Here is a 72,089-nt window from a genome sequence, read left to right as displayed (position 1 = left end):
TTTAACTGTTGGATTGTATCAAATTTCTATAAGTATTTCTGTTACCCTTGATTTTAATTTAGTTTATTTCTCCATTGTTATCTCCACCTATTCCTAATGGTTTTGTCCTTAAAGGGACATTAAACCCAAAATTGTATTTCATGATTCAGACAGAGAATACAAATTTAAACAACATTAAAATGTACTTCTATTATCTAATTTGCTTCATTCTTTAGATATCCTTTCTTAAAGAAATAGCAATGCACATGGGTTAGCCAATTACACAAGGCATCTATGTGCAGCCACCAATCAGCAGCACCTGAGCCTATCTAGATATGCTTTTCAGGAAAGAATATCAAGAGATAAAAGCAAATGAGATACTAGAAGTAAATTAGAAAGTTGTTTAAAATTGTATTCATTATCTAAATCAGGAAAGAAAAAATGTGGGTTTAATGTCCCTTTAAGGCAAAGCTGTATAAATGCAGCCATTGTAAGATATTTCACTCACAGTGGGGCATACAATACATAAGGTAATACAAATTACAAATGTTTTATGTTGATTGTTTGGCAGATATAAGAAGTATGTATATGTCTAAAAATGGAATGGAGTTTGGTGATCAGACTATCTATCCAAGCTAATACACATATTTGTGGTTTTCAATTCCAAATAATAATTCATAGACCAACATGAACCATTTAATTTCATGCATTATATACTCTGCTGATAATAAAATTATAAGGAATTGTAAACACATTAATTTCTCAAAATATTATAGTATACTGCAGTTATTTTGTGCCTTGGTTTTTCCACACGCTTCTTGCGACCCTGTTGACTATTTTGAATGAAATGCTTGATTGTTCGATGATCACGCTTCAGAAGCTTTGCAATTTTAAGAGTGCTGCATCCCTCTGCAAGATATCTCACTATTTTTGACTTTTCTGAGCCTGTCAAGTCCTTCTTTTGACCCATTTTGCCAAAGGAAAGGAAGTTGCCTAATAATTATGCACACCTGATATGGGGTGTTGATGTCATTAGACCACACCCCTTCTCATTACAGAGATGCACATCACCTAATATGCTTAATTGGTAGTAGGCTTTCGAGCCTAAACAGCTTGGAGTAAGACAAAATGCATAAAGAGGATGATGTGGTCAAAATACTCATTTCCCTAATAATTCTGCACTCCCTGTATGGTTTATTCTCATGTTATCCTAAGTTTGCACAAACGAGATGCATAGGCTTATGATCAGCAAGCATTACTGTGAAATATCTACTTATTTGTGAGTGGGCAACAATGCATATTTACAGTGTTTAGACAGATGTCTTTAGATAAATTTAAATATTGCATATCAGCTCATTAAAGGGACATTAATCCAAAAACGTTTCTTTCCTGATTCCTATAGAAAATATAATTTTAAACATTCAAATGTACTTCTATTATCTAATTACCTTAATTCTTTTGATATACTTTCCTTTTAAAAAACATATCTAGATATGCTCAGTAGCTGCTGATTGGTATCTGCACAGAGATGCCTTGTGTGATTGGCTCAACCATGTGCATTACTATTTCTTCTGTAAAGGATATCTAAAGAATTAAGCTAATAGAGTTAAATTTTAATGTTGTTTAAAACTGTATGCTCTATCTGGATCAAGAAAGAAAATATTTGAGTGTAATGTCCCTTTTAAAAATATAGACGCTGTTGCAAAAATAAATATATGTGAGCGGTTCAGACCAATACAAGCTTGATTTTAATTTAATAATAATGAACAAACGTTGATATTAAAATAAAAAAAAACATTTTAATCCAAGTTACGTCCATTATAAATACAAATTACGCATTTTAACATTTTAGAAATATAGAGCTAGATTATGAGTTGTGTGTTAGGGTAAAAAAGCAGCGTTAACAGGTCCTAACGCTGCTTTTTTTACGCTGGTATTACGAGTCTTGAAGGTTTAGGGTCACCACACACTTTTTTAGCCTTACTGCAAAACGACTTACATAAACTTCGTAAAGTCTTTTCTCTTGCAAGGTGTATCCAGTCCACGGATTCATCCTTTACTTGTGGGATATTCTCATTCCCTACAGAAAGTGGCAAAGAGAGCACACAGCAGAGCTGTCCATATAGCTCCCCTCTAGCTCCACCCCCCAGTCATTCTCTTTGCCGGCTCTAAGCACTAGGGTCTCTCTACAGGAGGGTAAAGTGAATGTGGTGTTAGAATTACTCTCTGGCAGAAAAAAGATGAAGAATTCTGCTGAGAGGAAGATGATTTTAGCATGTTGTAACTAAAATCCATTGCTGTTCCCACACAGGACTGAGGAGTACCAGAAAACTTCAGTTGGGTGGAACAGTTTGCAGGCTTGACTGCAATGAGGTATGTTCAGTCATTTATTTCTAGACAAGACTGAGATAATGCTAGAAGACTGACAATATCCCCATGTGGGGAGGGTAAGCTATGTTCTGAGACTTAGTAAAGAATTGAATGCTTACATAACAGGGCTAATTATGCTGGTTGACGCTAACTTAGGGCAATCGATTATTTTACTTAAGAAATACTCGTTGGGAGACACTTTTAAAGCACTTTTGAGTACTTTCTGGGGTTATTATCCACATGGCTAAAATTTATTCACTTAGAAGTGATTTTTGTAGGCCTCATAGCTCCGGAGTGGAGTGGGAGGGGCCTAATTTCGTGCCTCAGATGCGCAGTTAGAATTGAAAGACAAGTTCATGCTGCTTCACATGGAGGGTCCTGCTGCTGTTTGAGGGCCTAAAAGAAGCTTCATTCCCCCAAAACTGATCCCTAAGGGCAGGTAGGGCCACAGCAGTAAGCTGTGGCAAGGTGCTGTAGTAATTTAACCGGTAATTGGCTTTAGGCTGTTCCGGTTTGGGCATTAAGGGGTTAATCGTTTTGAAACTTGTGGTGCAATCTTATTAAGGCTTTAGGTACATACTGTGAAAATTTCAAAAGGATTGTTGCATTTTTCACTGTTCTGTAAAATTGTGTGCTCTTTTTATTTCTTAAAGGCACAGTAACGTTTTTTCCAATTGTGTATTTTATTTGTTCAAAGTGATTTCTAAGCCTGTTTGTACATATTACTAGTCTGTTAAACATGTCTGAGACCAAGGAAAGTCCTTGTTCAATGTGTTTAGAAGCCATGGTGGAACCCCCTCTCAGAATGTGTCCCAATTGCACTAATGTGTCTATACACTTTAAAGATCATATTGTTGCACTTAAAAATGTGGCCCTAGATGATTTTCAGACTGAAGGTAATGAGGATAGTCCGTCTACCTCTCCCCATGTGTCACAACCAGTTACGCCCGCTCAAGCGATGCCTAGTACCTCTAGTGCGTCTGCCCCTATTACATTGCAACAACTAGCGGCAGTCATGGATAACTCCCTTGCGGCCTTCCTATCTAAACTGCCAGTTTTTCCTGCAAAGCGTGATAGCTCTGTTTTAAGAACAGATTATGAGAAATCTGAAGCTTTGGTAGCTTTATCTGATGTACCCTCACAACGCTTTGAAGTGGGAGTGAGGGACTTGATGTCTGAGGGAGAAATTTCCGATTCAGGAAAGGTTTCTCATCAGGCAGATTCAGACACATTAGCATTTAAATTTAAATTGGAACACCTCCGCGTATTGCGCAGGGAGGTATTAGCTACTCTGGATGATTGTGACCCTATGGTGGTCCCAGAGAAACTGTGTAAAATAGACAAGTACCTAGAGGTCCCTGTATACACTGATGCGTTTCCGGTCCCTAAGAGGGTTACGGATATTATTATTATTATTATTGGTTATTTGTAGAGCGCCAACAGATTACGCAGCGCTATAAACAAAGGGGGAGTACAACAAAACAATTATAGGGTAGAGGGCCCTGCCAATAGTTGCACTGTTGTAGTCAGCTCTTAAGAAGGTGATCTACAAACAGCTGGACTATTAGGCTTACATGCTAAGAGGGTTCAGGGGATTGCAGTGGAGGAGAGGAACTGGTATTAGGAAAGGTTAGCGTAGGTTGTATGCGTCCCTGAACAGTAGAGTCTTTAGGGAGCACTTGAAGCTTTTAAAAGTAGAAGAGAGTCTTGTGGAGCGAGGCAGAGAGTTCCATAAGATGGGAGCCAGTCTGGAGAAGTCCTGTAAACGGGAGTGTGATGAGGTGACAAGAGAGGAGGAGAGTAGGAGGTCATGAGCAGAGCGAAGGGGACGGGAGGGAGAGTATCTGGAGACAAGGTCAGAGATGTAGGGGGGAGCAGTGCAGTTGAGGGCTTTGTATGTCAGTGAGAGTTTTGTGTTTGATCCTAGAGGCAAGAGGAAGCCAGTGAAGGGATTGGCAGAGAGGCGCAGCAGATGATGAGCGACGTGTAAGGAAGATGAGTCTGGCAGAGGCATTCATTATGGATTGTAAAGGAGCTAGGCGGCAGGTGGGGAGACCAGAGAGGACAGAGTTGCAGTAATCAAGGCGGGAAAGAATGAGAGAGTGGATTAAAATCTTAGTTGTGTCTTGTGTAAGGAAGTGTCTAATTTTAGAGATGTTTTTAAGGTGGAAGCGGCAGGCTTTAGCCAATTACTGAATGTGAGGAGTGAAGGAAAGATCTGAGTCGAATGTGACCCTGAGACATCGGGCGTGCGGGGTAGGTGTAATGATGGAGTTGTCGACAGTTATAGAGATATTGGGGGTGGAGATTTTGGAAGAAGGGGGGAAAATGAGGAGCTCAGTTTTGGAGAGATTTAGCTTGAGGTAGTGAGAGGACATCCAGGAAGAGATGTGAGAAAGATAGTTAGTGACACGGGTTAGCAAGGAAGGAGATAGTTCTGGTGCAGAGAAGTAGATTTGGGTGTCATCGGCATACAAATGATATTGTAAACCGTGGGACTTAATTAGGGAACCTAGTGATGATGTATAGATTGAGAAGAGAAGGGGACCGAGGACAGAGCCTTGCGGTACTCCGACAGAAAGTGGTGACGGGGCGGAGGAGGCCCCAGAGAAGGCTACACTGAAGGTACGGTTTGACAGATAGGAAGAGAGCCACGAAAGGGCTGTGTCACAGATGCCGAAGGATTGGAGGGTTTGGAGCAGAAGAGGGTGGTCGACAGTGTCAAAGGCTGCGGACAGATCAAGGAGGATAAGCAGAGAGAAGTGGCCTTTTGATTTAGCTGTAAGTAGGTTGTTGGTGACCTTAACAATAGCTGTCTCTGTGGAGTGATAGGGACGAAATCCAGATTGCAGCGGGTCAAGAAGGGAGTTTAAGGTAAGGAAATGGGATAGGCGTGCATATACTAGTTTTTCGAGAAGCTTAGAAGCAAGAGGGAGGAGGGAAATTGGGAGGTAGTTTTCCAGAAGGCTACCTGTAGAAAGTTAGATGGCGATTGCAGGAGTTAAGTGAGAAGGTCTGTTTTTTTTTTCTGTGTTCTGAGATAGACTGTGTAAAGGGAGAGAGATAAATTGGTTAATGATGGTCCAGAGAAAGTGTGTTAAAATGAGTGGGAGGGTACATTTATGGACATTTTAAGCTAAGGGTCAATCATGCAGAAACCAAAAAAAAAAACACATCAAAAAACAAAATATTACAGAGATAAGACAGACATACAAGGGGTGAAATAAGACCATTAAAACAAATACAGATAAATGGACAAGAGCTGCTTAAACTATGCAAATTATGACTAGCACAGCCTGTAATATATACATTTAAAATAAAAACAAGACAAAAGGAGTTATCACTAAATATACAAACACATACAATAAAACAACTTAGTAGGTAAAATAATGAAGCTGTTTTCCAGAAGGCTACCTGTAGAAAGTTAGATGGCGATTGCAGGAGTTAAGTGAGAAGGTCTGTTTTTTTTCTGTGTTCTGAGATAGACTGTAGAAAGTTAGATGGCGATTGCAGGAGTTAAGTGAGAAGGTCTGTTTTTTTTCTGTGTTTTGAGATAGACTGTAAAAAGTTAGATGGCGATTGCAGGAGTTAAGTGAGAAGGTCTGTTTTTTTTCTGTGTTCTGAGATAGACTGTAGAAAGTTAGATGGCGATTGCAGGAGTTAAATGAGAAGGTCTGTTTTTTTTCTGTGTTCTGAGATAGACTGTAGAAAGTTAGATGGCGATTGCAGGAGTTAAGTGAGAAGGTCTGTTTTTTTTCTGTGTTCTGAGATAGACTGTAGGAAGTTAGATGGCGATTGCAGGAGTTAAGTGAGAAGGTCTGTTTTTTTTCTGTGTTTTGAGATAGACTGTAAAAAGTTAGATGGCGATTGCAGGAGTTAAGTGAGAAGGTCTGTTTTTTTTCTGTGTTCTGAGATAGACTGTAGAAAGTTAGATGGCGATTGCAGGAGTTAAGTGAGAAGGTCTGTTTTTTTTCTGTGTTCTGAGATAGACTGTAGAAAGTTAGATGGCGATTGCAGGAGTTAAGTGAGAAGGTCTGTTTTTTTTCTGTGTTCTGAGATAGACTGTAGGAAGTTAGATGGCGATTGCAGGAGTTAAGTGAGGTCTGTTTTTTTTTTCTGTGTTCTGAGATAGACTGTAGAAAGTTAGATGGCGATTGCAGGAGTTAAGTGAGAAGGTCTGTTTTTTTTCTGTGTTCTGAGATAGACTGTAGAAAGTTAGATTGCGATTGCAGGAGTTAAGTGAGAAGGTCTGTTTTTTTTTCTGTGTTCTGAGATAGACTGTAGGAAGTTAGATGGCGATTGCAGGAGTTAAGTGAGGTCTGTTTTTTTTTCTGTGTTCTGAGATAGACTGTAGAAAGTTAGATGGTGATTGCAGGAGTTAAGTGAGAAGGTCTGTTTATTTTTTTCTGTGTTCTGAAATAGACTGTAGAAAGTTAGATGGCGATTGCAGGAGTTAAGTGAGAAGGTCTGGTTTTTTTTCTGTGTTCTGAGATAGACTGTAGAAAGAAGGCTTCCAGAAGGCTACCTGTAGAAAGTTAGATAGCGATTGCAGGAGTTAAGTGAGAAGGTCTGTTTTTTTTTCTGTGTTCTGAGATATTGTTACCAAGGAGTGGGATAGACCAGGTGTCCCTTTTGTCCCCCCCCCCCCTATTTTTAAGAAAATGTTCCCCGTAACTGACCCCATGCGGGACTCGTGGCAGACGGTCCCTAAGGTAGAGGGGGCTGTTTCTTCGCTTGCTAAACGCACAACCATACCAATTGAAGACAGTTGTGCTTTTAAAGACCCTATGGATAAAAAGTTAGAGGGTTTACTTAAGAAAATTTTTGTTCAACAAGGTTTTCTTCTCCAACCTATTGCCTGCATTATTCCTGTAACTACTGCAGCTGCTTTCTGGTTTGAGGCGCTGGAGGATTCGCTCCAGACGGAGACCTCATACAACAAAATTATGGATAGAATTAAGGCTCTAAAGCTGGCTAATTCTTTTATCACAGATGCTGCTTTGCAATTAGCTAAGTTAGCGGCAAAAAAATTCAGGTTTCGCCATTATGGCGCGCAGAGCGCTTTGGCTCAAGTCATGGTCGGCCGATGTGTCGTCAAAATCCAAATTATTAAATATCCCTTTCAAAGGAAAGACCCTTTTCGGGCCAGAATTGAAAGAGATCATTTCAGAAATCACCTGGGGAAAGGGCCATGCTCTCCCTCAGGACAAGCCCTTTAAGGCTAAAAACAAAGCTAATTTTCGTTCCTTTCATAATTTCAGGAGCGGTCCCGCTTCAGCCTCTACAGCTGCAAAGCAAGAGGGTAACGCTTCACAGCCCAAGGCAACCTGGAAGACAAATATTTTTAGCCTGAGGAAACAGCTTGTTATAGCTGAGAAACGCGTCGCATTTTTAATAAAGAGATTTTTTAGACATACACTTGCTTTCTTCTATGAAGTATTTTATATCCCTTATATTTTGCTAATATGATTATTGGCACCTGAGCGAATTCCTATATCTTCCTGGAGGATTCAGTCTACTGGGCGACTGTTTGGTTCCAGTTTGCTGTTTATGCACCCACAGGTGCTTTGGATTCTGTAAGTAGGATAGCTCATTTCACCATTGTATTGATCAAACGGTACTTGGCTATGGTTTGCACATTTTGTGTCCGTCTAGGAATCTGCTAACAACCATTACCTAGGACCACGCTTGACCCCTGAAGTGTACCAGTGAGCTGGACCACTGAGAGGCTCCAGTCTGCTCCACTAGCACCAAAGGGTGCAGCTCGTTTGTGAGTATTCATTTGTCACAGGTGTGGATTTTATATTTTTGTTTTTGGCTGTACTAGGCCATGTTTGGCGCCTCTGTGTTCTCTCTTTTTCCAGTTACCCCTCTACCAGGAAGACCATCCTAAGACCGAGAGCTGCCTACTGGATTTTCTTTTGATACAGCACTGATTGGGACTTCACTCTCTTACCATTGACTGGACATTTGTTTTTGTGGTACTTTTTTCTCCACACTTGTTATTTATATAATTTCTGTAGGCAATATATTAGATATATTGTTATATGTTTTGTGAATATTTTACATATGTTATATGTGATTAGTTACAGGAGGCGCCCCCTAAGGGTGTGAATACACTCTGGTGTGTATCTCACCCTAATATGTCTTTAACCTGGAAGCCTTACCAGGGCTGGAACAAGGGTAAACAGGCCAAAAAGCCTGCAGCTGCTACCAAGACAGCATGAAGGGGTAGCCCCCGATCCGGGACCGGATCTGGTAGGGGGCAGACTTTCTCTCTTCGCTCAGGCCTGGGCAAGAGATGTTCACGATCCCTGGGCATTGGAGATTGTTTCCCAGGGATATCTTCTAGAATTCAAGGACTCCCCTCCAAGGGGAAGGTTCCACATTTCTCGTCTGTTCACAGACCAGACAAAGAAACAGGCGTTCTTACGCTGTGTAGAAGGTCTACATACAATGGGAGTGATATACCCAGTTCCAATTGCAGAACAAGGACTGGGTTTTTACTCAAACCTGTTTGTGGTTCCCAAAAAAGAAGGAACTTTCAGACCAATCCTGGATCTAAAAATTCTAAACAGATTCCTCAGAGTCCCATCATTCAAGATGGAGACCATTCGGACAATCTTACCTATGATCCAGGAAGGTCAATATATGACTACTGTGGATCTAAAGGATGCGTACCTGCATATTCCTATCCACAAAGATCATCATCAGTTTCTCAGGTTCGCTTTTCTAGACAAGCATTACCAGTTCGAGGCTCTTCCATTCGGGTTAGCCACTGCTCCCAGAAGTTTCACAAAGGTGCTAGGGTCCCTTCTGGCGGTTCTAAGACCGCGGGGCATAGCAGTGGTGCCTTATTTAGACGACATCTTAATTCAGGCGCCGTCTTTTCACAGAGCCAAGGCTCACACAGAGATTGTATTGGCCTTTCTGAGGTCTCACGGGTGGAAGGTGAACATCAAAAAGAGTTCTCTGTCCCCACTCACAAGGGTTCCTTTCCTAGGAACACTGATAGATTTGGTAGAAATGAAAATATTTCTGACGGAGGTCAGAAAGTTGAAACTTTTAACTACTTGCCGAGTTCTTCATTCCATTCCTCAGCCATCTGTAGCTCAGTGCATGGAGGCAATCGGATAAATGGTAGCGGCAATGGACATAATCCCTTTCGCTCGGATACATCTCAGACCACTGCAACTATGCATGCTCAAACAGTGGAATGGGGATTACGCAGATTTGTCTCCTCAAATACAGTTGGACCAGGAGACCAGAGATTCTCTTCTCTGGTGGTTGTCTCAGGATCACCTGTCTCAGGGAATATGTTTCCGCAGACCAGAGTGGATCATTGTAACGACTGACGCCAGTCTGTTAGGCTGGGGTGCAGTCTGGGACTCCCTGAAAGCTCAAGGCTTATGGTCTCGGGAAGAATCTCTTCTCCCGATAAACATTCTGGAGCTGAGGGCGATATTCAACGCGCTTCAGGCATGGCCTCAACTAGCTGCGGCCAAATTCATCAGATTTCAGTCGTCCAACATCACGACTGTAGCTTACATCAATCATCAAGGGGGAACAAAGAGTTCCCTAGCAATGAAGGAAGTAACCAAAATAATCAGGTGGGCGGAGGATCACTCCTGCTATCTCTCAGCAATTCACATCCCAGGAGTAGACAACTGGAAGGCGGATTTCCTGAGTCGTCAGACCTTTCATCCGGGGGAGTGGGAACTCCACCCGGAGGTATTTGCCCAGCTGACTCAGCTTTGGGGCACTCCAGAGTTGGATCTGATGGCGTCCCGTCAGAACTCCAAACTTCCTCTCTACGGGGCCAGGTCCCGGGACCCCAAGGCGGCATTGAGAGATGCTCTAGCAGCGCCTTGGTCCTTCAATCTGGCTTATGTTTTCCCACCGTTTCCCCTTCTCCCTCGTCTGGTCGCCAGAATCAAGCAGGAGAAGGCTTCGGTGATTCTGATAGCTCCTGCGTGGCCACGCAGGACTTGGTATGCAGACCTAGTGGACATGTCATCTGTCCCACCGTGGACACTGCGAATGAGGCAGGATCTTCTAATTCAGGGTCCATTCAAGCATCCAAATCTAATTTCTCTACGTCTGACTGCTTGGAGATTGAACGCTTAATTCTATCAAAGCGTGGTTTCTCTGAGTCAGTTATAGATACCCTGATTCAGGCGAGAAAGCCTGCCACCAGGAAAATCTACCATAAGATATGGCGGAAATATCTTTGTTGGTGTGAATCCAAGAGTTACTCATGGAGTAAGATTAGGATTCTCAGGATATTGTCTTTTCTCCAAGAAGGTTTGGAGAAAGGATTGTCAGCTAGTTCCTTAAAAGGACAGATATCTGCTCTGTCTATCCTTTTACACAAGCGTCTGGCAGAGGTTCCAGATGTTCAAGCATTTGCACAGGCCTTAGTCAGAATCAAGCCTGTCTATAAACCGGTGGTTCCGCCATGGAGTCTAAATCTAGTTCTTTCAGTTCTTCAAGGGGTTCCGTTTGAACCTTTACATTCCATAGATATTAAGTTGTTATCTTGGAAAGTTTTGTTTTTGGTAGCTATCTCTTCTGCTCGAAGAGATTCAGAATTATCTGCCTTACAGTGCGATTCACCTTACCTGGTGTTCCACGCAGATAAGGTAGTTTTGCGTACCAAACCTGGTTTCCTTCCTAAAGTGGTTTCTAATTAGAATATTAACCAGGAAATAGTTGTTCCTTCTCTGTGTCCTAATCCTTCTTCGAAGAAAGAACGTCTGTTGCACAATCTTGATGTAGTTCGTGCTCTAAAGTTCTATTTGCAAGCAACTAAGGATTTCAGACAAACATCTTCCTTGTTTATCTATTCTGGTAAGAGGAGAGGTCAGAAAGCGACTGCTACCTCTCTCTCCCTTTGGCTGAAAAGCATCATCCGTTTGGCCTATGAGACTGCTGGCCAGCAGCCTCCTGGAACTATTACTGCTCATTCTACCAGAGCAGTGGCTTCCACATGGGCTTTTAAAAACGAGGCTTCTGTTGAACAGATTTGTAAGGCAGCGACTTGGTCTTCACTGCATACTTTTTCAAAATTTTACAAATTCGATACTTTTGCTTCTTCGGAGGCTATTTTTGGGAGAAAGGTTTTGCAAGCAGTGGTGCCTTCCGTTTAAGGTACCTGCCTTGTTCCCTATCTTCATCCGTGTCCTAAAGTTTTGTTATTGGTATCCCACAAGTAAAGGACGAATCCGTGGACTGGATACACCTTGCCAGAGAAAACAGAATTTATGCTTACCTGATAAATTACTTTCTCTTGCGGTGTATCCAGTCCACAGCCCGCCCTGGCTTTTAAGTCAGGTAAAAAAAAAATTTTGTTTAAACTACAGTCACCACTGCACCCTATGGTTTCTCCTTTTTCTTCCTAACTTTTGGTCGAATGACTGGGGGGTGGAGCTGGAGAGCTCTGCTGTGTGCTCTCTTTGCAACTTCCTGTAGGGAATGAGAATATCCCACAAGTAAAGGATGAATCCGTGGACTGGATACACCGCAAGAGAAAGTAATTTATCAGGTAAGCATAAATTCTGTTTTTTCTATGGGACTTCCATAGCACCGGTATTACGAGTCTGTCCTGGGAGGCCAAAAAGTGAGCGGTACACCCTATCCCATCAGAAGTCCTAACACATTTAAAAGTCAGTAGTTAAGAGTTTTAAGGTACAACGCCGTATTATAAAACTCATAACTAAAGTGCTAAAAAGTACACTAACACCCATAAACTACCTATTAACCCCTAAACCGAGGCCCTCCTGCATCGCAAACACTATAATAAAAATTTTAACCCCTAATCCGCCTCTCCGGACATCGCCGCCACTAGAATATACATATTAACCCCTAAACCTCCGCACTCCCGCCTCGCAAACAGTTAAATATTAACCCCTAATCGGTCGTCCCTAACATTGCTGCCACCTACCTACATTTATTAACCCCTAATCTGCCACCCCCAATGTCGCCGCCACTATACTAAATTTATTAACCCGTAAACCTAAGTCTAACCCTAACACCCCCTAACTTAAATATAATTTAAATAAATCTAAATAAAATTACTATAATTAACTAAATTATTCCTATTTAAAACTAAATACTTACCTATAAAATAAACCCTAAGCTAGCTACAATATAACTAATAGTTACATTGTAGCTATCTTAGGGTTTATTTTTATTTTACAGGCAAGTTTGTATTTATTTTAACTAGGTAGAATAGTTATTAAATAGTTATTAACTATTTAATAACTACCTAGCTAAAATAAATACAAACTTACCTGTAAAATAAAACCTAACCTAAGTTACACTAACACCTAACACTACACTATAATTAAATAAATTAACTAAATTAACAATTAAATTAATTAAATTAAATTAGCTAAAGTAAAAAAAAAAAACCAAATTACAGAAAATAATAAACAAATTACAAGATATTTAAACTAATTACACCTAATCTAATAGCCCTATCAAAATAAAAAAGCCCCCCCCCCAAAATAAAAAAGCCTAAACTAAACTATCAATAGCGCTTAAAAGGGCCTTTTGCAGGGCATTGCCCCAAAGTAATCAGCTCTTTTACCTGTAAAAAAAATACAAACATCCCCCCCAACAGTAAAACCCACCACCCACACAACCAACCCCCAAATAAAATACTATCTAAAAAAACCTAAGTTCCCCATTGCCCTGAAAAGGGCATTTGGATGGACATTGCCCTTAAAAGGGCAGTTAGCTCTTTTGCGGCCCAAACCCTAATCTAAAAAATAAAACCCACCCAATACACCTTTAAAAAAACCTAACACTAACCCCCTGAAGATCGACTTACAGTTCTGAAGACCGGACATCCATCCTCAAGGAAGCGGCAGAAGTCTTCATCCAACCGGGCCGAAGTCCTCAACGAAGCCGGAAGAAGTCTTCATCCAAGCTGGGCGAAGTGGTCCTCCAGACGGGCAGAAGTCTTCATCCAGACGGCATCTTCTATCTTCATCCATCCGACGCGGTGCGGTTCCATCTTCAAGACATTCGGCGCGGAGCATCCTCTTCAAACGACGGCTTCTTACTGAATGACGGTTCCTTTAAGTGACGTCATCCAAGGTGGCATCCCTTAGAATCCGATTGGCTGATAGAATTCTATCAGCCAATCGGAATTAAGGTAGAAAAAATCCTATTGGCTGATGCAATCAGCCAATAGGATTGAAGTTCAATCCTATTGGCTGATCCAATCAGCCAATAGGATTGAGCTCGCATTCTATTGGCTATATTCTATTCAATGCAAGCTCAATCCTATTGGCTGATAGAATTCTAATTCCGATTGGCTGATAGATTTCTATCAGCCAATCGGAATCTAAGGGATGCCATCTTGGATGACGTCACTTAAAGGAACCGTCATTCAGTAAGAAGCCGTCATTTGAAAAGGATGCTCCACGCCGGATGTCTTGAAGATGTAGCCGCTCCGCGTCGGATGTATGAAGATAGAAGATGCCATCTGGATGAAGACTTCTGCCCGTCTGGACGATCACTTCGCCAGGCTTGGATGAAAACTTCTCCCAGCTTCGTTGAGGACTTCGGCCTGGTTGGATGAAGACTTCTGCCGCTTCCTTGAGGATGGATGTCCGGTCTTCAGAACTGTAAGTCGATCTTCAGGGTGTTAGTGTTAGGTTTTTTTAAGGGTGTATTGGGTGGGTTTTATTTTTTATATTAGGGTTTGGGCCGCAAAAGAGCTAACTGCCCTTTTAAGGGCAATGCCCATCCAAATGCCCTTTTCAGGGCAATGGGGAGCATAGGTTTTTATAGATAGTATTTTATTTGGGGGGTTGGTTGTGTGGGTGGTGGTTTTTACTGTTGGGGGGGGTTGTTTGTGGGGTTTTTTACAGGTAAAAGAGCTGATTACTTTGGGGCAATGCCCCGCAAAAGGACCCTTTTAAGGGCTATTGGTAGTTTAGTTTAAGCTAGGATTTTTTTTATTTTGGGGGGGGCTTTTTTTATTTTAATAGGGCTATTAGATTATGTGTAATTAGTTTAAATATCTTGTAATTTGTTTATTATTTTCTGTAATTTAGTGGGGAAGTTTTTTTGTACTTTAGCTAATTTAATTTATGTAATTGTTGTTAATTTAGTTAATTATAGTGTAGTGTTAGGTGTTATTGTAACTTAGGTTAGGTTTTATTTTGCAGGTACTTTTGTATTTATTTTAGCTAGGTAGTTATTAAATAGTTAAGTATTTAGTTTTAAATAGGAATTATTTAGGTAATGATAGGGATTTTTAGTTAGATTTATTTTAATTATATTTAAGTTAGGGGGTGTTAGGGTTAGACTTAGGTTTAGGGGTTAATACATTTAGTATAGTGGTGGCGACGTTGGGGACGGCAGATTAGGGGTTAATAAATATAGGTAGGTGGCAGCGATGTTAGGGACGACAGATTAGGGGTTAATAATATTTAACTAATGTTTGCGAGGTGGGAGTGTGGCAGTTTAGGGGTTAATATGTTTATTATAGTGGGGGCGACGTTGGGGGCAGCAGATTAGGTGTTAATAAATGTAGGTAGGTTGCAGTGACATTGGGGACGGCAGATTAGGGGTTAATAAATATAATGTAGGTGTTGGCGATGTTGGGGGCAGCAGATTAGGGGTTCATAACTATAATGTAGGTGGCTGCGGTGTCCGGAGCAGCAGATTAGGGGTTAATAAGAATAATGTAGGTGGCGGCGATGTCGGGGCGGCAGATTAGGGGTTAATAAGTGTAAGATTAGGGGTGTTTAGACTCGGGGTTCATGTTAGGGTGTTAGGTGTAAACATAAATTTTGTTTCCCCATAGGAATCAATGGGGCTGCGTTACTGAGTTTTACGCTGCTTTTTGGCAGGTGTTAGACTTTTTCTCAGCCGGCTCTCCCCGTTGATTCCTATGGGGAAATCGTGCACGAGCACGTACGACCAGCTCACTGCTGACTTAAGCAGCGCTGGTATTGGAGTGCAGTAAGGAGCAAAAGTTTGCTCAACGCTCACTTCTTGCCTTTTAACGCCGGGTTTGTAAAAACCTGTAATACCAGCGCTGCAGGTAAGTGAGCGGTGAGAGAAAACTGCTCGTTAACACCGCACAGCTCAAAACGAAAAACTCGTAATCTAGCCGATAGCATGTTAAACATATCTTGCAACACGAGATTAGCATCTTTAAAAATTCTATTCTAATTTCACGCACTAGCACACAATTGATGTGCATTGTTGGGATTGTAAATACATTTAATAGAGTAATGTCAATACTTCACAATGAGTCACAATATTTCTTTAATAAACGAATACATATAATGTTTACTTTTTAGAATAAAATATATATTTATTAAATAACCTGATCAATATTAAACATCGAAATGTGTAACACATTTACTAATGTGACTGGATTATATTTAATATCATGATTAAAAATAAAATTGAGTTCAAATGTAAACAATATATTAAGATTTAACGGATTACGTATATTAAATCTGCGTCACACATATACACATAACAGTCTCATAAATTACAAATAAGTCTACATTCCAAATGTAGTAACAGCACCCCCAGGAGGTATGTGTATGGAAGTTACAAAGATATGAATCCAAGAAACATTAAGGAACAGCCAATCAGAGTTCATCACACAAACATAGCTTGAGTCAGTATGGCCTCACAGACATAACAAATTTTCAATATTTTATCCATTGAGATGTACAGATACCATGTCCCATGGTGCATATCATGTTTACTTCACCATATAAAAGTTCATATAATATGACTTCATATAATATATTAATAATTGAGTATATATTTAAGCAATGTGTATATAGTCATATATTCAATCTATATAGATCTCACAACACACGCTACATATGATGTTTAGATATCTGAATTTAGATTTGTCACATATGAAATAGGAATGATGTTTCTTGCGCTCTCCAGTATATGCGTCACAGAGCTAAAATGGAATTGCGCATCCCTATCATCTGCCATTTCATACATTGAATATCGAATCACACAAAAGTTATAAATATTAATTGGTATCATTCAATCTTTACAAATATCCGATTGGAATATCTTAATACACCCAACTGCAAATATATTTGAAGTCTTTAGAAATTCTGCTCATCACACTACTATATCCAAATCAATTCTGAATCACGGATGCGCAATTACGCTTTTAATAATTGCACAATGATCACAAAAGATATAATTGCGTGAGACGTGAACATGTGTTTGCTGTAACAGTGTCATTACTTAAGACATGATGGTCAAATGTATACGTTAATTAGTATATATGTGAAGAATACAGTATCCTTATTTACAATCTTCTACATTAGAAAAGCTATACTAGCAAGATTAAAATAAAAATTGAACAATGTCTAACAATTGATGACAATGCAAGAAGACAAAAAATAACTTAAAGCGACAGTCAACAACATAAAAGATTGTAAATAAGAATACATGATCTCTTTATAAATTAATTTTGAAAACAATGAACTCACGTGAATACAAATATTATTTTACTTTAGTTTGAAAAATAATATCTGATTGTTCGTGTCCATGGCCTGATTTGTATTAATGATTTCCAATCCTGATTGAATCTTTCACAGATATGGATGTTGGTGCTGGAACCTTGAGCCTGTGTTCATCAGAGTATAGTATGTCTCATTCTAATTTACCTTTGTCTTACAAACTTGGACATAACATTACCTAATCCATTCACATTGATCTATATTAATATGTATACTCTAATTCAATTTTCTTGTTATTTTAAAATAAGAATCACGTATCAGAGTTGGGATTCCATTGTAATACAAATCTCAATGTATGAGTATTTGAAGATATTCCTTCGATTCTTGATATCTTCATTTTAATGTAATCTTAGGGTCATGGCCATTTTGTATTCTGCCCCTGGGTAGTGCTTGACATTTTTTTGGCTACAGTTAGACAACCCTAACACATTTTTACATATGTGCAGATTATATAAATATACATCTCATATGCTTTGATATTTTCTTCTTATCAATAAAGGGACATGAAACCCCAAATTTTTCTTTTATGATTTAAACACAACATGTGATTTTAAACAACTTTGCAATTTGTTTCTATTATCTAAATTGCTTCAGTATATTGGTATCCTTAGTTGAAAAGCATATCTACAGGCTCAGGAGCAGCAATGCATTACTGGGAGTAACCTGCTAATTGGTTGATGCACAAAATTGCCTATTTTCATTGGTTTAACAGATGTCTTCAGATAACTCCCAGTAGTGCATAGTTGCTCCTTTAAAAAAAAAGATTCTAAAACAATGAAGCAAATGAGATAAAATAAGTAAATTGGAAAGCTGTTTAAAATTACATGCTGTATTTGAATCATGAAAAATAATAAAATTACACATTTGGAGTTTCATGTCCCTTTAAGAGAGAAGGATCATTAAAGATTCTTGATGATAGCATGAAATTTTATATTTGATTGTAATTGCATGCTCTATCTGATTCATTACATCAACATATGGACTAGACAATTCATTAACAGTGACATTGTCAAATAAAGAAATGTATTTTTAATATAAATACAACATATCTTCATTAATCCTCACTGTTTTAATGAAACAATATTGATATATAAATCACATATTTCACTCTTGGACTACCTTTATATATATATATATATATATATATATATATATATATATATATATATATATATACATATACATATTCTAACAGCACCATGATGACATAGTTTTAAATATATCTTATGTCTTGCATTGTGATCAATATGTGTTGTGTCCTTAAACAGATTACTGTGCATTGCACAAATGGATCTATGTGCCACATGGATTAGGCTCTAGTTGTCACCAGTAATTCAAAGTGTTGTGTGTGTGTATCTGTATTATTTTTAAGACAGGGAACAATAGTTTTATTTAGATATGACTTCTGCCGTTCCAGATCTCCTCTTCGGTTCCATCGATGGTCGGCTGGCTGAAGACGACTCAAGGTAGGATGATCTTCAGGGGGGTAGTGTTAGGTTTTTTTAAGGGGGGTTTGGGTTAGATTAGGGGTATGTGGGTGGTGGGTTTTAATGTTGGGGGGGGGTTGTATTTTTCTTTTACAGGCAAAAGAGCTGAATTCTTTGGGGCATGCCCTGCAAAAGGCCCTTTTAAGGGCTGGTAAGGTAAAAGAGCTTTGAACTTTTTTAATTTAGAATAGGGTAGGGCATTTTTTTATTTTGTGGGGCTTTGTTATTTTATTAGGGGGCTTAGATTAGGTGTAAGTAGCTTAAAATTGTTGTAATATGTTTTAAATGTTTGTAACTTATTTTTTTTATTTTTTGTAACTTAGCTTTTTTTATTTTTTGTACTTTAGTTAGTTTATTTAATTTAATTTAATTGTAGTTATTTGTAGCTAATTTATTTAATTAATGTAATGATAGTGTAGTGTTAGGTTTAATTGTAACTTAGGTTAGGATTTATTTTACAGGTAATTTTGTATTTCTTTTAGCTAGGTAGTTATTAAATAGTTAATAACTATTTAATAACTTCTAACTAGCTAAAATAAATACCAAGTTACCTGTAAAATAAATATAAATCTTAAAATAGCTACAATGTAATTATTAATTATATTGTAGCTATCTTAGGGTTTATTTTACAGGTAAGTATTTAGTTTTAAATAGGAATACTTTATTTAAGTATAGTGTAGTGTTAGGTGTAATTGTAACTTAGGTTAGTTTTTATTTTACAGGTAAATGTCTTTTTATTTTAGCTAGGTAGCTATTAAATAGTTAATAACTATTTAATAGCTATTGTACCTAGTTAAAATAAATTGAAAGTTGTCTGTAAAATAAATATAAATCCTAAGATAGCTACAATATAATTATTATTTCTTCTGTTAAGTGTGATCAGTCCACGGGTCATCATTACTTCTGGGATATTACTCCTCCCCAACAGGAAGTGCAAGAGGATTCACCCAGCAGAGCTGCATATAGCTCCTCCCCTCTACGTCACTCCCAGTCATTCTCTTGCACCCAACGACTAGATAGGATGTGTGAGAGGACTATGGTGATTATACTTAGTTTTATATCTTCAATCAAAAGTTTGTTATTTTAAAATAGCACCGGAGTGTGTTATTACCTCTCTGGCAGAGTTTGAAGAAGAATCTACCAGAGTTTTGCTATGATTTTAGCCGGAGTAGTTAAGATCATATTGCTGTTCTCGGCCATCTGAGGAGTGAGGTAAACTTCAGATCAGGGGACAGCGGGCAGATGAATCTGCATAGAGGTATGTAGCAGTTTTTATTTTCTGACAATGGAATTGATGAGAAAATCCTGCCATACCGATATAATGTCATGTATGTATACTTTACACTTCAGTATTCTGGGGAATGGTACTTCACTAGAATTACACTGTAAGAAATACATAAAGCTGTTTAATAACTAGAGATTATGTTTAACGTTTTTGCTGGAATGTAAAATCGTTTTCATTTGCTGAGGTACTGTGTGAATAAATGTTTGGGCACTATTTTTCCACTTGGCAGTTGCTTAATCTGTTTTCTGACAGTTTCTGTTCTCCCTCACTGCTGTGTGTGAGGGGGAGGGGCCGTTTTTTGGCGCTTTTTCTAGCATCAAATATTTCAGTCAGCAACTCATTGTATTCCCTGCATGATCCGGTTCATCTCTACAGAGCTCAGGGGTCTTCAAAACTTATTTTGAGGGAGGTAATTTCTCTCAGCAGAGCTGTGAGAATTATAGTTTGACTGAGATAAAAAACGTTTATTCTGTAATTTGTTTCCTGCTTTCAGAATTTGTTATCTTTGCTAATGGGATTAAACCTTTGCTAAAGTTGTGTTGTTTACAAGGATTGAGGCTATAACTGTTTCAATTTATTAATTTTCAACTGTCATAGATCTTCTGTGCTTCTTAAAGGCACAGTACGTTTTAATATTATTCTAATTGAATTGTATTTCCAAGTTGCAAGTTTATTTGCTAGTGTGTTAAACATGTCTGATTCAGAGGATGATACCTGTGTCATTTGTTGCAATGCCAAAGTGGAGCCCAATAGAAATTTATGTACTAACTGTATTGATGCTACTTTAAATAAAAGTCAATCTGTACAAATTGAACAAATTTCACCAAACAACGAGGGGAGAGTTATGCCGACTAACTCGCCTCACGTGTCAGTACCTACATCTCCCGCTCAGAGGGAGGTGCGTGATATTGTAGCGCCGAGTACATCTGGGCGGCCATTACAAATCACATTACAGGATATGGCTACTGTTATGACTGAGGTTTTGGCTAAATTACCAGAACTAAGAGGTAAGCGTGATCACTCTGGGGTGAGAACAGAGTGCGCTGATAATATTAGGGCCATGTCAGACACTGCGTCACAGGTGGCAGAACATGAGGACGGAGAACTTCATTCTGTGGGTGACGGTTCTGATCCAAACAGACTGGATTCAGATATTTCAAATTTTAAATTTAAACTGGAAAACCTCCGTGTATTACTAGGGGAGGTGTTAGCGGCTCTGAATGATTGTAACACAGTTGCAATACCAGAGAAAATGTGTAGGTTGGATAAATATTTTGCGGTACCGACGAGTACTGAGGTTTTTCCTATACCTAAGAGACTTACTGAAATTGTTACTAAGGAGTGGGATAGACCCGGTGTGCCGTTCTCACCCCCTCCGATATTTAGAAAAATGTTTCCAATAGACGCCACCACAAGGGACTTATGGCAAACGGTCCCTAAGGTGGAGGGAGCAGTTTCTACCTTAGCTAAGCGTACCACTATCCCGGTGGAGGATAGCTGTGCTTTTTCAGATCCAATGGATAAAAAGTTAGAGGGTTACCTTAAGAAAATGTTTGTTCAACAAGGTTTTATATTGCAACCCCTTGCATGCATTGCGCCGATCACGGCTGCAGCGGCATTCTGGATTGAGTCTCTGGAAGAGAACATTGGTTCAGCTACTCTGGACGACATTACGGACAGGCTTAGAGTCCTTAAACTAGCTAATTCATTCATTTCGGAGGCCGTAGTACATCTTACTAAACTTACGGCAAAGAATTCAGGATTCGCCATTCAGGCACGCAGGGCGCTGTGGCTAAAATCCTGGTCAGCTGATGTTACTTCTAAGTCTAAATTGCTTAATATACCTTTCAAAGGGCAGACCTTATTCGGGCCCGGGTTGAAAGAGATTATCGCTGACATTACAGGAGGTAAAGGCCATGCCCTGCCTCAGGACAAAGCCAAAGCCAAGACTAGACAGTCTAATTTTCGTTCCTTTCGTAATTTCAAAGCAGGAGCAGCATCAACTTCCTCTGCACCAAAACAGGAAGGAGCTGTTGCTCACTACAGACAAGGCTGGAAACCTAACCAGTCCTGGAACAAGGGCAAGCAGACTAGGAAACCTGCTGCTGCCCCTAAAACAGCATGAATTGAGGGCCCCCGATCCGGGATCGGATCTAGTGGGGGGCAGACTTTCTCTCTTCGCCCAGGCTTGGGCAAGAGATGTTCAGGATCCCTGGGAGCTAGAGATAATATCTCAGGGATACCTTCTGGACTTCAAATACTCTCCTCCAAGAGAGAGATTTCATCTGTCAAGATTGTCAACAATCCAGACAAAGAAAGAGGCGTTTCTACGCTGCGTACAAGAGCTCTTGTTAATGGGAGTAATCCATCCAGTTCCACGATCGGAACAGGGACAGGGGTTTTACTCAAATCTGTTTGTGGTTCCCAAAAAAGAGGGAACTTTCAGACCAATCCTGGACTTAAAGATCCTAAACAAATTCCTAAGAGTTCCATCGTTCAAGATGGAGACTATTCGGACAATTTTACCTATGATCCAAGAGGGTCAGTACATGACCACTGTAGATTTAAAAGATGCTTACCTTCACATACCGATTCACAAAGATCATTATCGGTACCTAAGGTTTGCCTTCCTAGACAGGCATTACCAGTTTGTGGCTCTTCCATTCGGATTGGCTACAGCTCCAAGAATCTTCACAAAGGTTCTGGGTGCTCTTCTGGCGGTACTAAGACCGCGGGGAATCTCGGTAGCTCCATACCTAGACGACATTCTGATACAAGCTTCAAGCTTTCAAACTGCCAAGTCTCATACAGAGTTAGTGCTGGCATTTCTAAGGTCACATGGATGGAAGGTGAACGAAAAGAAAAGTTCACTCGTTCCACTCACAAGAGTTCCCTTCCTGGGGACTCTTATAGATTCTGTAGAAATGAAGATTTACCTGACAGAGGACAGGCTAACAAGACTTCAAAGTGCTTGCCGCACCCTTCATTCCATTCAACACCCGTCAGTGGCTCAATGCATGGAGGTAATCGGCTTAATGGTAGCGGCAATGGACATAGTACCCTTTGCACGCTTACACCTCAAACCACTGCAACTGTGCATGCTAAGTCAGTGGAATGGGGATTACTCAGACTTATCCCCTTCTCTGAATCTGGATCAAGAGACCAGAAATTCTCTTCTATGGTGGCTTTCTCGGCCACATCTGTCCAGGGGGATGCCATTCAGCAGACCAGACTGGACAATTGTAACAACAGACGCCAGCCTTCTAGGTTGGGGTGCCGTCTGGAATTCTCTGAAGGCTCAGGGACAATGGAGTCAGGAGGAGAGTCTCCAGCCAATAAACATTCTGGAATTGAGAGCAGTTCTCAATGCCCTCCTGGCTTGGCCCCAGTTGACAACTCGGGGGTTCATCAGGTTTCAGTCGGACAACATCACGACTGTAGCTTACATCAACCATCAGGGAGGGACAAGAAGCTCCCTAGCTATGATGGAAGTATCAAAGATAATTCGCTGGGCAGAGTCTCACTCTTGCCACCTGTCAGCAATCCACATCCCGGGAGTGGAGAACTGGGAGGCGGATTTCTTAAGTCGTCAGACTTTTCATCCGGGGGAGTGGGAACTTCATCCGGAGGTCTTTGCCCAAATTCTTCGACGTTGGGGCAAACCAGAGATAGATCTCATGGCGTCTCGACAGAACGCCAAGCTTCCTCGTTACGGGTCCAGATCCAGGGATCCAGGAGCAGTCCTGATAGATGCTCTGACAGCACCTTGGGACTTCAGGATGGCTTACGTGTTTCCACCCTTCCCGTTGCTTCCTCGATTGATTGCCAGAATCAAACAAGAGAGAGCATCAGTGATTCTAATAGCACCTGCGTGGCCACGCAGGACTTGGTATGCAGACCTGGTGGACATGTCATCCTGTCCACCTTGGTCTCTACCTCTGAAACAGGACCTTCTGATACAGGGTCCCTTCAAACATCAAAATCTAACTTCTCTGAAGCTGACTGCTTGGAAATTGAACGCTTGATTTTATCAAGACGTGGATTTTCTGAGTCAGTTATTGATACCTTAATACAGGCTAGGAAACCTGTTACCAGAAAGATTTACCATAAGATATGGCGTAAATACCTATATTGGTGTGAATCCAAAGGTTACTCTTGGAGTAAGGTTAGGATTCCTAGGATATTGTCTTTTCTACAAGAAGGTTTAGAAAAGGGTTTATCTGCTAGTTCATTAAAGGGACAGATCTCAGCTCTGTCCATTCTGTTACACAAACGTCTGTCAGAAGTTCCTGACGTCCAGGCTTTTTGTCAGGCTTTGGCCAGAATTAAGCCTGTGTTTAAAACTGTTGCTCCACCATGGAGTTTAAACCTTGTTCTTAATGTTTTACAGGGCGTTCCGTTTGAACCCCTTCATTCCATTGATATAAAGTTGTTATCTTGGAAAGTTCTATTTTTAATGGCTATTTCCTCGGCTCGAAGAGTCTCTGAATTATCAGCCTTACATTGTGATTCTCCTTATTTGATTTTTCATTCGGATAAGGTAGTCCTGCGTACTAAACCTGGGTTCTTACCTAAGGTAGTTACTAACAGGAATATCAATCAAGAGATTGTTGTTCCTTCTTTATGCCCAAATCCTTCTTCAAAGAAGGAACGTCTACTGCACAACCTGGATGTAGTCCGTGCTCTAAAATTTTACTTACAGGCAACTAAGGAATTTCGACAAACGTCTTCTCTGTTTGTCATTTACTCTGGGCAGAGGAGAGGTCAAAAAGCTTCCGCTACCTCTCTTTCTTTTTGGCTTCGTAGCATAATTCGTTTAGTTTATGAGACTGCTGGACAGCAGCCTCCTGAAAGAATTACAGCTCATTCTACTAGAGCTGTGGCTTCCACTTGGGCCTTCAAGAATGAGGCCTCTGCTGAACAGATTTGCAAGGCTGCAACTTGGTCTTCGCTTCATACTTTTTCCAAATTTTACAAATTTGACACTTTTGCTTCATCGGAGGCTATTTTTGGGAGAAAGGTTCTTCAGGCAGTGGTTCCTTCTGTATAAAGAGCCTGCCTATCCCTCCCGTCATCCGTGTACTTTTGCTTTGGTATTGGTATCCCAGAAGTAATGATGACCCGTGGACTGATCACACTTAACAGAAGAAAACATAATTTATGCTTACCTGATAAATTCCTTTCTTCTGTAGTGTGATCAGTCCACGGCCCGCCCTGTTTTTAAGGCAGGTAAATATTTTTTAATTTATACTCCAGTCACCACTTCACCCTTGGCTTTTCCTTTCTCGTTGGTCCTTGGTCGAATGACTGGGAGTGACGTAGAGGGGAGGAGCTATATGCAGCTCTGCTGGGTGAATCCTCTTGCACTTCCTGTTGGGGAGGAGTAATATCCCAGAAGTAATGATGACCCGTGGACTGATCACACTACAGAAGAAAGGAATTTATCAGGTAAGCATAAATTATGTTTTATATTATAGCTATATTAGGGTTTATTTTAAAGGTAAGTATTTAGTTTTAAATAGGACTAATTTATTTAATAAGAGAAATATTATTTAGATTTATTTAATTAATATTTAAGTTAGGGGGGTGTTAGGGTTAGGGTTAGACTTAGGTTTAGGGGTTAATAATTTTATTACAGTGGCGGCGGTGTGGGGGGGCAGGATAGGGGTTAATAAATTTATTATAGAGGGCGACGGTATAGGGGGGCAGGATAGGGGTTAATAGGTATCATGTAGGTGGCGGCGGGGTCTGGGAGCGGCGTTTTAGGGGTTAATACATATATTATAGTTGCGGCGGGGACCGGGAGCGGCAGTTTAGGGGTTAACATATTTATTATAGCTTGCGGCGGGCTCCGAGTTTAGGGGTTAATAAGTTTATTAGAGTGGCGGTGGGCTCCGGGAGCGGCGGTTTAGGGGTTAATAAGTTTATTAGAGTGGCGGTGGGCTCCGGGAGCGGGGGTTTAGGGGGTAATACATTTATTTAGTTGCGGCGATGTAGGGGGGACAGATTAGGGGTGTTTAGACTCGGGGTACATGTTAGGGTGTTAGGCGTAGACAGCTCCCATAGGAATCAATGGGATGTCTGGCAGCAGCGAACATGAACTTTCGCTATGGTCAGACTCCCATTGATTCCTATGGGATCCGCCGCCTCCAGGGCGGCGGATTGAAAACCAGGTACGCTGGGCCGGAAAATTGCCGAGCGTACCTGCTAGTTTTTTGATAACTAGCAAAAGTAGTCAGATTGTGCCGAACTTGTGTTTGGAACATCTGTAGTGACGTAAGAATCGATCTGTGTCGGACTGAGTCCGGCAGATCGAAGCTTACGTCACTAAATTCTACTTTTGCCGGTATCTAGGGCTTGATAACTAAGGCTAATCAGCCTCGCCACAAATACGCTGTGGAATTCCAGCGTATTTGAGGTTGACGGCTTTATAACTACCCCCCAATGGCTTTGGTGCCAAGCATATTCTCTGCCATTTTTGGGAACAAAGAAAGATTAACAATTCTTGAAGTCTATACCTGTGCACATTGTGAGTAAACCCTCCATAGATGACCCACAAGAAACTCTGGAATATGAAACATTGATTTGCTTATTTGGGTAAAGTATATAATTTGATATTTTAAAGCAAATACATTCATTATTGCTACAATCTAATTGCAGTTAGTAAATTTAAAAGTGCCCAATTTGTATTTTAAACTTGTGTTTCATAGCCCTGTGTATTTTAAAACTAATTACTAATGCTAAGTAATGTATCTTTGCAAATATATATATATATATATATATATATTTTAGAATTTGTCTTGATCATAGATAATTAAGAATTTATTTCAGCTCAGATAAATTAGCATATAAACTGGCTGTTCACATTAAGAATATATATAACGTCTGGGGTTTTAATTAGAGTTGTATAGAATCATTTGTGGGCTAAATAACTCAAGTATATTTGTCTGGAAGTTAACAAACCATACCTTGGCATCTCATTGTGATATTTAAATGCAACTCTGATTTGGGAGATTATTGTGAATAAGGTAATTTTAGCATATTATAACAGCATAAACGTGTATAGTTTGATTCATAACCTGGTTCCTATCAATATAATTCAATATCTATAAATTTTAACTAATATTAAGAATTTAGGTATTTACATTAATTTTAAATTGTTTTGTATGTACATTTTATTGGGGGTTTGTTTTAAAGAATGTTTATTAAATATATTCTATTATAACCCTAGTATATACTGACAGTGTCTTCAATGTTGATAATGTGCATGTGTTGCCTGTATGCTAAGAAGCAGCATGACGTAGTCAACCCATGCACAGAAGATGTGAGGGTTTTTTCTGAGCGATACATGCCAAAATGCCACGAATATAATTGGCGAAGGTAAAAAACGTCATTAAGAAGAAAAAAGTCTAAGTGTGCAATACAAAAGGAGCTGTTTAAACTCTCTTTGCATTGTATTAGCTTTTCACAGCAAGGCAGTGCTAGTTAATGTGTCTTATTTAGATAACACTGTGCTCACTCCTGTGGAGTTACAAATGAGTCAGCACTGATTGGCTAAAATGCATATCTGTCAATAGCACTGAGATAAGGGGGGTAGTTTGCAGCGGCCAAGATACAAGGTAATCACAGAGGTAAACAGTATATTAATATAACTGTGTTGGTTATGCAAAACTGGGGAATGGGTAATAAAGGGATTATTTATCTTTTTAAATAACAATTCTGGAGTAGACAGCTCCTTTAAAGCTTTATCTGAGGATCCCCAAATTGTTATCAGACCAACTGACAAAGAAGGCTATTGACTTGCAAGACTATTCACAAAACAGGGATAAATTATATAGACAGATCAGAGATTTTGAGGTTTGTAGGAAACTTCCTAATAATCTTACAAAGATTTTTAAGAACTGTATTAATGAAGTATTAAAAATGTCTTATCGGGGAACTTCCGGGTGGCGACCATGATACGTTGCACAATTTACAGCTCCTGCAACCCTCAGCACAAATCTATACAAAATCCTTTCCCTAATCTCTAATTGCACATGTCTTTTGAGTTAAACTGCTACAGAAAAGCAAGCTCCTTCGTTCATTACCATTTTTTCTGGATTTGATGCAACACTCAGCACACCGGAACGATCTAGAGGTTGCGGCCTACCATCTCACCCCCTGGCAGAACAAACACTTGTCTCTGTCGTTAGGAAGCAGTGGCATCCCGCAAGACACTGCAAGCTCTCCAACCAGTAAGACACTACATTCACCTGAAACGACCTTACCCACCACATTCAGGCTTAACACTCAACGTCAAGCACCCAATATGGAGATTCCTTCAAACTTCCTAGAGGAACTATGCAACTTACTCGCTAACCATCACGCTGCCTTGGAAGACAAGCTTTATACATCGCCTAACAACAGCCGCACTTACAAACCACTCAAACGGAGCCCAGCACATTGGAAGGTGGGAATGTTGGTGCTTTGGGGCCCCAGTGCCCACATCCTACCTTTAAAGTACATATGGTGGACCTGGAACATAAAGCTGCAGAATCGTAAGTGCAACATCTGAGAGTGAAAAGAACAGAGACAGCTATGAAGAATCCTAATAGTCTGCTCCTATATATATATATATATATATATATATATATATATATGATTGTAATACAAATTGCAATCCAAGTTTAGAGTGCAGCTCCTATCTTGTGTGGGTGGCCTCCAGGAAGCTCAGCTCCTGCCTCCCTCCCCCTTGTGTTGCAGGCTGTACACTACAGGGCAGGCAGAAGACAGAGCATGGGACGTACATAATTCTCACGTCCCCTATCACTACGCCTCTAATTTTGAGCGGCTGCCGTTTATGTTGGAGCGATATGTGAAGAAAGCAGCTGATCGCTCTGTGGCCACACTCCGGTCTGAAAAAATCATGTCTGAATATATCCTACATTGGACCGCAATTGGTAAAACCCTTTGTCAGATATATTCCGACATACAACCGGAAAGGGTTAAAAAGCTCCCAACAGAGGTACCACAGGGCGCTCCCACCTCAAATACAGAACTGTGGTCACAGAAACCCAAAGATCCACATCATGTACCCCTCTCCAACTATCCAGATACCACATGTGCTCTTTTGAGACGCTGAACAGACCTCGCCAGCATTACAAGGGTTGCATTTTCACCACCACACAGCTTCACTGTACTCTGGATGGGACCCTGGTGGTCCGCTTGACCTCTGTGACCAGGAGGCTGCTTAGAGGCAAGTTATTAATCACTGTCTCCCACATGGCTTGTTTATCGCTGTAGAGGGTCGTTGTTGGTCTGTTTATTAGGGCGCACCATAGTACAACCTATTTACTCTGACACTAAGAGCAAGTTAAATACTTGGACTTCTACCTTCTCAGGCGTGACACCCAGCTCCCTAAATATAGGCTGATGAGCACTAATATATGGACCTTAAACCTACAATAAATATTGCTTATACTGTTTCTATCTTTAGGAACTAGATCTACTTATGTAAGCTTGAAACCTGTAGACCAATAATATTTGTAACTAGTTCCACTTTAATCAATAATGTAGTTGCATACTAATCATAGCGGTTGCTTTTAAATTTAAATTTTAATGCTATTCTTCATTTTAACAAACAATATACTCTGTTACTCCTACATGCTACTGTTGTGGTCTCCACTATATTAAGATGGGAGACCTTTTGTTTTCAATACATTTGTCACACTTTTAGCACAGGCTGGTCCTGCACCTATGCTAGTATCCTGAGGGAAAAATAAAAGTGGTTATTCAACTTTGCTCCTTAAGTCACTAGTAAACGTTATATGTATCTATAGAGCAGATAAACATAGCATGGGCTTTTTCACACATGGCTCTTATGAATAAAATGAGTGGTTAAGACTATCAACCTGCATAACGCTTGGTTAGATTTACTTCCCACAGCTTGAATCTTAGTTAAACTCCAAGTAGATATAGCAAAATTACTATTATTACACACATTACCAGTATAGCCCATTTTATTCTCTAATGCACTATTTACTCTAGCAAACAAATACCTCCTTACTAGCATTAGTACAACACTATAGCCTTTTACGTCTTAGCCACACAGCTAATATGCGATTCATTGAACCCTGTTGCACCTACAGTTTTCCCTGAAGGACAGTGTATCACTCACTAAGTCCAGAATATTTTAACCTCAGATCCAAATTGTGCGCTCTATTTCATACACTGCAAATGTAAAGTGACCTCAACATGCCTTCTGAGCAATTCCACCAAGTAACATACCACCTCAAGTTAATTTATCATTAGACTGCGTTCCCCCGATCCATATATTATTTGAGGGATCTCCTGAGCTACAGTTATGTTTCCTTTTAGCAAGATCCAAGCTTTGACTATCTCTTAATTGAATGATAGGTGTTCAAGCCCATTTTATTTGTGTCTTTCTTAAAAATCTCTAGTTATTTCAATATAAAAACTCAAAACCTGAGGTAAACATAATAAGATCCATGAGAGATCTTTTCTATTACAGACAGCCTTCTGTTAAAGTAAATGATCACATAAAGGCCCCAAGTTATCAAAGTCTGGCGGACCTGATCCGACAGTGCAGATCAGGTCCGCCAGACTTCGCTGAATACGGCGAGCAATACGCTCGCTGTATTCAGTATTGCACCAGCAGCTCACAAGAGCTGCTGGTGCAACGCTGCCGCCAGCAGGGGGTGTCAATCAACCCGTTCGTACTCAATCGGGTTGATTTCCGGCGATGTGTGTCCGCCTGCTCAGAGCAGGCGGACAGATTATGGAGCAGCAGTCTTTGTGACCGCTGCTTCATAACTGCTGTTTCTGGCGAGTCTGAAGACTCGCCAGAAACAGGGGCCATCAAGCTCCATACGGAGCTTGATAAATAGAGCCCTATGTCTCTATACAGCATTATTTACATTATTTACTCTGTCATATTGATAGCTGACATTGTTAGCAACACTTGTATTTATAATATATTTACTATATGATGAGCTCTGTAATATGTTTTCTTTGAAAGCAATTGTATAATGCTTTAATACTTTGTATGCCAATAATTATCTCAATAAAAAAAGATGGCTTATGAAGAATGGGTTATTAAAGAAGATATTTTTGACTGTTGATCATCCAAGATGCCTTGTTTTATATATGTTGCCAAAAATACACAAACCTTTGGCAGAGCCACCGGAACAACCCATTGTTTCCACTAAGGGATCTATATTTCAGCCTCTAGCTGAATGTTTGGATAATTTCTTGCAACCGATTGTGAAATCTACCAAATCATACCCAGATATTTTTCTGAATTAGTGTCCATCATATTGGGTATGGATAATGTGAACTCTACAGATGTACTAGTTACTATTGATGTGGTGAATGTATACACCATTATACAACATGAAATAGTTATGACTTGTGTTTCGAAATGCTTTGGTAAGGGATCCCAATTACACTGCCCCCCATCCCATTGAATTTTTGATTCATTTATTGGAAATTTGTTTACAAAATAATTATTTTCATTATGAAAAATATTTATTTTTACCAATTTTGGGAACTGCGATAGGGTCGAAAATGACCCCATCTTATGCCAATATTTTTATGGCTGACTATGAAGAGAAACATCATTTTGGATAATACAGCTCCCGTTACATTTTACCGCTGCTATATTTGTAGAATGCATAACAATGTAATTCTCTGTATACGGCATTACAAGATTACAGAAAGCATACAATATTACATTTTATTTGTTTATTATCTCATAGAGACTGTTATATACAAATATACAATAGTATTTTAATAAATCGTTATGAAAAATATATGTTCTGTTCACATAAGAATGGGATACAAATAAATTCACAAGCAACAGAATGAAAAAATATAACTGTAATATATATATATTCTGATATAGCTACATTTCAACTCCTTTCTTTGGTCTTTAAAGTTCTCACAAAGCTTTTCAAACTAATTTTACTGAATATGGTAACAGGAATAAAATAATTCTGACCCACTTATTACTCAATTAAAATGTTATTAGAATTCTTACTGAAGGGTATCAATATACCACAAAGTGTACTATATACCTTTTTAACTTTCACTTTAGTGTTTGTCGCAATGCTGGGGGGGCGGGGGGTTATTATTAGTTTGTTTTTTTTCCTGCAATTTTTTGTAAACTGTGTTTTGACAAATTGTTGTTCATTGAAAGTTTTATAGCATTGTCTGGCTAAAATTCAGATAAGCACATACTATTGTGAGACAAATACATAAAAAAAATTGTATGTATTGCAATACCATTAACACAAGTAAGCAGCATTAGCACAGTCAAGATTTCAATATGTGATATTATAGTTTAGAATTAACCTGACATTTGGCTTTCGTGAACTATGGTGCCCATCATGCTCAAAATGTCTCTAACCTAAGTAGCTTATTTTAAAGCAACAAGTACTTCCTTCATTTACAAAAGTCTACATCTTGTAGAATGTCCTCCCTCTCTGCTTTGTAAAATGTTTTTGCCATTTGCTCTACATTGTCTCAAAAACATGTATATGCTTTTGTAATGTCAAACGAGCAAATATTAAACACTCAAAACTGATTACACTCCAAGTGTATCAAAATGGAACCTAAAGACATTCAGCCTTTTAAGCATTATAGTATAAGATCTTGAAAACCTCTCAAGCTGTGACAGATACTAGACTTCTAATCAGAACAGATCATGGGAAACCTCAGTTTGGCATTGAGAAGGTATCGTTTGTGCTTCATGGTAAGTCCATATTTGGGCGACATATCCAGCTTATCTCCTTGCCTGTAGAACTGCATCTGCTGTAGTATTGTGGTGAGGAAGAGAAAAACTTCCATTCTCGCAATCGCCTCACCTAAGCATCTTCTCTTGCCTAATCCAAACACCATCACTTTTTCTACTTCTAGTTTGTTAAGTGAGTTGCCATCTGGATTTAGAAAGCGTTCTGGGTAGAAGTTGGATGGGTCCTTCCAAAGATTCCTAAGATTTTAACAGTGTATTAATTAAAACAAATACATGATAAATAACATACATCAACATCAGTACACCATTATCTTTGAGAAAGCCGTTATGGCAAAACATGTTAGGGACATTAGGGTACTGGTGAGGAGTCCTAGGAGCTCCTGTGTATTAGCTTGCCTTAGGTTATTTTTCTTGATGCAGTTTATTTACTTGTTAAAAAAAAAAATGGGAGAGTTCTACCAGAAATATTCAAATCACTGGGAGTACTTGCTGTAAACCAGTCAATTCAGTGATTATATTGGCTCAAATCCATATCGCTATACATTGTAACTATATTTGGTGCTGCACTATAAATATCCTACAGATTTCTAGATATGAGCCAACATAACTACATACACTGAACTAGGAATGAGTATTAGTGATTCTTGGGCTCAAGAAATCCACTCTGTTTCACTTAAAACATATCGTTTTCAGTTAAACAACACTCACATTTAGGTCACAAACAGGTGATAGTTAACTAATTTCACAGCTATCACATTTACCTGGTTTTAACCATTGACTATTGTAATATATGTGAAAACCTTTTGAGCGGGTATTATATGTAGTTTACTGTACTATAAGAGACTGCACAAATTCAGTCTCTTGCTATTTAACTACACTATATCCATGTTGTTTTTTAAGTAAATATTCCAAGTACTTGTGTCATTTTCTCCGCTTATTACGCCTAATACATTTACTTAAAGGGTCATAATACCCAAATGTTTAAACACTTGAAAGTGATGCAGCATAGCTGTAAAAAGCTGATTAGAAAATATCACCTGAACATCTCCATGTAAAAAAGAAAGATAGTTTACCTCAAAAGTTCCTCAGTAGCCACCTCCCATTGTAAAGGATTTCTAAACAGCATTTTTGTGTGTTTGTCCTGGGACATCTGAAGGGACTAGCATCGTGCACTCTCATATTATTTCACCAATCAGGTAAAGGAAGCTTACTATGAAATCTCATGAGAGTTAAGTCAAATCTCATGAGATCATAGTAAGAGTTCATGACCTCAGCACTGCTGATGCTGATTGGCTGCTGTTCATTTCTTCATTTTTTTACCTGCAGCTGGGAGCAGCTGAGTATAACTTTTTACACAGAACTTACTCTGCTGAGCTGAGGAAATTGTGAGGTAAAATATCTTCCTTTTTTACATAGAGATGCTCAGGTGATATTTTCCTGTCAGCTTTTTACAGTTATACTGCATGAGTTTCAAGTAATTTAGCATATGAGTATTATGTCCCTTTAAATAACCTAAGTGTGATTTTATTTAAACTTTCCTATTTTAAACCTGTGTGTTTTTTTTTTTTAAATAAAAGTTGTTTTAAATTAGCACAATCCCTCCATATTTCACATTGCTGTCAATTTCTTCCTGGACAAACCAATATTACAATGTTAAAGTGCATGTGTGTTACACCATCAGTGTCAAAACTGTTAAACTAAAATTAACCCCTTGAGTGCTGTACATGTAGTCCTCCTTAAAGAGCAGGTTTCTTTACCTATCTATCGCCTAAATTACGAGTCTTGCGTTATGAGCTGTGCGGTGCTACCGTGCAGTTTTTATTCTCACCGCTCACTTACCTACAGCGCTGGTATTACAGGTTTTTACAAACCCGGCATTATCAGGCAAGAAGTGAGCATAGAGCAAAATTGTGCTCCATACCGCACTCCAATACCAGCGCTGCTTAAGTTAGCGGAGAGCTGATTGTAGACATCAATGGGGAGAGCAGGCTAAAACTCTGTAATGCAGCCCCATTGATTCATATGAGGAAACACATTTTATGTTTACACCTAACACCCTAACATGAACCCCGAGTCTAAACACCCCTACTCTTACACTTATTAACCCCTAATCTGCCGCCCCCGACATCGCCACAACCTACATTATACTTATTAACCCCTAATCTGCCGCTCCGGACATCGCCGCCACCTACATTATACTTATTAGCCCCTAATCTGCTGCCCCAACATCGCCGACACCTACATTATACTTATTAACCCCTAATCTCCCGCCCCCAATGTCGCCGCAACCTACCTACACTTATTAACCCCTAATCTGCCGCCACCATCGTCGCCTCCACTATATTAAATGTATTAACCCCTAAATCCAAGTCTAACCCTAACACCCCCTAACTTAAATATAATTTAAATAAATCTAAATAAAATTCCTATCATTACCTAAATTATTCCTATTTAAAACTAAATACTTACCTATAAAATAAACCCTAAGATAGCTACAATATAACTAATAGTTACATTGTAGCTAGCTTAGGGTTTATTTTTATTTTACAGGCAAATTTGTATTTATTTTAACTAGGTAGAATAGTTACTAAATAGTTATCAACTATTTAATAACTACCTAGCTAAAATAAATACAAATTTACCTGTAAAATAAAACATAACCTAAGTTACACTAACACCTAACACTACAATTAAATAAATTCCCTACATTAAATACAATTAAATAAATTAAATAAAATTAGCTAAATTACAAAAAAACCCCCACTAAATTACAGAAAATAAAAAACAAATTACAGATCTTTAAACTAATTACACATAATCTAATAACCCTATCAAAATAAAAAGCCCCCCCCAAAATAAAAAAAAACCCTTAGCCTAAACTAACCTTCCAATAGCCCTTAAAAGGGCCTTTTGCGGGGCATTGCCCCAAAGAAATCAGCTCTTTTACCTGTAAATAAAACTACAAACACTCCCCCAACAGTAAAACCCACCACCCACACAACCAATCCCCCAAATAAAAGCCTAACTAAAAAAAAAACACCTAAGCTCCCCATTGCCCTGAAAAGGGCATTTGGATGGGCATTGCCCTTAAAATAGCATTTAGCTCTATTGCTGCCCAAAGCCCTAACCTAAAAAATAAACCCACCCAATACACCCTTAAAAAAATCCTAACATTTACCCCCAAAGATTCACTTACCGGGAGAAGTCTTCATCCAAGCGGCAAGATGTCCTCAACGAAACCAGCAGAAGTGGTCCTCCAGACGGGCAGAAGTCTTCATCCAGACGGCATCTTCTATCTTCATCCTTCCGACGCGGAGCGGCTCCATCTTCAAGACATCCGGCGTGGAGCATCCTCTTCAATCGACGTCTTCTTTCCGGCGTGGAGCATCCTCTTCAATTGACGTCTTCTTTGGAATAAATATCTGTTTAAGTGATGTCATCCAAGATGGCGTCCCTTAGATTGCGATTGGCTGATAGCATTCTATCAGCCAATCGGAATTAAGGTAGAAAAAAATCCTATTGGCTGATACAATCAGCCAATAGGATTGAGCTGGCATTCTATTGGCTGTTCCAATCAGCCAATAGGATTGAGCTCGCATTCTATTAACTGATTGGAACAGCCAATAGAATGCCAGCTCAATCCTATTTTTTCTACCTTAATTCCGATTGGCTGATAGAATACTATCAGCCAATCGGAATCTAAGGAACGCCATCTTGGATGACGTCACTTAAAAATATATTCATTCCGAAGAAGACGTCGTTTAAAGAGGATGCTCCGTGCCAGATGTCTTGAAGATGGATCCGCTCCGCATCGGAAGGATGAAGATAGAAGATGCCGTCTGAATGAAGACTTCTGCCCATCTGGAGGACCACTTCTGCCGGCTTCGTTGAGGACATCTTGCCGCTTGGATGAAGACTTCTCCCTGTAAGTGAATCTTCAGAGTTTAGTGTTAGGATTTTTTAAGGGTGTATTGGGTGGGTTTATTTTTTAGGTTAGGGCTTTGGGCAGCAATAGAGCTAAATGCCCTTTTTAAGGGCAATGCCCATCCAAATGCCCTTTTCAGGGCAATAGGGAGCTTAGGTTTTTTTAGTTAGGCTTTTATTTGGGGGGTTGGTTGTGTGGGTGGTGGGTTTTACTGTTGGGGGGTGTTTGTATTTTTTTTTACAGGTAAAAGAGCTGATTTATTTGGGGCAATGCCCAGCAAAAGGCCCTTTTAAGGGCTATTGGTAGTTTAGGCTAGGGGTTGTTTTTATTTGGGGGGGTCTTTTTTATTTTGATTGGGCTATTAGATTAGGTGTAATTAGTTAAAAGATCTGTAATTTGTTTTTTTATTTTCTGTAATTTAGTGTTTAGTTTTTTTTGTAATTTAGCTAATTGTATTTAATGTATTTAATTGTATTTAATGTAGGGAATTTATTTAATTGTAGTGTAGTGTTAGGTGTTAGTGTAACTTAGGTTAGGTTTTATTTTACAGGTAAATTTGTATTTATTTTAGCTAGGTAGTTATTAAATAGTTAATAACTATTTACTAACTAGTCTACCTAGTTAAAATAAATACAAACTTGCCTGTAAAATAAAAATAAACCCTAAGCTAGCTACAATGTAACTATTAGTTATATTGTAGCTAGCTTAGGGTTTATTTTATAGGTAAGTATTTAGTTTTAAATAGGAATAATTTAGTTAATGATAGTAATTTTATTTAGATTTATTCAAATTATATTTCTTAGGGGGTGTTAGGGTAAGGGTTAGACTTAGGTTTAAAGTGGCGGCGACATTGGGGACGGCAGATTAGGGGTTAATGTAGCTAGGTTGCGGCGATGTTGGGGGCAGCAGATTAGGGGTTAATAAATATACTGTAGGTGGTGGCGATGTCCGGAGCGGAAGATTAGGGGTTAATAAGTATAATGTAGGTGGCGACGATGTTAGGGGCGGCAGATTAGGGGTTAGTAATATTTAACTAGTGTTTGCGAGGCGGGAGTGCGGCAGTTTAGGGGTTAATATGTTTATTACAGTGGCAGCGATGTCCGGAGCAGCAGATTAGGGGTTAAAAAATGTATTCTAGTGTTTGCGATGCGGGAGGGCCTCGGTTTAGGGGTTTATTAGGTAGTTTATGGGTGTTAGTGTACTTTTTAGCACTTTAGTTATGAGTTTTATGCTACGGCGTTGTAGTGTAAAACTCATAACTACTGACTTTAAAATGCGTTACGAATCTTGTCGGTAGAGGCTGTACCGCTCACTTTTTGGCCTCCCAGGACAAACTCGTAATACCGGCGCTATGGAAGTCCCATAGAAAAAAGGCTTTACAAACTTTACGTAAGTAGGTTTGCGGTAAGGCCAACAAAGTGTGCGGTGCACCTATACCTGCAAGACTCGTAATAGCAGCAGGCGTAAAAAAGCAGCGTTAGGGCCTGTTAACGCTGCTTTCTTCTACTAGATACGAGTCCATGGATTCATCCTTACTTGTGGGATATTATCCTCCTGCTAACAGGAAGTGGCAAAGAGCACCACAGCAGAGCTGTATATATAGCTCCCTTCTCTCCTCCCCCAGTCATTCTCTTTGCCTATACTAAGTAATAGGAAGAGGTAAAGTGAAAGAGGTGATATGATAGTTTTTATTTTCTTCAAGCAAGACTTTTTTATTTTAAATGGTACCGGTGAGTGCTATTTTTCCTCAGGCAGCAGATGGATGAAGATTCCTGCCTGGAGGCTGATGATCTTAGCAGTTTTCACTAAGATCCAGAGAAGTTCCCACAGAATGGCTGAGGAGTACTTGAGAAGCTTCAGTGTGGGGAACGTTTTTTTCATGCTACAAGCATTGAGGTATGGTCATTTTTTTCTGGTATTTCAGAACTGGCTGACATAGTTCCCATAAGGGAAGGGGTAAGCAGTAATCCTACATGTACATAGAAGGGGTATTACTGGAACCTATATATTATGGGTTTGACACTGGTAACATGTTTTGTTGGCAAAACGGTTTTTATGCTTAGGGGCAACTTAATGTTTTTATATGCAAACGTTTTTATGGCTGATGGCACTGGAGGGTTTCACATGGCTTACATATATTATGTATATGTTATTACTAGCCTGTTCAACATGTCTGACATTGAGGAAGGTCAATACTCTGTGTTTAGAAGCCATTGTGGAACCCCCACTTAAAATGTGTCCCTCATGTACTGAAAGGGCCATACATTGCAAAGAACATATTTTAGGTGATAAAAGTATGTCTAGGGATGATTCTCAGTCTGAAGAGAATCTGGTTATGCCATCCAATTCTCCCCAAGTGTCACAACCTTTAACGCCCACTCAAGCGACGCCAAGTACTTCTAGTGCGTCTAATTCTTTTACCCTGCAAGATATGGCTGCAGTTATGTCTACTACCCTTACAGAGGTATTATCTAAACTGCCGGGTTTACAGGGTAAGCGCAGTAGGTCCGGTATTAGAGTAAATGCTGAGCCCTCTGATGCTTTATTGGCCATCTCCGATGTACCCTCGCAGTGTTCTGAATTGGGGGTAGGGGAATTGCTGTCTGAGGGAGAACTTTCAGACTCAGGAAATGTGTTCTCTCAAACAGACTCGGACGTGACGGCCTTTAAATTTAAGCTTGAACACCTCCGCCTGTTACTCCGGGAGGTTTTAGCGACTCTGGATGATTGTGACCCTATTGTAATACCACCAGAGAAATTGTGTAAAATGGATAAATATCTAGTGGTCCCTACTTACACTAATGTTTTTCCGGTCCCTAAAAGGATTTCGGACATTGTTACTAAGGAGTGGGATAGACCAGGCATTCCGTTCTCTCCCCCTCCTACATTTAAGAAAATGTTTCCCATATATGGCACCATTCGGGATTCCTGGCAGACGGTCCCTAAGGTGGAGGCTGCTATTTCTACCCTGGCTAAGCGTACAACTATACCTATTGAGGACAGTTGTGCTTTCAAAGATCCTATGGATAAAAAATTAGAGGGTCTCAACATATAGTTGAATGGGCACATAACTCAAATGACAAGGCATGGATACTCATGGATAGGCAAATTCTTAAAATTAACAATGTAGCTACATTGCCGTGGTTGCCAAGACAAAAGAGACCAAAAATACTTGAAAGCTTCCATATCACAGCAGGGATTTTATCCGAATGGGACAAATTAATATCTACCAGTACACATATATCCTCAATAGTTTCCCCTCTCACTCCTATCCTGGAACATACTGATCTCCCATATAGTCGTCTAGGCTTCACTAAATTACAACCATACCACCTCAGAGAGGGATTAGTCTCCTTTCTCACCATTGATAATAGGACAAAAACACGCTCTGAACTGGAGACAGCGCATGGGGAGATTTTCTCCTCATGGCTCCATTACCACCAACTTATGCATTTTATCTCTCACCATAAACATAGGGAGACCTTTGGTAGACAACTCACACTCTTCGAGAACCTCTGTGTCTCGTCGATCCCCCCAACACACCTAATTTCCAAACTCTACAAGATCATTCCCAACTGTGGGGCGGTGGACCTCCCTTCCTACACATACTCCTGGAAAAAAGAATTGGGATATGAGATAGAAGAAGAGACCTGGCTTCAAGCCTTCAGGCTAATTAAAAAATCATCGGTCTCTGCGACGATACAGGAGATTCACCTAAAACTCCTGTGTCGGTGGTATTTGACACCAGCGCGATTGCACAAGATCTTTCCTACACTTAGTAACACATGCTGGAGGGGATGTGGGGGAGAGGGTTCTCTCCTCCACATTTGGTGGTCCTGTCCCAGCTTGCAGGGATTTTGGACGAATGTCCTTACGGAGATTTCAGACACCCTTGGGATTGTAGTTCCTTACAGCCCAAGCACCATTTTATTCCTTGATCTCCCTAGGTTGGTGGGGACGGGTAAACAACCACTACTCCTAATCATGCTCACCGCAGCTAAGAAGCTCATTCCTAAACATTGGAAGTCCATGACGACACCCTCCAGAGATGAGTGGAGGGTAGCAGTAGCTGACCTTCTCTCCTTGGAGAGATACCACTATTTAAAAAAACACCAGCTAGAGGTCTTTGAGATGATTTTAGCACTATGGCAGAGAAAGATATAATCTATATAAAAATAGTCATGGTCTAAAATTTCTTTCTTCCCACCCCCAGTCCTTTTTTTTTTTTTTTTTTTTCTTTTTTTTTTTTTTCTCCCTCCTCCCCCCCCCCTTCCCATCACTTACTCAATGGCTTTTCCTTATTTCTTCTTCTAACTTACCCTTTACTATTACCCATACTCTTTCTTTTTCCTAAATCTGACAACTATGTGATGTTCATCCTTAAAAAATTGTAAAAATTTAGCAACACTGTGAGAAAGGACTAGTTATCACCTTGTAATGATTGTACTTTCTTATGTTTACTTATCTTTTCACAGAATGGACAATTTTGGTAACTGCAACTTATAATATATAACAATAACCTGTATTGTACTTTTTGATTGTGAAAATTTGTTGCCTTGTTGTCTTATTCAATATCTTAATAAAACTTCATTTAAAAAAAAAAAAAAAAAAAAAATTAGAGGGTCTTTTAAAGAAATTGTTTATTCATCAGGGTTTTCTTCTACAACCTATAGCGTGCATTGTTCCAGTTACTACTGCAGCAGTTTTTTGGCTCTAGAGGAGTCTCTTAAGGTTGAGACCCCATTAGATGATATTTTGGATAGAATTAAGGCTCTCAAGCTAGCTAATTCTTTTATTACCGATGCCGCTTTTCAAATGGCTAAATTAGCGGCAAAAAATGCAGGCTTTTGCCATTCTAGCGTGTAGAGCGTTATGGCTTAAGTCTTGGTCTGCTGATGTGTCATCAAAATCTAAACTTTTAGCTATTCCTTTTAAAGGTAAGACCCTATTCGGGCCTGAACTAAAGGAAATCATTTCCGACATTACTGGAGGTGGACAAGACTGTTAAGATGAGGGCTAAACAGAATAATTTTCGTTCCTTTCGAAACTTTAAAGGTGGACCCTCTACTCCCTCCTCTGCTACAAAGCAGGAGGGGAATTTTGCACAATCCAAGTCAGTCTGGAGACCTAACCAGACCTAGACTAAAGGTAAACAGGCCAAGAAGCCCGCTGCTGCTACCAAGCCTGCATGAAGGGGCAGCCCCCGATCCGGGACCGGATCTAGTAGGGGGCAGACTTTCTCTCTTTGCTCAGGCAAGGGATGTTCAGGATCCCTGGGCATTAGAAATTGTGACCCAGGGGTATCGACTAGAATTCAAGGAATTTCTCCCAAGAGGGAGATTTCATCTTTCACGTTTGTCTGTAGACCAGACAAAAAGAGAGGCGTTCTTACGCTGTGTAGAAGACCTATATACCATGGGTGTAATCTGCCCAGTTCCAAAACTAGAACAAGGGCGGGGGTTTTACTCAAATCTGTTCGTGGTTCCCAAAAAAGAGGGAACCTTCAGACCGATTTTAGATCTCAAATGCCTAAATAAATTTCTCAGCGTCCCATCATTCAAGATGGAGACTATACAAACAATTTTACCAATGATCCAGGAGGGTCAATATATGACCACCGTGGATTTGAAGGATGCGTATCTTCACATTCCTATCCACCAGGATCATCACCAGTTTCTCAGGGTCGCCTTCCTGGACAGACACTACCAGTTTGTGGCCCTTCCTTTCGGGTTGGCCACAGCTCCCAGAATCTTCACAATGGTGCTAGGGTCCCTTCTGGAGGTTCTAAGACCGCGGGGCATAGCAGTGGCGCCCTATCTGGACTATATTTTGATTCAGGCATCAACTTACCATTTAGCCAAATCTCACACGGACATCGTGTTGGCTTTTCTAAGAACTCACAGGTGGAAGGTGAAGATACAAAAGAGTTCACTAGTTCCACTGACAAGAGTTCCATTCCTAGGAACTCTGATAGACTCGGTAGACATGACATTTTTTCTGACGGAGGTCAGAAAGTCAAAGATCCTAACTACTTGCCGAGCACTTCATTCCATTCCTCGGCCATCAGTGGCGCAGTGTATGGAAGTCATTTGGTTAATGGTAGCGGCAATGGACATCGTTCCGTTTGCTCGCTTACATCTCAGACCACTGCAGCTGTGCATGCTCAGACAGTGGAATGGGGATTATGCGGATTTATCTTCTCGGATAAATCTGGATCTAGAGACCAGAGACTCTCTTCTTTGGTGGTTGTCACAGGATCATCTGTCCCAGGGAATGTGCTTTCGCAGGCCAGCATGGGTCATAGTGACGACGGACGCCAGCCTCTTGGGCTGGGGTGCAGTCTGGAATTCCCTGAAGGCTCAGGGTATTTGGACTCAGGAGGAGTCCCTACTACCAATAAATATTCTGGAACTGAGAGCAATATTCAACGCGCTTCAAGCGTGGCCTTAGTTGGCTTTGGCCAAATTCATAAGATTCCAGTCGGACAATATCACGACTGTAGCATATATCAATCAACAGGGGGGAACAAAGAGTTCTCTAGCGATGACGGAGGTTTCCAAGATAATTCGATGGGCAGAGACTCACTCTTGCTATCTATCAGCAATCTATATCCCAGGAGTAGAGAACTGGGAAGCGGATTTTTTAAGTCGTCAGACTTTTCACCCGGGTGAGTGGGAGCTCCATCCGGAGGTGTTTGCGGCATTGATCCGTCAGTCGGGCACACCGGAATTGGATCTCATGGCATCTCGTCAGTATGCCAAACTTCCTTGTTACGGGTCCAGATCAAGGGATCTCCAATTAGTACTGATAGATGCTCTAGCAGTACCTTGGTCGTTCAACCTGGCTTATGTGTTTCCTCCTTTTCCTCTCCTACCTCGTCTGATTGCCAGAATCAAACAGGAGAGGGCTTCGGTAATCCTGATAGCGCCTGCGTGGCCACGCAGGACTTGGTATGCAGATCTAGTGGAAATGTCATCTCTGCCACCGTGGAAACTGCCACTGAGACAGGACCTTCTAATCCAAGGTCCGTTCCAACATCCAAATTTAAATTCTCTGCAGCTGACTGCCTGGAGATTGAACGCTTGATTTTATTTAAGCGTGGATTCTCTGAGCCGGTCATTGATACTTTGATTCAGGCTCGCAAGCCTGTCACTAGGAAAATTTACCATAAGATATGGCGTAAATATCTTTATTGGTGCGAATCCAAGGCTACTCATGGAGTAGGGTCTGGATTCCTAGGATTTTATCCTTTCTCCAAAAGGATTGGAGAAGGGATTATCAGCTAGTTCCTTAAAGGGACAAATTTCTGCTTTGCCAATTTTACTACACAGACGTCTGGCGGATGTCCCAGACGTTCAGTCTTTTTGTCAGGCTTTAGTCCGAATCAAGCCTGTGTTTAAACCTGTTGCTCCGCAATGGAGTTTGAATTTAGTTCTCAATGTTCTTCAAGGGGTTCCATTTGAACCCATGCATTCCATAGATATTAAGTTTTTATCTTGGAAAGTTTTGTTTTTAGTTGCTATCTCTTCTGCTCGAAGAGTTTCTGAGCTTTCTGCGTTACAATGTGACTCGCCTTATCTTATATTCCATTCTGATAAGGTGGTTTTGCGTACTAAACCTGGATTCCTTCCTAAGGTTGTTTCAAATAAGAATATTAATCAGGAAATTGTTGTTCCTTCTTTGTGTCCTAATCCTTCTTCTAAGAAGGAGCATCTGTTACATAAGTTGGACGTGGTTAGTGCCTTGAAGTTTTACTTACAAGCGACTACGGATTTCCATCAAACATCTTCTCTATTTGTTGTCTATTCTGGAAAGCGTAGGGGTCAAAAAGCTACTGCTACCTCGCTTTCTTTTTGGCTGAAAAGCCTCATCCGTTTGGCATACAAGACTGCTGGACAGCAGCCTCCTGAAAAAATTACAGCTCATTCTACTAGAGCGGTGGCTTCCACATGGGCTTTTAAAAACGATGCTTCTGTTGAACAGATTTGTAAGGCTGCGACTTGGTCCTCCCTTCATACCTTTTCCAAATTTTACAAATTTGATACTTTTGCTTCTTCTGAGGCTATTTTTGGGAGAAAAGTTCTTCAAGCAGTGGTGCCTTCCGTTTAGGTATCTGTCTTGCCCTCCCGTTCATCCGTGTCCTGTTGCTTTGGTATTGTTTCCCACAAGTAAGGATGAATCCGTGGACTCGTCGTATCTAGTAGAAGAAAAGGAAATTTATGCTTACCTGATAAATTGATTTCTTCTACGATACGACGAGTCCACGGCCCTCCCTGTCATATTAGACAGATTATATTTTTGTTTTCAAAACTTCAGGCACCTTTTAGCTTTTCTTTTCTCTTCCTATACCTTCGGTCGAATGACTGGGGGTGGAGAGAAGGGAGCAGCTATATAGACAGCTCTGCTGTGGTGCTCTTTGCCACTTCCTGTTAGCAGGAGGATAATATCCCACAAGTAAGGATGAATCCGTGGACTTGTCGTATCGTAGAAGAAATCAATTTATCAGGTAAGCATAAATTTCCTTTTTTTACCTTAACGCACAACTCGTAATCTAGCCATTTATTTCTTTGCCACACCATCATCTTTGTCTGCAGTCCCATAAACGTATGTGTGCTTTTTATTAAACTACACAATTGTTATATGAAATGTCAGGAACATATTATTTCACCATCCTGTTGTGGCTTATTACAGGCAGTACATAAGTAGGTTAGGTACTCATCTGTTATTTAACAGATTACATTTATTTGTAACCAGATAGTTCCATTGCATAAAGCATTGATAGCACTGATCAGGTTTCAGAGGGACAAGTGCTAGAATTTGTTAGAGCATGCAGATGTCTGCAGGAACACTGCCATGGAGCCAATGTTGAGAAGCATATGTGCATAGTCACTAATGACAAGTCACATTCAGCTCTGGAGCAGAAGTGCATTGCTGTTCTAGAACTCTTTGTGTTTGCAGGGGTTAAACAAACATAATTAAATGCATTTAATAATGCACTAATAAACTGTACTAACACATTATAACCTTTTCTTTTTGCATTTTAGGTCTCTTTACAGAAACATTAAATTCAAAATTGAATTTATCACAACGTTTATTCATATGTTGTAAAATATCCCCAGAAGTCTGCAATATTTTCTTATTTATTTTACAATTTTTCTGCAAAAAATCAAGTGCTTTGCCACTGTCCCAGAGAGGCTGAAGTGTATACTGCAAGATTTAGAATAACCTTGCAACATTATATACAGTGATTGCTTTATATGTGCAGGTGCTTATATTTCAGACCTAACTGGTCACTGCAGAAGAAATAAGATAAACATACTCAGGGGGCAAGTCCCTGGGACTGCAAAACGTATATTTTAAAAACAATGACAATTTATATGCAGATTGAAAATATTATTTTGTCTGTAGATGTTTGCAGCGCTGTGTCTTAAAGGACATTGAAGTCTATTTTAAAATATATATATATATATATATATATATATATATATATATATATATATATATATATATGTGTGTGTGTGTGTGTGTGTGTGTGTGTATTTGTGTGTACTTATGTGTGTATATATGTTGCAAAAATGGTGCCTATAGACTTGTTCGACACAGGGTTGTCACAAAGTTATTTGTAAAAAGAGCAATATCTGTAAAGCACAATAAAACGAGGTATACCTGTATAGTAGTTATTAAATTGTATGGGCCTCGTATAGGTTTTAAAATATCATACTGTAATCTTTACAATTCTATCTGTAAATGCAGAAGGCATTATTATGTCAGATCAGTGTGTTATTGCCATGTTTCAGAAATGTAACATTATAGGCTTAGATTATATTGATACTTACGGGTCATGGTTAATTTGCCATTGGTTAATCATTACACATATTCCCTTGGGGATGAAATATCCATTCAGCGTAGTATCCTTGGTGGTGCTGCAACATAAAAAAATATGATCAGCTCATGAAGATACAAAATACAGTAGCCTAATTCTATAAATACACATTTTAAAGAATTACCCTGTTTGTACTTAATCACTATTTGCAACATTTGTCTTATAACACCCCAAACTGCTAACTATTAAAGAGACACTGTACTGTAAAATTTGTTTTCCCTTAATGTGTTCCTATTTATTATACCACATTCAGAGTATTAAATGTATGTGAGATTGCTCCTTTGGTTTTTTTTGTTTTGTTTGGTATTTATATAAAATAGATGGTTTTACTCATTCAAACCACAACCCATTTAAATAGTCTGAGCTTGCAGAAAGGGAAGACATTTATTTTATCTTTCTCTTTATATACAACATTCTCTGATCTTTTTGTATACAAAAATGACAATACTTAGAGCAACTGAAAATTTACATTTTAATACCCATCTCTCCCACGCCCACTGGGATGATGATTACAGCTGTTGTCTTTTGTTTACATAGCATTGTTATAGAGAATATAGCAGTCTTCCTATTTTCATTATAAGTGTTGGCTAACACAGGCAACTGCTACTATTTCAGATAACAAAATAAAGGTAAGGTAGCTATGTAATACACAACTGGTAAAAATGCACTAACGAGTCTTGAAAATTCTAAACGTTGCTAATTAAAGGGACATTTTACTCTAAATAAATGCTAAATATGATGTATTCAACACAAAGATTGGCCTTAAAGGGACACTGAACCCAAATTTGTTCTATTGTGATTCAGATAGAGCATGCAATTTTAAGCAACTTTCTAATTTACTCCTCGTATCAAATTCTTTTCATTCTCTTGGTATCTTTATTTGAAATGCAAGAATGTAAGTTTAGATGCTGGCCCATTTTTGGTGAACACACTGTTTTTCTTGCTGATTGGTGGGTAAATTCACCTACCAATAAACAAGTGCTTTCCATGGTTCTGAACCAAAAAAATAGCTTAGATGCCTTCTTTTTCAAATAAAGAAAGCAAGAGAACGAAGAAAAATGAATAGGAGTAAATTAGAAAGTTGTTTAAAATTGCATGATCTATCTGAATCACGAAAGAAACATTTTTGGGTTCAGTATCCCTTTAAAATAGATTGAAAATGTATATTTTATAATTATATTAACCATGTTGTAACATATGTTTGCTTTATCTGATCTCTTTTACTAAGGACAGATATGCGTCACTTAATTGTGCCAACAGTGGCTATGTAGAATTTATCAGTGTTAAAGGGACTTTACACCCTGTGAGAAAAATTACTTTATCAGCTAAAATATAACTGTCACTAATTGAACTCAGCAGGGGATGTAAGATAACGTTACTAAATCACACAACGTTGGCTCCCATTACTTTATAGAAACAGGGGATTGTAAATAATTAAATTACAGGAAAAGGCAAGAAAATAAATAATGAAAGTATTTCGCAAAGTTGTTTTACTAGAGATAATTAAACATTTTCGCCTACAATTATATAGTGTTTAATGTCCCTGATATTGAACCATTGTTTTACCGCAGGAACAGTGCTTCAGATCTGTCTTGTGGCCATTTTACCTGATATGTTCAAAGTTGACTTAAAGGGACATGAAACGCAACATTTTTCTTTCATGATTTAGAGCATGCAATTTGTAAACACATTTCCCATTTGATTCTACTATCTAATGTACTTTGTTCTCTTGGTATCGTTAATTGAAAAGAATAACTATGTAGGCTCAGGAGCAGCAATGCACTACTGGGAGCTAGCTGCAGATTGGTGGTTGCACATATATGCCTCTATTCTCTGGTTCGTCCAATATGTTCAGCTAGCTCTCTGTAATGAATTACTGTTCCTTCAACAAAGGATACCAAGAGAATGAAGCACATTTTTAAATATAAGTAAATTGGAAAATTGTTTAAAATATGTTCTACCTGAATTATGAAAGAACTTATGGGTTGGTCCCTTTAATTCTTAGAAAAGGATTATCCATGTCCCATGTAACTGTATGCATCACTATAGCTTCTCATTAAAGGGACATTATACACTCATTTTTTCTTTGCATAAATGTTTTGCAAATGATCTACTTATATAGCCCATAAAGATTTTTTTTTTTAAATGTACAGTATAGTTTTGCTTATTTTTAAATAACATTGCTCTGATTTTCAGACACCTAACCAAGCCCCAAATTTTTATGAGAATACCGACGTATACCTACTCCAGCTTGCTCCTGTTTATGTAAAGGGTCTATTTATATGCAAAAGAAGGGGGAGGGGGGAAGTGTATGATTTCCCACTTGCAGTGGGCTTTCCGGCTACCTTTTCAACAGAGCTAAACTGAGAGCTATCTAAGTAAGTTTTTAAACTGTTTTATACTGGATTTTTATATCAGTATCTGTGCATCTTATTTTTTATAGTAGTGTCTATTACATGCAGTTATATGAAAATTGGTGTATACTGTCCCTTTAAAAGTACTTATAAGCTACATTTAAAACTTCTAACCTAAATTATGGCAATAAATGGCAATTGCATTTAACAGTTGTTTTCCACTTGCTGTAAACTCAAAAGGCATGATGGCTTACCAGTGCGGAATTGTGAAAGGCAGGAAGGAGGAATGACGGAACATTTCTGTTATGAAGGCTTCAGTATAAGGCAGCTGAGCTCTATCTGATAATCTTGGTCTTCTATCTCTTCCAATGACATTGTCTGTCAATTTAAGATCAAGAAAATTAGTTTAAATCAAATATTTACAAAAGAAAACTTGAGCTGCATGACTAGACTAGTAAACCTCATACAGTAAATTGACTCCTTACAAATATTAAAGAGACATATACACGTTTCCATTATACTTTGATTATCCATGAAAGCCTCCTCACCAAAGATTATAAATGGGAACAAAAAAGACTTACCTAATTCCTTTTGAATTTTCTCTTGTATTTCAGGATAGACCACCAGGTACATGAGACTCCATGACAGGGCGGTCGTAATAGTGTCAAACCCTGAAGATTTATATATAAATACATTAATAAATACTATAGTAGACACATTTATTTTCTATTTAATAATGTTAAGGTAACGTTTTCAGGAAAACTAGGAGTCCTTATTTGACATGTTCATGGAAAGGTTTGCAAAAAACCCTTATTAACACAAAAGTTTAACTGGATGGAGATGTGGGCAGAAACAAAGGAATCACAGAATGGAAGTAAGGTTATCCTGAAAAATATACATAAACAAAAATGAGAGGGCACCTCCTGGTCCAAGAAATCTCTCAGATCAAATGTGTAAATAACCGCATTGAATGATATAAAATCACGTGTGGCAGCACCAATGCATACTTATTCAGGCATGCTGGACTATCGTAGTGCTCCAGCTCACTACTCTCTACTTTCTTGTCCCGATTGCTGGTCTTGTGCAAGATCACTGGGGTCAGTATTAAAGGATTGCAATAAGTGTGCCAAAAAAAACTCTTTAATAAAATTTGACTATAATTGATCAATGTGGTTATTTACACATTTGATTTGATTGATTTCTTGCACCAGGAGGCACCCTCTCTATTTTTTGTTTTTGTGTATGTAGAAGATTGGATATGTGGAGGTCATGGAAGGAGTGGCCGGGCAGAATTACAGGAACAAGTTTTGAAGACGTTTGAATCACATACTATCCTGGATGGACTTATTTATTGGGACTACATCACATTGGTAAGAGACTTATCGGACATTGCACTTTGAGATATATAATTGCGCCCCTTTGGTTTATTATTTACTCATCAACCTGACTTTGTTTATATTAACTATTGTAATGTGTCTAGATGCTTAACGCTACAGTGTATTTTTAGTATCTTGAGCAATATATAACATGAACAAACTAGAAAGGCATTTAAAGGGACATATGCTGACTGCAGCATAACTGTAAAAAGCTGACAGGAAAATATCACCTGAACATCTCTATGCAAAAAAGGAAGATATTTTACAATTTCCTCAACTCACCAGAGTAAGTGCTCTGTAAAAAGTTATCTGTCAGTGATTGCCCAGCTGCAGGTTAAAAAAAAGGAGGAAGAAATGAACAGCAGCCAGTCAGCATCAGCAGTGCTGAGGTCATGAACTGTTTTACTGTGATCTCATGTGATTTCATAGTAAACTTCCTTAAACTGAATAGGGAAATAACATGAGTGTGCATGAGGCACGCTCCCTTGCAAGTCCCGGGACAGGCATACTGATTTGCTGCTTAAAGTACTTTACAATGGGGTGTGGATACTTAGGACATTTTGAGGTAAAATATCTTTCTTTTTTTACATAGAGATGTTCAGGTGATATTTTCTAGTCAGCTTTTTACAGCTATGCTGCACCACTTTCAAGTGTTAAAACATTTGGGAATCATGGCCCTTTAAGTTATCCATTTACACAAGTCAGTGTACATAAAGTGTATTTTGCTGACGTTTTTAATTGTTCAAAATCAAATTTAGCCTAATTATTTAAATAGTGTGATTAAAATTATTGATTTAATTCAAACTTTTTTTTAAATGTATTTATTTTTGTAACACTGGGTTTTGTAAGCATATATAAGTAGGAATTCAGGAATATCTTTTATTATCTTTTGTAGATACCAAAATGCTTCCCATGTCTGTTTTATTTCATGTATGCTATAATACTTGAAATAACCTATGCTGTACATGTTTGTCATAGGACATCCCACTACTCCTTTGAAGATCAGTAGATTATTCAAGGAAAATATTTCTGCTCACCAGCTCCAAAGAGGTCATTAACAATGTTCACAATTTTTTGGTTGGATATTTGAACACTGGAGTTGTCATCTTTCTTTTCTTGACAATGTTGGATCAGAGAATCTGTGATATCACGGACATTATTCTAAAAGTAGAGTAGAAGTGAAGAGATATTAAAAAATGTCAGCATTACTAACCATTTGAAAAACATTCCTAAGCAAATGAGCAAGCAAAATAAATAAAAATGCAAATAGTCAGAGCAAATGGTGTTCTTACAATGAAAGTCATCCATAGAGCTAAATAGCTGGCTAACAACCTCATATATCAACCGATACATTATTTGAGTCTGAAGGTGTTTTTCCTAGTTTCATTATACAGATTATGTCTACTGTTTGTGCAAAACCATTAAAAACAAGAATGATATTTCATCTTATCAGAATGACATTTTGTTGAGGTCCCTATACAACTTTGTGGAAACAGCTTTACTTTTAACTCAAGTTTGAGCAACGTGATTGTATTATATATATATAGAGGTTAGGTTTCCTTAGTTATATATAATATGTAGATATAATGACTTTCTAAATAGAACAGTAATGACGACATTTATTTCTACATATATTTATATATACTAGATGTGGTCTTTTTAACCCAAATCCTCTTTTCAGAATCTGAGGAATGCAAACTTTGGTTTGAGCTCCTATCTTCAGAACATGTAGCTATGATAATATACATAAAAAGCATCACTATCAAAACAATAACTACTGTTGATAAAAAAAAACAGTTAACCAGTATGAAGGCAGATAACAAGAGTTTTAACACATGTACTGTTATCCTGCTAACTAAAGCAAAACGTATTATAAGGATAAATGAAATGCAATGTTTGAGAAAATCTTGAGAAGTAGTTAAATAACCCTATTTTTTATTCTCACCGTATCAAAAGTTTTGTAATGCTCATTGACAATCTTCTGTACAAAGGATAGAAACTTTTTGTTGACCTCCACAAAGGCTTTCATGGTGCTGCTTGGAAGGTACTGGAGTATTGGGATGAAATCAGCAGGATTTCCTGATGCAGCTGCTGCTCCAAAATCATCTGTCAATTTCAGTACGTTCAAAAGCTCTTCGTCATCATGGTTGTAGCGTTTTCCAAAGCACATGGCGCAAACGACATTAGCTACTGAGACAACTATATATCTGAAGGGGTCAATCTCTCCCTTCTCCTCTATGACCTGCATGAACTTTTTCATTAGGGTTTCTGCCTCTTTACTTATGTGCTCTTCTACCAGACAGGAACTAGAGGTTGTAAGTGAGGGAGATGTGGAAAAAGTTTTGAGTGCATTTTGCGCTAGTCTGCGGCGAGCTCGCCAAACCTCTCCAGAATCATGACTAAATGTTAAGCTCTGCCCGTCACCAATCAGTCGAAATGTGAAAAGGTCTGGGCGTCCGGCAAAGTCATCACCCTGCTTCAGCAAGGCTTGTCTGAGTGTTTCCAGCCCACTCAGCACAAGAACAGGCTTGGTGCCTATCTGAATCTGCATCACATCTCCATATTTTTCACTCATCTTCGTCAAACTGATGTGGGGGTTCTTGCTTAGCGAAAACAGGTTGCCAATTATTGGTAAAGGCATAGGACCAGGTAGCTTTTTTGTGCCTTTTGGGATCTTTTGTCTGAAAGAAGACCTGAGTAGTAGAAAAATGGCAGCAAATGCCACAAATGCAACAAGCAGCTCTGTTATAGTGATAGGATCGGACATCTTGTCAAACAACTGAGCCAAGTAAGCCATTGTGTTATTATGTATAGATATTCCTAAAAATAAAGAAAGAAATATTAAAAATGGAGAAAAAAAAATGTATGTTGTCAAATATGCAAAAATCTCACTAAGATTCTGCAATCAGTAAACCAGTGCCTCTGGTAGCAAGGGTAGCTTAAAGGGACAGTCAAGTCCAAAAAAAACTTTAATTTTTCAAATAGGGCATGTAATTTTAAACAACTTTTCAATTTACTTTTATCAACAATTTTGCTTTGTTCTCTTGGTATTCTAGTTGAAAGCAAAGCTAGGAAGGCTCATATGATAATGGAAGGCTCATATGATAATTTCTAAGCCCTTGAAGGCCGCCTCTATTTTATTTGCTTTTCACAGCAGGGGAGAGCTAGCTCATGTAGGCCATATAGATAGCATTGTGATCACGCCCGTGGCTAGTGGCAGACACTGCACTAATTGGCTAAAATGCAAGTCAATAGAAAATAACTAAAAGTCATGTGATTAGGGGCGGTCAGAAGATGCTTAGATACCAGTTAGTCACAGAAGTAAAAAGTGTATTAATATAACTGTTGGTTATGCAAAACTGGGGAATGGGTAATAAAAGGATTATCTATCTTTTTAAACAACAATAATTCTGGTGTTGACTGTCCCTTTAAAGGGACATTAAACCCAAAATGTTTCTTTCATGATTCAGATATAGAATCAGATATAGAATACAATTTTAAACAACTTTCCAATTTACTTCTATTATTTAATTTGCTTCCTTCTCTTGTTATCGTGTGCTGAAAGGTTTATCTAGGAAGGCTCAGGGGCAGCAGAGAACCTAGGTTCTAGCTGTTGATTGGAGGCTGCAAATATTATATATTGATTGTGATTGGCTCACCCATGTGTTCAGTTAGAAACCATTTGTGCATTGCTGCTCCTTCAACAAATTATACCAAGAGAATGAAACAGATTCGATAATAGAAGTAGATTAGAAAGTTGTTTAACATTGTATTCTCTATCTGAATCATGAAAGAAAATGTTTAGGTTTCATGTCCCTTTAAGGGGACAGTACACTGTAAAATTGTTTTTCCATTAATGTATTTTCAATGACTTGTTATACCAGCTGCAGAGAATAAAATGTTTGAAAAATGTAACACAATTGGTGCTCAGTTACCATATGAAGACAGATGCCAGAATGTTACAGACAGTAACACTGTCACTGTCTGTAATAATCAAATGCTTGTGCCGGCGGGAGATATGGGAGGGAAGGTGGGTGGGCAGCACAGAGGGAGTGGGAGGGGCCCTATGCTACAGATTATTATTTATTTATTTTTTAAATGGAGGGATAGGAAGCTACACTACAACAAAAGGGGAATTGGAAGGGGAGCACCCTAACTAATGATTACAGGGAGGTAGGGTGCACCACTACACTACAGAAAAAAAAACTGGGTACTGGCAGACAGCTGCCAGTACCTAAGATGGCAGCCATGAGTAGAAGGGTTAAAGAGTTGTTTAGCTGCTTGGGAGTGGGAGTTCAGAAATCCCAAAAGGATCAGAGTTACCAAAGGGAAGTTAGATCAACACCTTGGGTATATATATATATATATATATATATATATATATATATATATAAATCAAAAGCTCTATTTCTGTTTAGAGTGATAGAAACAAATGCTAAAAAATCTCTGGTACCGTGGGCAAGTTTTTTTCTCTGAAATTCCTGGTAGTGAATGAGTTAAAGGGATATGAAACCCCTAAATTCTCTTGTAATTCAGATAGAGCATACTATTTTTAAAAAAAGAGTTTCCAATTAACTTATGTTATCGAATTTGCTTTGTTCCCATGATATTCTTTGTTGAAGAGATACCTAGGTAGGTGTCTGAGGCACGGCATGGCAGGAAACAGTGCTACATCTAGTGCTTTTGCAAATGATAGCATTCTTGCAAAGCTGCTGCCATACAGTGCTCCAGAGATGTGCAGGCTCCTAAGCTTACGTCCTTGCTTTTCAAACAAAGATACCAAGAGAACAAAAAATTGATAATAGCAGTAAAATAGAAAGTTGTTTGAAATTACATGCTCTATCTGAATCAAGAAAGAAAAATGTTGGCTTTCATATCCCTTTAAATAAAATATCCATGCATGCTAAATAACATTCTTTGTAATGTTATCTCATATATATATAAATGAAAATCTGCACCAATCAAGCACTCCATCCTATCTATAGGGACTGAGTTTAGACAATTGTCAGTAATTGTAAAAGGTTAATTACAGACATGAAACCGTATTTTTTTCTTTCATGATTCAGACATAAGACAATTTTAAACAACGTTCCAATTTACTTCTATTATAAATTTAGCTTAATTCTCTTGGTATCCTTTATTAAAGGGACAGTCAAGTCCAAAAAAAAAATTCATGTTTTAAATAGGGCATGCAATTTTAAACAACTTCCCATTTTACTTTTATCACCAATTTTGCTTTGTTCTCTTGGTATTCTTAGTTGAAAGCTAAAACTAGGAGGTTCATATGTTAATTTCTTAGACCTTGAAGACTGCCTCTAATCTGAATACATTTTGACCACTAGAGGGCATTAGTTCACGTTTCATATAGATAACATTGAGCTCATGCACGTAAAGTGACCTAGGACTGAGCACTGATTGGCTAAACTGCATGTCTGTCAAAAGAACTGAAATAAGGGGGCAGTCAGCAGAAGCTTAGATACAAGATAATTACATAGGTAAAATTTGTATTATTATAACTGTTGGTTATGCAAAACTGGGGAATGGGTAATAAAGGGATTATCTTTCTTTTTAAACAACAAAAATTCTGGTGTTGACTGTCCCTTTAAAGGAGCAGCAAAGCACTACTGGAAGCTAGTTGAACACATCTGTAAACCAATGACAAGAGGCATATATATGCAGCCACCAATCAGCAGCTAGCTCATGAGCCTACCTAGGTATCCTTATCAACAAAGTACATGAATAGAATGAAGCAAACTAGATAATAGAAGTAAATTAGAAAGTTGTTTAAAATTGTATGCTCTTTATCATGAAATAATTTTTGAGGGTTTTGTGTCCCTTTAAATACACATAAAAAAACACATTATTTTTAATGATAACCTTACATACATATGTGTTTTAGATAATTAAAAATTCCCTGAATTGCTTACAGACTTAAAGGGACACTGTAACCAAATTTTTTCTTTTGTGATTCAGATAGAGCATGGCATTTTAAGCAACTTTCTAATTTACTCCTATTGTCAAATTTTCTTCATTCTCTTGCTATCTTTATTTGAACTGCAAGAATGTAAGTTTAGATGCCGGCCCATTTTTGGTGAACAACCTGGGTTGTCCTTGCTGATTGGTGGATAAATTCATCCACCAATAAAAAAGTGTTGTCCAGAGTACTGAAACAAACAAAAAACTTAGATGCCTTCTTTTTCAAATAAAGATAGCAAGAGAGCAAAGAAAAATTGCTAATAGGAGTAAATTAGAAAGTTGCTTAAAATTGCATGCTCTATCTGAATCACAAAAGAAAAAAATTGGGTTCAGTATCCCTTTAAGAATTTTTTAAAAAAATGTTTTAATTTTTTTTTTGCTTTTATCTTACTGTTTATTGCATGATTTTATGTAGTATAAATCAATGTGTGAAATTTCATCAGTGTCATTTACAACTGTAAAGTGTTAAGAGATGAATGCAACTAGGGCTGAATAAGTAAATGCAAGTTGCTACAAGAGACTGGGAAACTTGTGTAAATACATTTTATAACTAAAAACAGCGCTCTGAGTCTGCACACAGCAACACTAACTTGTATACACTGTTATATAGATATTTATGATATACAGTTTTTGAAAGGATTACTGAAGTTTATATTTCAGCTTTTCCAATTGTCCACATATTAGTTTAAAGATTAAACCAAATAATACAAACATTATATGTATTGCACACAATCTAATCTCATGTAAGGAGACCCAATAGACAGCAAAAGAAAATCTCAGAAATAATACATAAACTAAATAATTCACTTTAAATAGGGCGATTATATGTTTGCAAAATGTTATAGCAAAAAAAAAAAAAAAAAGCAGAACCTAAGCAAGAATACTTAATTTACTCTGTCAAGTTTATGTTATTAGTTTAACATCATAAGAAAATCAATTATTCCAAAATGAAATAATATTACAAAAACGTGGATCAAACGTATAAGGTCAAGCTCATTTATATAAGTACTTTGGGCATCCAATGGTTTGTTTGAATGTGTAAGTCCATATGTAATGTTGTATCTGTATCTTGGCACCTACAGCTCTATATAATGCATCTGCCATGCACATAGGGTGCATCTGCCATGCACATAGGGTAAATCTGCCATGCACATAGGGTGCATCTACCATGCACATAGGGTATATCTGCCATGCACATAGGGTAAATCTGCCATGCACATAGGGTAAATCTGCCATGCATATAGGGTAAATCTGCCATGTACATAGGGTATATCTGCCATGCACTTAGGGTATATCTGCCATGCATATAGGGTATATCTGCCATGCATATAGGGTATATCTGCCATGCACATAGGGTAAATCTGCCATGCATATAGGGTATATCTGCCATGTACACAGAGTATATCTGCCATGCATATAGGGTATATCTGCCATGCACATAGGGTAAATCTGCCATGCACATAGGGTATATCTGCCATGCACATAGGGTATATCTGCATTGCACATAGGGTATATCTGCATTGCACATAGGGTAAATCTGCCATGCACATAGGGTAAATCTGCCATGCATATATGGTAAATCTGCCATGCATATAGGGTATATCTGCCATGTACATAGGGTATATCTGCCATGCACTTAGGGTATATCTGCCATGCACATAGGGTATATCTGCCATGCATATAGGGTATATCTGCCATGTACATAGGGTAAATCTGCCATGCATATAGGGTATATCTGCCATGTACATAGGGTATATCTGCCATGCACATAGGGTAAATCTGCCATGCACATAGTGTAAATCTGCCATTCACATAGGGTAAATCTGCCATGCATATAGGGTATATCTGCCATGTACACAGAGTATATCTGCCATGCATATAGGGTATATCTGCCACCCACATAGAGTATATCTGCCATGCATATAGGGTATATCTGCCACCCACATAGAGTATATCTGCCATGCATATAGGGTATATCTGCCACCCACATAGAGTATATCTGCCATGCATATAGGGCATATCTGCCACCCACATAGAGTATATCTGCCATGCATATAGGGCATATCTGCCACCCACATAGAGTATATCTGCCATGCATATAGGGCATATCTGCCACCCACATAGAGTATATCTGCCATGCATACAGGGTATCGCTTACCTTTGCTGGCGGCAGAAGCACAGTAAACAATCCTGTACTGTGTAGATGCAGCTAAGGACCATGCTTGTCAGTCGGCTGCGGCACCTTATATACACCGCCCTCGCACTTCATTGGTCAGCACCGCTTCTCACATGACCAAAGTACAACTGTACAGCAGCCAAGTTACTTTAAAAGCACAAACTAACTGGCACCAATACAACAGGTTCCGTGACAAGAAAGAACCCTCCTATAAATAATTAATTAAGTAGAACTGGATGTGTTTAAAGAGATAAAGTACCGGTTTTACAGTCACAGTAATGAGGGACACGCAGCACGCACAGTGTTATAAAACAGTTTATGGGGAACACAGCTCTTTATGAAACACAAGCTTCACATTCCTATCTTTATAATAGCAAGAGCATTATTGTTGTAGTATTATAGACACCTGCCTCTGAAATAAGATCAATATCTGCAGACATTAGCAGCTAAGTGTAAATCAAAAGCTTATTACCCCTGTGCATGGTAGATATCTAATCACTGGCAATTTAATGTCCCGGATACAATTACCTCATTCCCAGTAAATGTTCCTCAAAGTCAACTGAGCACATTTACTCTATATACTATAAATGTGCAAAAACCTATGGATTTGATGGGCAATCATGTCTCTGCCCAGGCAATATAATAGGAACATACCTATTAGTGTAGTTTTCAGTGCACTTACCTGTCCATAAAAGTAATACATGGTAACCAGAGCCATAATTACCATATAATATTAAGGACATATATATATATTAGTGTGTATTATTTCATTCCAAATAAAATGGGTACAGAAATGATTGTACTATTATGTTCATATATCTGTGTAAGTAATGTCAGGTGCTAGTGCCACTCTGTAACAGCAAAGACACAAAACTATTTGTGCCTATACCTCTAAAATCTTGCTTGGGAATTTTTCATCAATAAAATGTGCACTTACCGCTCCATAAAACATCAGGCGCATATGCAAATATACCAAATTAATAAATATTGCCTTAAAATCTAGTGGTCTTTATCGCCTGTAAAATAAATATATCATATGTATGTAATAACTGGGACAATACCCTATATGTGTATTATGAATACTCTTATTTAACTTCAAGAAACACATATTTAAAAGGGAAAATGCTATAACAAAAACTTCACTTTTATTTAGGTTTATGAAGCCTTAAAAAAAAAAAAAAGATTTTTATTAACGAATATTAACAAAGTTTTGAACATAATGATAAATAATTTGCTTAGTTTTTTATTAAAGCTTCAAATTAATCTATTTTTCTCTTTTAGACTTAAAAAAAAATGTCCTAAAATCTAAAATTATGATTTGATATTAACTATTAACATCAACTATAACTAGATTTTCCTTAACAGGTTTGTTGAATTTAATTTTTAAGAATTGAAGAATTTTAACGAATTGAATAATATGGTCAACCTGAATTATATAATATTTATATCATATTCTAAGATAAAATTAATATTAATGTGTTGTTTAAAATGCACCTTAACAATAAATACAGTTTAAGTGCATCAAATTATCAAACACTGGAAATGTTTTTATAATTTAGGTTCTCCAAAATACGGAAGATGAAAAGCTTCCTTTTTCCCTGTTTTTCCCTTTTCCTTTTTATCCCATTTTTTGCTTACAATTAAGAAGGAAAACGAAACGCCTATTTTGTTTATATATATATATATATATATATATATATATATATATATATATATATATATATATATATATATATATATATATATATATATATATATGTGTGTGTGTGTGTTTGTGTGTGTGCTGTACTGAATAGCATCTGATATCATAGCAAGTCTTTAAATATTAAAAGTTTATAATTAAAACATTCTGAAATAATGATAATAATAATAATAGCAATCATATTGATAACACCTGGCTAATTCACGTTTTTCTTTCAGAGCATAATCTATATAAATATTCATGCACGTTGTTCTTATTAAAGTATGTTGGATCTTCAGAAATGGAAAGCTAACAACCTGCAGTCCTTTTTACTACCGATCCTTTCGAGACTATTAGGTTGTCTTGAGTATATGATGGAATATGGTTCAATCCAATGGATGCACTCAGGTCAGACAAAACCCTACCTAACCTATTAAAAGTGGAAAGAGAGAGGATAAATCAGGCTAAAAAGGCAGTAGTTTTAGCATAAGCTGAAAATATATTTTACACACACACACACACGTATATATATATATATATATATATATATATATATATATATATATATATATATATATATATATATATAAATATATATATATATATCTGTGTGTGTACATAAATACATAAATATATATATGTGTGTGTGTGTGTGTACATAAATATATATATATATATATGTGTGTACATTAATAAATATATATATATATATATATATATATATGCGTTGGGTATGTATGTATTTTGTGTTGTAGCATCTGTAACAGGTTGGGGATTGATATGCACAAATCTGGAAACAAGTCTCATGGAACAGAATCTTACAAACTGGGGATATGGTGACCCTCAGTTAAAAGTAGTGGTGGTTTGGCGGGTGAATGATTTATTTTTATAAAGAGAATAGTAAATTACCAGAAAGAATACCAGTGCAGAGCAAGTATGAGGAACCTAGGTGGCACTTGACAGTGATCACACAGATATCACAGGTCCTCTAATATAGGAAAACAGTGTTAGTGTGTCTGTTCTATCCGTGGGGACCCTGATGTCACTCCTGTACACCTGCTCCATGTGGGTTAAAAATTGGCTAGCTTGCGTGAGAACTTTTGGCTGAAGTTCCAGCATTGCCTGGAGAAGAATCTTAGAGGGCTTGTGTGGTGGAGGAGGGAGGGAAAGAGGGAGGAGGGGGTCTTATGAATAAGACTACATGGGAGGGGGAGGGGAGCCTTGGGGGAGCAGGACAACAGTTTGAGTCTACCCCCCTCCCAAAAAAAAAGCAGACGTTGTGGATGTTTGCGTGAGAGGGCATTGCGTGACAAGAGAGATAGGTAACGTACTTTGGCAACTGCCACTAGAAAGTGCATACGGGAGTTCCACCCATACTGAGGACATCAGGGGACACATATCTGACACAGATCCAGGATGATAATACAAAAGTCTCCAAGTAAATTCTGCTGTATGTATCAGCAGGATATATAGGCTTACAATCCCACTTCTGTGTAATAGCCAGAACATATACACAGCCCCTGCACATACAAGTGTTATATACAGTAACAAACACAATACAAAGAACTGAATATTTCACATGCTAATCGGTATCCTAAATATTTAATATACGTTTCAAAATTCTTTGGCTCACAGAGCACATTTGTAGCTTTAATTCTATTTATTATATAATTTGTTTCCAAACATCTATCTTAGGTTAAACAACAGACCCCGATCTATACTTAGGGTTAATTCGCTACAAGTTCTGTAGCTATAAAGTAACCTACTGTAACATTCTTAGAGCATCTCCAAAACTTTTTTTGACTAATAAACATGTAAGTATATATAAACACTTTCTCCTATATATAATGCGTAAGTAGGTGGCAAATAAGGTATTGATTATTGTGAGGTTACATAGATAGATAGATAGATAGATAGATAGATAGATAGATGAGAGTTAGATATATGATAGATAGATATAAAGATATATCATAGATAGATGATATATGATAGATAGATGATAAGTAGATACATAGATGATAGATATATTATATTGATAGATGATAGCTGTTAATAGATAGGTAGATTGATATATAGTTTGTTTGTTTTCCTAATGTATTAATTTTTTTGTCTAATTTATCAATCTGTCTATCACGGATCTATCTGCCTATCAATAATCTGTCTTTTCATACAGAAACACACACAAACTCATTTAATTGTGATTACATTAACACTATGATAAGCAGTTTTTATGTTTACACTTTTGTATTGCATTTAAATTTCTATTCAAATAAATGAGTTTTCTGTATAATATAACATTGTTCTATCCCAGGCAGCCCACCCCTACAGCAGTAGCATTGCAGTACATGAGATGACCAGAGGGTGGGAGAGGGTTCCCTCCAGGTGCTGGGACTTGGAGAGGGTAAAGGTCACTGTGTTTAGGGCATTGCGTGAGAAGGGACTGGGAGATGGTTTAACTCTCAGGACAAAACCTGCCAAAGTTTCCTGGGTCAGTCACGCAATGGGAGGACTTAAAGAGACAGTGACAGTGTAGCAGAAGAGTAGCTCTGTCTTTAACTCCCTGCTCTACCTTAATTGTTTAAGGTCGCAGGGTATTTGGGTAGGAAGAGGATAAAAATACATTTATGTGGGCAAGTAAAATCTAAAGTATTTAAAACGAAAAAGTTATCGTTAAAAAACACACATGCACACACCACACGTAAACACACAAACATCACACACATGCACACACATACACACACCACACACACATGCACACATACACCACACACATCTTACACACACATGCACACACACCACAAACACACACATGCACAAACACCACACACATCTCCCATGCACACACACAAACACACATACACCACACACATCTCACACATGCACACACATATACACCACACACATCTCCCATGCACACACACAAACACACATACACCACACACATCTAACACATGCACACACACCACAAACACATACATGCACACACACACATATAAAACCACACACATCTCCCATGTACACACACCACACACTCTCTCTGCATGCATTTTTTTAACAAATTCCCAACTATATTTTAATTTGGCAGTTTGTGATAAATAAATCTTTATATTGACAGTCACAACTAGAATCATTATTACCTTTTGTTTCAGCATGTATTTTATCTGTTTCTTTTTATACAGTTTGTTAGTTGCATTTTGCAAAGTATTAAATACCTATAATATGGCATAACATTGAGGGGTATAATAGTGGTGCACCCAATTTTCTATTACCTTTACCTAGCTTTACATTTTAAATCCACCCTACATTTTCTCTCTCCTTGCTCTGTATAGATAAATTGGCAAGTACAAAAAGCACTACATTGAACATTTAAAGGGACAGTCTACAACACAATTGTAATTGTTTTAAAAGATAGATAATACCTTTACTACCCATCCACAGCTTTGAACAACCAACATTGTTATATTAAAATGATGGTAAATCCTAGTGTTTGTTAAACGTTAGGATTTACCATTGAAACAAATAAAGGGGACTTTCATTCATAAAGTATAAAATACTTCATGCTGAAAGCTCCTTTCTTTGTTCCAAGCGTTCGCTGCACTGAGCTGCTAAGGCAGCCCACGGCAGAACACTATTTCACTGAGAGGTGACGTTTCCACCTCTTAGCCAATAACCATGTGGGAAATCCTAGCTTTTCACAAACACTAGGAATTACTATCCCTTTAAGCCACTTTCTTAGCCTGTTTCGAAGCCATTACCGACAGCCTTTTATAACATGCTTTTTTATTACCTCTTCCCAAGAGACTGATAGTTCATGTGTACCATATAGAAAAAAACATGGAGTTGTGCAGGACACAGCACTAATTGGCTAAAATACAAGTTGATAGACAATAAATAAATAGCCATGTGATAAGGGGGTTATCAGAAGAGGCTTAAATATGAGGTAATCACAGAGGTAAAAAGTATATTAACATAATCATGTTGGCTGTGGGAAAACTGGGGAATGGGTAATAAAGGGATCATCTATCTTTTTAAATAATAAACAATTTGGAGTAGACTGTCCCTTTAAGACAGCTGGTACATTTTATGCTTGGGGGTGCTATAGTATGAGTAGAGGTGCACAGCATTGTCTAGATTCTCCACTGACCCAATGCGATAAACTGATATCAAAATAGGTGCATAATGAGCTGAGTGCAAAATAGCTTGTTTGCCCTGCAAGCTGCTGCTGGGATGTTCTTTAAAGAATGCAAGGGAAGTTTTCTTATGAGAACTGTTACTGGCTTAGGGATAATTTATCTGGTTCTTGCTAGAAGGAGAAGCAAATGCTGAACATTATAATATGCAATAAAATGTTAGGTTTTTTCTATTTTCATTGTGTTGTATTTTGTGTGCAGAAATAACATTTCTAACAAAAATAAAAAAAATACAACTTGATTTTTTATTATACATAGGGTGTATTTTATCCTAGGCCAACCAGACCTGTGCCTAGGGCTGTAGGATTCAGCAGGGCTGCAACATTTGAGTAGTTCTGTGGCTTCATTTTTACCCTCCCATATGCTCAACCAATGTATTGTATGTATAAATTGTTAATAAATTATCCCTGTTTGTGTATTATGGGTATAAGGGCCCTCCACACGTGACTGCTCGCTGGAAAGGACACTTCACTCCTTAGATCGAAGTTAGCAGTGAGCAGGGGCGCATTTTAAAAAGTAAATCCTGCAGCCAATAAAAATCACTTATTCAGCCCATTTTACGAGAAAACAACTACGCTTTGTATTTTGTACTTATAAGCAGGAATTTCTGCGTGTTTTTTGTGCATCCAGTGCGCTTAAATTACGATTTACGCTGTTCATATTTAATACAATTTATTCCTGTGTAATTTACAAACAAAATTTTACAGTTTTGATCAAATATGATTTTTGGCGAAGAATTTTATGATTTTTTGATGCATCTTAACAATACAATTTTTTCCTGAGTATTTTTGTGTGAACGATGTCATTATTTATTGTGTGAGATATGTAGAATTGGAAATGTACAAAGAATACATTTTCATTTCAGACAAAATTTTCGTTTTGTTAATTTTCTGATTTTTGTTTTGTCCGAGATTCGTTCATTGTTATATTCATTTTGTCCAAAATTTTGTTAAATATTTTCAGCTACACTTCAGATTCTTGGCATTTTCTCTTTATCTGAAGCTGTAATTAGCTATATCTTTTTTTTTAATCTTCAAACTTATTCTTTTATTTTTACTTTATTTGTTATGTACTGTATTTTTTTAAGTTTACTTAAAGGTACAGTACAGTGTAACTGTGTATAGAGTGCATCCTAAATTGTTCTTCACTTTAATTTGTTCCCCTTGATTCTGCAGTTTACATGCTTGAGTGTAAAAAATGTTTATAGCTCCTTTACCTTTATGTAGGCATTTGATATAGATGATTTATGATTTTTCCCTTGGTATCCCTACCTATACGGAAAGTTTCTAGATAATGAATCATGATGAAATGTATTTTTTTTTTCTTTCGTTCGTGATTCAGATACAACATACAATTTTAAACAACTTTCCAATTTACTTATATTATTACATTTGCTTCATTCTCTTGTTATCTTTACTGAAGGAGCAGCAATGCACAACACATGAACTCTAGTTTTTCAGCAATTGCATCCCACCAAGAGAATAAACTAAACTAGTAGATTTGAAAATGGGAGTGAACTCAGAAGTGTCTTAAAATCACATGCATTGCTCAATTTGAATCATGCAAGTTTTATTTTGACTTTTTCCTATACATTTAAGTATTGGCTAATGGCTATGGCTTTTGCTAGTTAATTAAAAAGCTGCGCACTGTACATTAATGGCATAATAGCCAGAGAAGAAATTAAATTACACTCCCAGTGGGGGTTAGGAGAGAAAAGTAAAAAAAAAATGCTACATTTCACTTGTTCTCTCTATTTATTGAGCTTTGGTTTACAAACAGATAGTAGGACAAAAAATGATAACACTGCACTGTCCCATGTTATTGCGTCCACACTGTCAGTTCCCATGCCACACATACTTGTCAGTTGAATTAGCGCAGAATGTGGTGTTGCTCCTGCTGTGTCAGTAACACCATATTATTGTGTCAACCATTTTACTGAGTCCACACAGTCAGTTCCCAATGGAGTATAAGTTTACGTTCATTCTCTATAGTATACAACTACACTAATCTTTATTTTTATTTTAATATATTTTAATTGTGCACTGTGTATGGCATACACACTAAGCATGCAATGCCAAACTACAGCAATTGCACCCACACTAAAAGTCTACTTTAAAATCTATAAAAATTAAACTAGTAGTATAGGAAAATCAGAAAATGACAATAGGAGTACATTAGAAAGTTGCTAAAATTGCATGCTCTTTTCTTTCTTGATTTAGAAAGAACATGCAATTTTAAACAATTTTCTAATTTACTTCTGTTATCTAATCTGCTTCATTTTCTTGATATACTTTGCTGAAAAGCATATCTAGATAGGCTCAGTAGCTGCTGATTGGTGGCTGCACCATAGATGCTGCGTGTGATTGGCTCACCCATGTGCATTGCTATTTCTTCAATAAAGGATATCTAAAGAATGAAGCAAAATAGATGATAGAAGTAAATTGGAATGTTGTTTAAAATTGTATTCTCTATCTGAATAATGAAAGAACAATTTTGGGTTTAGTGTCTCTTTAAATGTTTAGTATAAAATTAATATTTTTTCAACTTTTCCTAAGTACCAGTACTATTAAATAATTATACAAGGCTCTGGTTTTGAATTGGAGTAAATTATTCACCAAACAACCTGTGTGATGTGACACTTCAGAAGCAGAGACAGTGAGAGAAATACCAATAAACCACAGCGCAGGGGAGCGTAAGGGTGGTAACTGTTTAAAGGCAGTGAGATTAAATAATATCCTGTTGACAAGTTTGGTATTATCCTCAGTACACACATACACACGCACCTTTTAAAATGAAACTACAGCATGCAATGTGATAGTGGTGGTGACATAACTCACTGCCTGACACGCAAGGAGCTTATCACCTCAACCAGGGTGACACTGTAAACCTGTATGCTGACATTACCCACAATTCCCAAACAGTTACTGCTGATAAAAAAAGCCACATCCACTGAATTTGACCAATATAGAATATGGCTAGTTTAACCCCTTACTTCCCAGATACATATTTATAATAATTTTTATGCAAACTTTTAGTACTTTTTTAAAAATGTTTATTTCATTTTATCAAGCAGTTAAAGGTTACAAAAAGTATTTTTTGAAGTTTGTTAAAATAATTCAGGCATATGAACACTTCATGGTTTCAGACATGATAATCAAGCTATCTATATTTCTATCTATCTATCTATCTATCTATCTATCTATCTATCTATCTATCTACCTATCTATCTTACTGGAAAATAACAATATATTAATTCTTATTAATATTAATATATTGCATGCTAATTACTGCTAATCTTGCAAAGTCTTGTAACATTTAAATGATGTATAAATTATATTATTATTAGGATAATGATTTATTGTACTTTTCATAAATATAATTAATTTTGAGCTTTCAAGTGATATGATTTTAGTTATTAGGTATATATAAACTAAATACAGATTTTGACAGATTTACTTTGTATTTTTTTTTTTTCAAGCTTTCAAATATAGTTTGCTGATCTTAATTTACAAGAACCAAATTATGTGTTAGACAATGTAAATGTGCGTTGTATTTCAATGCTTTTGTAATGGCACAAACGTCTAATTTCATTTTTTTATTTCATTGTGTGATTTTACTGATCCATAGTGTGACAGGAAGAACATTCATCAAATCGTGTGACACACTGCCCCATAGTGTGACTTGACAGCTCTGTGGATAGCTGTTAAAGAACCCTCCTAGGGGCCTTCAGGCTTGCAAGTGCCTTGTACAAACACATACAGACCTTATCCAATGACTGCATACCTAAAGAAATATATGTTGTCCTTTGTTTAGCTTCCCTGATGTGTATAAAGCAAGCCCTTGTCTTACCCACTGTAAGTCCTATGGGGTGCTGGGAGCTATTCAATCTATAGATTATTATAATATAGGGGTTTCAATCCTCCCTTGATTCCAGGGATCCCCTTATTTGCCAAACTTGTTTATGGTCTTCCAGGCTCCCTTATTTATCTTCTCATAGAACATTTTTTCGCTCTTGTTTTTTTTTTTTTAAATCTTCATTTCAGACATTCAAAAAAATGATACCCCAACATTAAACAACTTTCCAATGTATCTGTGTAATTTGCTTTGTTCTCTTGATATCATGTGTTGTAAAGTATACCTAGGTTGGCTCAGCGGCAACAATGCACTACTGGAAGCTATATGCCTCTTGTTAGCTCACCAGATGTGTTCATCTAGTTCCCAGTAGTGCATTGTTGCTCCCTCAACAAAGGATACCAAATAAAAATTGTAATTTATTATTGTATGGGTTATAGCAGTGATTTTCAACCTTTTTTTATTGCCATGGCACACTTTTTTACATTAAAAAATCCTGCGGCACACCACCATCCCAAAATTTTACAAAATCACACATTGTAGCCTAATACAGCATATACATATATAGTCCTCCGGTCATGTTCCTTGTGCTGAGAAGAAACGTGAGTGACGTGACCTGGCTGGAACTGTTCTGGAGGAGGAGCAAAGCTGCGCCAGCATGCATGGGGGATTGAAGTAAGTGATGCGGCGTGTAGAGCCGGCACTAGACACGTGTTGTGGTGGGTGGGGGCTCCTTCCAAATGTGAACACGTGTCGGGGAAGCGAGCTGCCGTTGTGCAGTTACCCTCAGTCATCATCTCACTCAAAATAAAAAAACGTCTCAGAATAAAAAACAAGCAAAATTTAAAAAATATGTCACACTGTTGTCAGACTGCCACGGCACAATCTCTCACGGGACACTAGTGTGCCACGGCACACTGGTTGAAAAACACTGGGTTATAGGACTCATGAAAGATAAAATTGGGGTTTTATATCCCTTTAATATTGTACTTTTGTACATTTAACTAGTTAATATTTTGATGTATCAGACAGTTTAATATCTTTACTCCCACTGTGCCTAAAAGGGGCAGGAAATTTCAAACAACTTACCAATTTACTTCTATTATCAACTTTGCTTCATTCTCTTGTTATCCATTGCTGAAGGAACAGTATTGCACTACTGACAGCTCGATGAACACATTTAGTTAGCCAATCACAAGACAAATGTGTGCAGGCATCAATCAACAGCTAGCTCCCACTAGTGTGGGATATGTGCATATTTTCTTTCAACAAGGGATACCAAGAGAACGAAGCACATTTGAAAATAGAAGTGAATTTAAAAGTGCCTTACAATAACATTCTCTATTTGAATCATGCAAGTTTAATTTTGACTTTCCTATCCCTTAAAATTAGAAATAGAATTAATGTATTTGCAGAAAGTTGTTAAATGTGAATAAATATGATAAGTAGGAAGAATTTTGCTGTGCCACGCTGTATCAAATTGTAAAATACTGTGTTTTTTTAAAAAAAAATCTTAAAGCCAAGCATTTTTAAAGTGGCCCCTCTTTTTATTTCCTTTGTTGTACTCAGTAGAAGGAGGGGATAAATCCGAGAAAATATGGGATTTAAAAGAACATATTAGTTTTTCTGGCATTTGGCATTTTTGGTCAATCAATAGCTATTAAAACAGTTGCTAAAAAAATGCTTCGCACTTGCTAAAATACAACAGCTAAAAGTAGATTTCAGCTCACTTTTAAGTGAACGGGAGATAAAATAATAAATTGCAACCATTTTACATTGAGAACTGTAATTACTTTTAACCTGTCATATGATGCTAAAGGGACCCAACTTTACGTGTTATTCTCCTTGGAATAAAGGGGTAAAATGCCCTTTAACGACATGTCTTCACTAATCAACAAATACATTCCAGCCCGCCCTCTAAGATCCAGCAATGACCTGTTCCTTGCATCTTCTTTTATCACATCTTCCCATGCTAGACTGCAGGACTTCTCTTGTGTGGCACCAACCCTCTGGAATGCTCTACATCACGCTATCAGACTCTCCCCTAATCTACCTTGTTTTAAATGCTCCCTAAAGGCATTTTTTTTAAGGGAAGCCTAACACCCAACTTAGTAACAAATGAATTCCACTTACCTAATAATCACCCTCATCTAACTCTGCATTGACATCATTCTCACCCTTGCAGTCCCCATCTTCAGTTTCTCCCTCCTACTCTTCGAGATTCTAAAAATTCCATGGGCATAGAGCCCTCAATTCTTTCTGTATTTTCGTCAAATTTTGTCTTGTCTTTTACAAGTTTTGTATCATTGTTTTACTCATATCTGTTATACCCAAAAGCAGTGCTGCGAAATATGTTGGCTCTTTATTAATACAGTATAATAATAATAATAATTAGTGAAGAAAACTATATTAACTAAACATAAGAGTCTGACACAGATATACATTAGTGTATCTATCGTGGCTGAGACAATCACAGGTGAGGGTTACAATGCCAAACCAGACTTTTACACCATTTTGTTAAGCAACATAATCTGAGATAATAATTTCCCTCCAAAAATGACCAAGTTGCTGAATGTTAAATGGAAATGTGGGAGGGTTTAAATTAACACATTACAGAAATGTCATATATTTGTATAATGGAATATAAACTAAAAAAACAAACAAAACATAAATAAAATTGTTCAAAACTGACAATGCATTGCTGTTTGTGAGTAGGGCATGGCTGATGAGCCAATCAGAAATAGCATACACTTGTAGCTATCAATTGCTAGATGTGTCCTGCTCTGAAGATTCAGTATTTTGCAGCTCATGTGAGGGCTATTAGCAGGGCCGGATTTACCATTACCATTAGACAGAGTAGGCATGTGCCTACATGCACCTTTCACAGAGGGGCGCCTATCTCTCTGGTCCATATGCGTTTTCTGCACACCTCTGTGACTCTGCTCTCACTCACCATAGTAGATGATAACTTTGCTCTAAACACAGATGGCCGCCATGCTGGCCAGTCCAGTCCATTTCTCCAGTGAATTTGGACAGCAGCCAGCGTGGCCTGAGAGTAAGTGCGTTGGGGTTGGTTCTTTTATGTGGAGTGACAGTGAGTGACTATTTGTGCGCTATTACAGAGCTCTCTGAGTGCACGGTGGGCATGTATCAGCTGCAGCAGTAGATGCTGTCAAAATCAAAATGACAAATTGTACAGTCAGAGGGCAGCCTTTCATATAAAATACCATAGATATGAATATTATTGCTAAAATGCAAAATGCCAGGGGTGTTGCACAGAATAAACATACTTTAAAAAAACAACTGACCATTGGTTGATTGTGCACATTGCAGGCTTGGTCAGCAATGTTTCTAAATGAAGCCCCAGTCTAGACAACCTGCACTTTTCTTGTATAAATTATATGCAAACAAAATACTGTTCTGACTGGAATCTCATCTGGGCAAATACTGTCTGGAGTGTTTTATTATAGATCATGAACTGCATTTTATGTGGCAAAATTAGCAGCTGCTGTAAAAAAAATCATACTTCTATAAAGTTTTAGGCTGTATCTATAGCTTCATACATGTGAACCGGGGAGGCGCTTTAGGTTTTGGTGCCTACAGGCACCTGGGTTGTAAATCTGGCCCTGGCTGTTAGCTGTGGCTTTTTAGTTTGCAAGGGATGTAAATGTTAAAGTGGTATAACAAATTAGAACATTGTAGTTCACCATTGCAATGTCCTTTGAAATAAGAAAAGCACAAATAATTTATAGAAAACACTGACTCTCTCTGCCTCGCTCCACAAGACTCTCCCCTAGTTTTGAAAGTTTCAAGCACTTCCTAAAGACTCTACTATTCAGGGATGCCTACAACCTACACTAACCTTTGCTAACTCCATTGCTATTCCCTTGAACCCCTTAACATGTAAGTCTATGAGCCCAGCTGTTTGTAGATCACCCTCATAAGAGCCGACTACAACAGTGCAACTCTCGGCGGGGCCCTCTATCCATTTGATCCCTATAAATGTTACCTTGTATACAGCCTATGTTTATAGCGCTGCATAATCTGTTGGCGCTCTACAAATACTTAATAATAATAATAATAGTATCACAATATTTAGACCCTCCAATGAGGACCAATTATGGCCTTACCAGTCACTCAAACAGTGGGGTCATACAAAATTCACAGTGCCTCATGTGCTATCATAAGAGTATGCCTTGATTTTCTAGGAATCACTTCATCCTTTTTCACAGGCTGATTGCATAGAGATTATTTATACATATTTCCAATTAGA

The 72,089-nt window shown here is 38.0% G+C and overlaps 1 protein-coding gene across 1 annotated transcript; it reads right to left on the bottom strand.

Annotated features, from left to right (window-relative positions):
* Positions 1-31,379: 31,379 nt before the first annotated feature.
* On the bottom strand, positions 31,380-58,159 carry LOC128663167 (cytochrome P450 1A1). The gene is made up of 7 exons (XM_053717363.1): positions 58,076-58,159; positions 51,887-52,761; positions 50,979-51,102; positions 49,147-49,236; positions 48,820-48,943; positions 46,165-46,251; positions 31,380-32,640 (listed from the first exon to the last, which is right to left on the bottom strand). The coding sequence occupies exons 2-7, from the start codon at positions 52,736-52,738 to the stop codon at positions 32,340-32,342; spliced, it is 1,578 nt and encodes a 525-aa protein (XP_053573338.1). The 5' UTR covers positions 52,739-52,761; positions 58,076-58,159; the 3' UTR covers positions 31,380-32,339.
* Positions 58,160-72,089: the final 13,930 nt, after the last annotated feature.

This window comes from Bombina bombina, chromosome 6 (assembly GCF_027579735.1).
Source record: "Bombina bombina isolate aBomBom1 chromosome 6, aBomBom1.pri, whole genome shotgun sequence".
Lineage (NCBI taxonomy): Eukaryota > Metazoa > Chordata > Amphibia > Anura > Bombinatoridae > Bombina > Bombina bombina.
Note: the sequence above shows the minus strand (reverse complement) of the source record. Positions and strands in the feature narration are given on the sequence as shown.

Bases quoted from the DNA above. Each gene is read 5' to 3' on its own strand.
- LOC128663167 (XM_053717363.1), bottom strand. From the start codon at position 52,738: ATGGCTTACTTGGCTCAGTTGTTTGACAAGATGTCCGATCCTATCACT. The intron at 48,944-49,146 runs GTAAGTCTTTTT...TTAAATTGACAG, and splicing joins GAAAATTCAAAAGGAATTAG to ACAATGTCATTGGAAGAGAT. The intron at 46,252-48,819 runs GTAAGCCATCAT...TTTATGTTGCAG, and splicing joins CCTTTCACAATTCCGCACTG to CACCACCAAGGATACTACGC.